The sequence below is a fragment of the Anastrepha obliqua genome, chromosome 2 (assembly GCF_027943255.1).
Source record: "Anastrepha obliqua isolate idAnaObli1 chromosome 2, idAnaObli1_1.0, whole genome shotgun sequence".
In the NCBI taxonomy this organism is placed as follows: domain Eukaryota; kingdom Metazoa; phylum Arthropoda; class Insecta; order Diptera; family Tephritidae; genus Anastrepha; species Anastrepha obliqua.
This window is the reverse complement of record NC_072893.1, coordinates 51,206,595-51,277,832: the sequence shown is the minus strand read 5'-3', so window position 1 is coordinate 51,277,832 and position 71,238 is coordinate 51,206,595. Positions and strand designations below refer to the sequence as shown.

The window sequence follows — 71,238 nt, the reverse complement described above, 5'->3', positions numbered from 1 at the left end:
TGACTTCTTTAACCCGATGATGGAGAGCATCGAGCGAGTCGCAGAACTTAATCACTCAGGCACAATATTTTATAAGTGCGTACAATCGTTGGCGATGATATTGATATCACGACTGGCACACTTCGTTAAACTCTGCTTTAAGCGGCTATCGCGGCAATCAAGCAGAAGTAACTGGGTACAGTAATTAATAAAAAAAAACATAAAAATTAACACCTTAAACGCCTTGCACATAAAATGCCTTTTGGAGGGTTTAAAGCCTATAAATTGAGGAATATTTTCGGGCACTTCAAAAAGAAATCGAAGTTTAAAATTCTGAAACTTTATAAAATTTTTTTTTTTTAGAAATCAATAACTACTTTTATTTGAAAGACCAGGAAATTCTGCGTAAAAAACTTCCACACTTGTTTTACAGTGTAATTCGCTCAAAAGTTATTGTCATTTCTATTCATATATACATAAATTGGGCACAAATTCCGTACTCAAATTCAGCAAAGTACTTCGGCATGACATTGGATGCTAAGCTCAGCTGGATTAGATAAGACTTAGATTTGTGGGGGGTTGGACAAGTCCAAGCACTCAGTCCGGAGGCCATTGTACTACATAATTTTCTCATGTGGAGCGAACACGTAAAGAAAAAAAGTGGAGCTTGAATTTAAATATAGAAATATGTATTGGCTTATGCGTAAGCAATCACCACTATTTACCCGAAACAAGATAATTTTGTACAAGCAAATAGTAGAAACTTTGTGGACTTATGGCGCTCAGATATGGAGTTGTTCCAGGCCAAGCAATATTCAACTACATAATTCGAAGGTTTCAGAATAAAGTGATAAAATGTGCCGTTGATGGTCCTTGGTTGATGGTGACCTAGTTCTTGATTCAGTTCCAGGCACAATAAAGAATATAGCCGATTCTCATAAAGAGAGACTGAATAAACACATAGCACAGAGGTCTCCATCCTTACTGAAACAAATAAATGGAGATAAAGGCTTAAGCGCAAAAAGTCACAAGAACTGGTCAATTAAAAAACAAAACAAAATCGTTTGTTTATTTCCAGAATATTTAAGTATAGGGTTATTCAATAGGTGCGCTTCAACTTTTTTCCGATAGGGAGGGCGAACGGCGCAATATTTTTTATTTTTCGCTTGTCATTTGTAAACTTCATTAGTATACATTTCATCATGGAACGCTACACACTTGAGCAACGATTGCAAATCGTGCAAATTTTTTATGAAAATAATCGTTCTGTTGCTACAACTTTAAGAGCATTACGGCCATTTTACGGTCCATTTAACAAGCCGTCCCGTTTTGGGGTTATGTGAAGTCATTGGTCTACAGTAACAAGCCGGCGACGATTTGTGAGCTCAGAGCCAATATTGAACACGAAATTGCTGGAATTTCGGCCGATTTATGCAAAAGAGTGGTCGAAAATTGGGTTCAACGATTGGACTTCGTAAAACGTGCACGCGGTGGTCATGCAAAAGAAATCGAATTTTATACTTAAACCAGTGGGCTTCGCACCATTATATCGCAAGAAATTTTTCATATTAAGTTTTCTTTATAGAACTCGTAAAATGTTTAAACAGTTGAATTGGTTGATTTTTTTCATTCAACATACTTTCTAAAGATGTCACAATAGCCTTTTCTGCACTTTTTTAAAATTTGATTGTGGTGGTCACCTACATATATACAGGTAAGGTGAAAGAGCCGATAAAAACTTGTAATTAAACTTTGATTCTTTAATTTCCATTTCACTTTTTTACGCTAAATAAATTATGCTAAAATAAATAAAGTTAAAAATGTTTTTCCAGTTCCTTGAATGCTCCAGTTTTTATTATATTTTCGTCCAAAATTAATATTAACATAATACACTTACAACCACAACAGTACAACAGAAACGCTCATAAGCGGCTGTGTATTTGTTGTTGTTTTTCCCATACAGGCATTTCGTATGAGAGGAAACCATTACTCACATAAAATGTCATAACTCAGAAACAGCTGCACCGATTTCACTCAAACTTCACACAAACCACCTCCTCAAAGATAGAAAAGAACTCTAAAATGTTTGTGTCAATCGGTTCGGCGGCTCTTGAGTTATAATATTACCAAGGAAATGTAACTTATTTTTATGTATATAGAATGTTTGCTCGTCTTGCACGTGGTATTCGTATGAGAGGAAACCATTACTCACATAAAATGTCAGGAACGGCTGCACCGATTTCAATCAAGCTTCACACAAACCACCTCCTCAAAGATAGAAAAGAACTCTAAAATGTTTGTGTCAATCGGTTTGGCGGTTCTTGAGTTATAAGATTACCAAGGAAATGTAACTTCTTTTTATATATATAGATGTATATGTTCAAACTCGATAATAAAAAAAAAATAGTTAGAAAAGTCAAACCGTTTGTGTTTTATTCAAAAAAGTTCAAAAGTTTAAGCGTTCTTAAGCGCAATAAGGCCGACGTAACCGAATGGGTTGGTGTGTGACCAAAACGATAGAAAAAGAGTTTTCTAATAGCGGTCGCCCCACGGCCAGCAATGACAAATCTCCTAGTGTATTTCTGCGTGAAAAAGCTCCTCATAAAACCCACTTGCCTTTAGGAGTCGGTTCAAAACTGTAAGGCCCGCCATTTGTGGAACAACATCACGACGCTCACCATAAATAGAACTCGGCCAAACACCTAACAGAAGTGTACGCGTCAATTTTTTATTTATTTTTTTATTACAATACTAATTTGTTTAATACAAACTCACTACAAATTACTCGTTAGTTTTAAATATTTTTTAACCGGTCGCAATGAAAATTTATTTAAAAAAAAGTTAAATTAGGTAGCACGAAAATTGAAACCTTGATCATGCGGCAACCACGCGTTGCATGAGTCTAAAACTATTCTGCAAAGATTTGTTTTTATGCATGTATACAAGGTGGCGCAAAATTAAACATCGGTTTTTTTTTTAACATTTTACTAAATAAATAACTTTTATACTAAATAGATTTTGAATGATGGAAATCTGTATTTAGACCCTTATGGGCCTAGCCATTGCTTGTCTGTTTGTATACTGCAACTGTCTAGTGCAAAAATTGTAAATCTTCCGATAGGTGGATTCATTTTGCGTATAAATGTATTTTCCAACATAAAAAAGCATTTGAATGCTTGTTGTGTAAAAATTGAGAAAAATATTGTCCAACTACCAATAGAAATAAGCATTTTGTACTATATTATTTTTGTGCAGCACTTTTTGTCCATTTCGAGCGAGTGTCCAAGTTATAAGGGTGACCAACTTCACAGGTTTTACTGTACAAGCAAAAATAAAAAATAAAGCATATTTCATTCAAAAAAATCAGTGCAAATTACCTATCAATTGGTTTGAAGTAGCAAGTAAGACTAGCTGGGATTTTTGATTTTGCGAAATAAGTTTTAACTATCTTGGCACGAATATTTTGTTAATTGGATACATCGCTGGAATCGTTGTGAGTTTCACACCACTTGATTAGAGTATGTGAATACTTCCGTGTAAGACACTTTCGCTTACGCGTAAGACACTTTTCGGTGATTTCCACTACTTCAACATCTGATTCATCGTCTTCGATTTCATGGAATTCTTCTTCATGCCCGAGTCATCATTCCATTCTCGAAATTCTGTAGTGTTAGATTGGCCTTCGAAATTGTTAACAACTCCAAAGGCTACGAAGTCAAAATGTCAAATTACGTTCCAACAACACAGCATTTGCGGGGAGGTTTGCTTTTGTTCTTCAATTCAAAGAAAAGTGCAACAGAAGCACATCGTTTACTCTCAGAAGCTTATCTTGAATATGCTCCAGAGGTTAGAGTATGTCAGCAGTAGTGTGCACGATTTAAAGGTGGTGATTTTGACACAGAAGATAAAGTGCGATTAGGCCCATCAAAAAAGTTTGGAGACGAAGAATTGGAGGCATTACTCGATCAAGATCCATGTCGAGCTCAAGAAGAACTTGGAAAAACATTGGAAGTCACTCAACAAGCCATTTCTAAACGTTTAAAATCAGCCGGATACATTCACAAACAAGGAAATTGGGTGCCACACGAATTGAAACCGAAAGACGTTGAGAGACGATTTTGCATGTCTGAAATGCTGCTTAATCGCCACAAAAAGAAATCGCATTTGCATCGTATTGTCACTGGCGATGAAAGGTGCATTCATTACGACAACCCAAAGCGTAAAAGATCATATGTGAAGCCAGGCCAACCAGCCAAATCCACACCAAAGCCGAATATTCATGGTTTGAAGGTAATGCTCTGTATTTGGTGGGATCAGAAGAGTGTGCTGTACTATGAGCTGTTAAAATCGGGCCAGACGATCACGGGAGAGCTATACAGGCAACAATTGATACGCTTGAAGCAAGCAATAGTCGAAAAACGGCCAGAATGGGCGACCAGACACGAGAAATAGATTTTTCATCATGACAATGCTCGACCACATGTTGCAGTACCAATCAAAAATTATTTGGAAAATGCCGAATGGGAAATTCTACCTCACCCGCTTTATAGCCCAGACATAGCTCCTTCTGATTACCACTTGTTTCGGTCGATGCAAAATCAACTTTCTGGAATACGGTTCACCAATGTTGAAGGTATTAAAAAATGGCTTGATGAATTTCTCGGCGCAAAAGATGAGAAGTTTTTATGGGATGGAATCCATAAATTTTTATAATAATACTAGCGTACCCTCGCCGGCTTCGCTAGGCGAAAAATTCAATGATTTGCTGAAAGAGAATAAAATTAATACGAAACAAAGCAAATTCTTTGATACAATTTCATTCGAACTTTATTGTAACACATTTTGGTAGACAACGTTTTTGGTTTTTCCATCTTTCGCGTAAATGAATAATGACGATGGTTTACCTACTCGTGGGCAAGCTACATACGTTTGTCCATGAGAAAAAATTGGGTATTCTAAATTAATACCGCACATTTGTAGAGACTGTCCTTGCGCCTTATTAATTGTCATAGCGAAGGCAAGAGAAATAGGGAACTGCAAACATTTGTAATCGAATGGTAAATCCGTCTGAATCAGTGGAATTCTGGGTATCAAAACGTCTTCTCCTTTGTACTTCCCTTTCAAAATTGTTGCTTCGATAATGTTACCCATTAGCTTCTTCACAGCGAGTCTGGTACCGTTGCAAAGTCGTGGCATATTAATGTTGTTGTTGAGGTGGTAGACCTGGCAAATCGAGTGAGTTTAAGAATTCAGTTGGATAATTTACGACATCATATTGATCAGTAATGGTGTCCATTGACTTATACGCAACAGGTATTTGATCTAAAATAGCTGAATTTATATCATTGACGTCCTTATTTTTCCCAGCTAAAATTGCTCTTTCGCTGAGCCAATCATGGTTTTTGTAATGTTGAACTATGTTTGGAAATACACTCTGTGTCAATGCCTCTTTAGACTGTGCAAAAGTGCAGAAATTGTTAGGCAATGTTATCATTCCTGTTGTTTTTGAAAAAAGGTTTATTTTTTTGGTTAAAAAGTGTTTGTTTAAGTTTTGAAAAACACTTCGCTCTAACAAATTTCTTCTCAGTTAATTGCTGAAAATTAAATATTTTGAAAAAACTATTTTTTTTTAATTTAACGTTTTTGAGAAAATTTTGTTCTTGAAAAAATTTCATACTTTTGTAAAAGTTTGAATTGATTTGTTAAAAAAGATTTTTTTCCGCTTTGAAAAACACCCCCTCGAAAAAAAGTATTCTCTATTAATACTGGAATATGAAATGCTTTGAAAAAACCATTTTTTTTTTTAATTTGTTTGGTTTTCAGAAAATTTTGTTTTGAAAAAATTTCATACCCTTGAAAAAGTTTTATTTTATTTTATTTGTTTAAAATTTTTGAAATTTTTTTTTTTTTGTAATTTTAGAAAAACACTTCTTCGAAGAAATTTCTTTTATCTTTTTGAGGAAAATTTGGTTTCGAAAAAATTTCATGCTTTCGAATTTTTTTTATTTTACTTTATTTCTTCAAAATTTTTGAAAACAATTTTTTTTATAATTTTTGAAAAACACCCCTTTGAAAAAATGTTGTCTATGTGTCATAGTGGTATTCCATTAACTTTTAGGATTATAGTCAAATACTTACGCGTTCACAAATAGCAACAATAAACAAATTTTCTCAAAACCAAAAAATTTACTTTTTTTCTAAAAAAATACTAAACAAACAGCGCACTGTGGGCCAGAAGACCAAAAAATTTGGCCAAAAGTCATTGAAAGATTTTTCAAAATGCAATATAGTATCATCATATAGATAAGTGAAAGTATCTATTTTGTAAATGTTATAAGTTTTAATGAAATATTTAAGCTTTTATAATAAGTTAATATAAGTGTAAGGCTTAAATGATCACCATATAGCTATTGTTCTAAACTGTCACTGTTTTACTGAAATGTAGTATTTGTCATTAATTATATTGCATTTTCTCATTAGTTGCAATCATGTAGTATGTGAAAATAGTCAATAGCTGAAAAAATAAATCTGATGTTAGAAATATTGAGAATACTTGTGAAAAATTTTGTTTTTTTTACTACTTGTTAATGCGCCGATTGAGCCTTGCGCAAAACTCCAGAAGCTATTAACAATTTCTTTACATTAACGTCTTCAGTAGTTCATGTGTAATAAGCTAAAGGTGCGGTTTGCTGCGGTTTTTCATTTTCTTTTTAAAAAAAATGAAGTTTTACTGATCTATGCGCGAGTTGACTGTATATCAATCATTTGCCAATAGGGTGTAAAAAGTTAACCAAGTATTAAGAGTCACACAATTTTAACTTATTTAATTCATAATAACTTCATTGAAGAAAAAAGAGGTTCTTCAAATTATGTTAGGTAATAATGACATGAATATAACCGTTGATTCAATTTTAACTAAAATTGGTATGAATAAATTAGATGTAGGTTGTAAAGGATTGGAACGCTTGAAAAATGCTTTAAATAGTTTAAAGTCAAAAAGAAATGCAAAATATCAGCATTGCAGTAGGAAAATAGCTGTCTTTGAGTCACAAAATTCAGAGTGGTTAGATTCTGAATTTACTATTCCTGACTTAGACCTCACAGCTAAAATAAGTAAGACTGAGGTCGTCCATCGCTCGATTTTGCAGAAAAATCTACTAGATCGAAAAGACGAGAAGTGTCTAAAATCAGTGAAGAACATGATAATGATCGTCAGAAACTATTAATGACTACTAGTCATGCGGCACGAGTTTCAGGTGAAGCAGATTTGCGATCGGTACTTAACGAACTTTCAAAAAACGAGGAACAGGCTAAGAAAATTAGAAAAATAATGACAACACCTTTTCCTACAATAGAAAAGAAAAGAAAAGCCAGAAGTGGCTTTAGCATTTCTTTTCGATAGATCTATGTCTAAACAAGTCTATCAGAATATGCGATTAGCGACCAAATCTAGTGGAGCAGACATTTGGCCTGCGTATAATGTGATTAGAGAAGCCAAAGAAAAGTTAAGACCGTCGAAAGAGTCAATTAAAATTTCTGAAACGTTAGCTGAAGTATCACTTCAAGAACTTTTAAACCACACGGTGAATAGAATAATAGAACTACAAAGAGAAGTTTTACACTGTCTTATTCAAAAAAATAAAATTACTGAGCAGAAAACTGTTCTGATGTGTTCTTGGGGATTTGATGGGAGTAGTGGGCATTCGCCTTACAAACAAGGTTATGATAGTGTCAATGAGAAACAGACTCCTACAGATGAAAATCCTCCTCCACTGTAACCTCCTCGTGGTAGATTCCGGAAACTAAAACTTAATATGAAGGCTAACTGCAGGCGTGTCTCTTTATCTGACATATTAGATCCACCATTTTCAATTGTTTAAATCTAATTGCAGATTTGTTAACAGCGATACAAAAAAGCCCGAGTAACAAGTTTCAAATTAATCAGATAAAATTTAAAAAAAAAGGTTCGCATAAGGGATTCGACATTTTTAATTTCTAAAATCTGGCAGCAGATTCGTAATCAGCGCCCCCAAAAACCCCTAAATACTAAGTTTGGTAAAAAAAATTAATTTTAAAAAATTTATGTCCGCCATATTGGATCCGCCATTTTGAATTGTTGAAATCTGACTTCATATTCGTAATCAGAGACCATCAAAACCCCTAAATACCAAATTTGGTGAAAAAAATCCAATTTTTTAAATTTCATGTCCGCCATATTGGATCCGCCATTTTGAATTGTTGAAATCTGACTTCATATTCGTAATCAGAGACCCCAAAACCTGTACATAGCGGTATTAAAAGTTATAAATTGTTGGTGTTTTGGGAGTTATGAATTTTGGCCACTTATAAGGGTCTCCTGGCCCATAGTGCAGCGTAATAAATTTAGAATTTTGTGTTCACTTGTGTTCACGAAAAAATATAATAGTATTGTTTTTATTGTATTAACTGAAAACCAAAATGTTGCAAAAAATCAAAACAAAACTAAATAATTTTTTTGTGTTCATTTGGTCCATATGTTCCATAAAAAGTTGATATGGTAAATAATATGCAGGGTCTGATACACGCAAATTTCCATTGACCATTATAGTGACAAAATTTCAAAATCAGAGTTGGAATGAGTTGTTGTGTGGTGTACTTCTAAAAAAATGAGAAATAAACAAAACAAATCTAAAAATTCGAATTCTAACTTTATCTTGTGTATGTTCTTATTACCTTTGAATTTTTCCAATGAAGCACCATTCATTTTAAATTTTCCAAGAATTTTTTTTATCATTTCGCGTTTTCTTTCAAAAAAAGTTGTACACATAAAATGAATGTCAATTCGAAACTTACTATAATCTAAGAATCGAGCAAGTTTTGTTTTGTACAATATTTTGATTTTTTCTTTTTTTATATGAAGAAAATATTAAAAAAAAAATTTTTTTTGCTAAAAACCTTCCCCTAGTGGATCCCTATAATATGAAAAAAAGAACGAATAAAATTGGCCTCGTTTCGGCCCAAAAAATTACGTACAAACGAACATCATTTCATTTTTATATATATAGATTTAATAATATTTTTTCACTTTTATACTTAAATAAATGGTTTTTTTAACAAAAAAAAATACGAAATTAATTAGTTGTACAGCCAATATATATACTATATATATATATATTTGTATGCATATGTAAATACTTAGTGCTCCGAACTTATGCTTCACACAAGTGAAATGTACGAATTAGGAAGCAATATCAAAAATTGCATTTCAACAAGAAAAGTTGTGAGTATTTTTTCTTAAGATTTTTTAATACTGCCATTAAGATTTAGCTAAAATTTGCATGCCTTTTTACCTTCTACTATCATTAGCACTAATAATTTTTTGCCAGCTTAAACAGTAGGGTGACTACTACTACAAGTATAAAATCAAGCCATAGTTGGCTAGAAAAAAACTTGTATAAATATTACCACAGTCTTAATTAGCATCATTACAGACTCGTACATATTTTACAACTTAATTAATATCGATGGCTCAACTGGCTGACAACCGGTTTTAATGATGCTTTGTAGGTCAGGAATAGCCTACACCTATTTCGTAACTTAGACATTCACAACCATGACCAGAAGGGTGTCATTTTACACGCATACCGGTATTATTCTGCCTCTTTATGGGCGCCTTAGCCGCTTAATTGCTTTGAGCGTTAAGGTTTTAAGCGCTTCTCAGTAACATTCACTGCTTTGCTCGTATATAAATAAATCAATGAAGACGGCAGCGTTTCCTTATCTTTTTCGCATTAAAACTTCATTATTATTGCGAAATATTCGCCTTTAATTTCACTTTCCTTTATTTACTGCAACTGAATTGAAGTTACTTTGATGGCGTTGCCAAAACAGAAAATTCGCTACGATGCTACATTTTGCGTTAGACATTTGGAAAAGCTTGCTCGATAATTTGTGGTGTGCGTCTTGCTTTGGCAGGAAAGGGACTGAAAATGGTTTCAGAGAGGTTCTCAGCCCGATCATCGGCATCCCCCTGATTGTTGTTAAAGGAAAATCGCATAACTTATTTCTCAGGAAAGCACAGAAAATATGGAGCTCCATTTCTTCATGTGCTATTTCGAAAGCCCTGTGGCCCCAGTACAATAGACGGATGACTCAGAAAGTCCTGGGAACTCCTCGTCATTCAATTTCCAAACTCGTAGCTGTATTACCGGTCATTGGACGGTCGGCTCAAACGCCGAAAAGTTAGCTTTACCATTTAACTCCCCCTGCAAAAGCTCTATAAAAGTCCGGGTTTGGCAGCTAGACGTTTAAGGTCACTGCGTACACCTTTCTTCAACAACCTGGGTCGGTGCTCCAACCTAAATCCCAACAATCTTCTCCATTACATCATCAGCAGCTCTGGCGGGCTGTAGATATCTGCCAGTTGGAGGTCTCATAATGGTATCAAAACGGTTCTTTAGTGCTACTTGCGGAATGCCAGAGTGGTACTTCAACCATTTCACCTACCTACCTTCCTTGCTGTCAACCTATTCAAACATAGCATATACCATACATAAGTATATGAAAGGAGGGAACTAAAATATTATGCCTCCTCCGAACGGCTGATAGATTTTATGAGAAGTTTTTTCGTAGCAGCAAAGCACTCGGAGGCTTATCATTACATACAGAGGATCTTTTTCTAAATTTTGAAGTTTCATGTCCACTGTGAACTACAAGCCTAAGGTCAATCTTATAGTAGCACCGCACAACCCACTAGTTTGTGAGCGACAGTGCACACAATAACTCTCCCTTTCTTTGCTATCACATTACAATTTTTTAAGGTCCGCTCCCAACTTGGCTTGTTGGTAGCGGCATCTGCGTTTCAAATAAGTTGTAATTTTCACTCGTTGTTACGCCCTTGAATCGTATGCAACTCTGGAACCCTGAAAGCTTGAGTTCTATCTATCATAAGACGATCAATTTGATTTCAGATTTTTCAATCAGATGCCAATGGCTTTATCTAATAGATCTTATACTTCTTCCTTACACTGTGAACTACTATGCTTCGGGCTCCAACTAAGTCAACCAAGTTTAGTCCCCCCCCTCCAATTTTAATATCGTAAAGAAGAAAGCTTTTTACTTTATCTAATTGGTCATGAAAGCAAATTGTGATCATGTCATACTTAAGTATCCTCCAGTGGGACATGGCCAAATGTAAAGAGGGGGGATGTTAGATGTTAAAGGATCAAGGTAATAATCGGACCGAGTTGAAGCTTGAGACTCCGTTCCCACGACAGTCGGTTCTGCGTAACCGGAACGACCCGGACTTATATCCGGCCAAGAACTGTCACTTCAGCAACATTCCTCGTATACTCGTATGTATGAAGAATGTTTATGCTGCTACAACAACAATAACTCCGCTGCATAGCCTTTATCCGACTAAAAATATTATATAATATTTACTTTTTTTTATTTACTTTCTTATATTTTTTTATAAAAAAATTGTTTATATTACAACAAAAACCATATCATTTAAAATTGCAAGCTTTCCACAAAATTTAAGACAATTCAAAAAATTTCCATCAAAATTTTAAACTTTTCATTTAACACTCTTAGAAAATTTTCGAGTATGCAATTTTTTAGCCCATTGAATTTTGCTATAAAAAAGTGCTAGTTTGGAGTGCCTCAAAAACTGCGCTAGTTTTTGAAAATTTCTGTTGTTGGTGGTCTCCTTCACATAAAAAGCATTTCGAGCATTCGTTATGTGCAAGAAAATGCATAAAACCGTCAACAAAATATATTATGGAGCACTTTAAACTGGCACTATATTATTTGAAATTTGAATGCGCTACAAAACTCGTAATTTTTCTAAAAGAGCTAATTAAAAATTCTAAAATGTGCCTAAATATTCTGACCAAAAAGTTTGACTTTTTTTTTTTGGATGAAAATTCTGTTTTTTTATTTTTACAAGGTTTGAAATTTTGCGTTATATGGTTTTTATTTCTTAAATCATTCAATTTTTTCCAATATGTGGGCATCCCTTTATCCTCAAGCTAGCTTTGGATCAAATCGGTCTACAACGCGCAAACCAAACGTATATAGACCACGGAGTCCACTTTTGAGATAACTAGACGAGTTTGGCTTAGAAGGAATTAGCACAAAACTAGATTCCTCATCAATATAGACCGGCCATCCATTAGTGCGGTGGTTGATATCATCAACGGGCACTGCCTAAGGGGAACACATGGGAAACGTATGAGGTTTCCCTCAAATGAGGAGGTGGATAAAGTTGAACACTTCCTCTGCCTCTGCCCAGCTCTGGCCAGAACGCGATATCCCTGTCTAAACTCTTACTTCTTTTGATGTCTAGCAGGTTTGGAATCGGCAGCCAACCATTTATCCGAGAGACAAAGTGGTTTCACCACATTGGGAATTAGAGATCAGACTTGAGTCGAGGCTAGTGGTATCACCGGACCTCCAAGCTTAAGTGAGCACGCTCTACATCCTTATGGAGAGTTGCAATATTAAATAAACATCCTGAAAATAATATTTTTTGCAATTTTTCATTGCTAATACTATTTACTGCTTAGAATAAAGTAAAGGTACACGTGGCATATATAAAAAAAATTCGCACTCTACTATGTATATACCCATTCTTCGTCACCAGTATACGCCTTTTGAGCAAATCTGAATCACAGTTGAAGTCATCCATTAGCTTCTGATTGATGCTTTTACAACGATTCTTTTGGGTGAAAATTTAATAATTTCGACAAAAAAAAAATAGCCAAGCACACCATCAAGGTTTTATATCCATCAGAAACAAACTAAAAATTTAAAATGGCATAACATACAAGTATGCACCAACATACCACAAAAAAAAACTCGAAAATCGAGTGTAGGTAACCCGCTAAATTTGAAAAATCACCGTTTATTGACCAAACTTCGTATATCACAATTTTTATTCATTAATGGGATTAATATCATACATCATTTTATTGCAAATTTATGCCATTTTTGAATGGTGCTTCACATGATAATTTGTGAAACCACGAAAAAGTAAAACAGCTTCAAATGTTATTCACATACACTTGCGCACATATGTTTGCATGGGAACCCATCAAATATGCAGCCTTTTTGGCGTGATGTGTGAAATGATGTGCGAAAGTCAGAGGCGCCAAAAGCCAATAAATATAAAAATAAAAGATAATAATATTTCACCTATCTATATTAGGGTGTCACTTATATTTATGAGCTACATTGACGAATTAGACACTCATTTATTTATTTATGTACCTACATCAGTAGGTAAAATTTATCTAAATTAGTGACACATATGTACGAGTATGTGTATGCAGAGTAGAATTCGTTTTAGAGGTATGGTTCCTTCGGCAAAGTTTCTTATTTTGATCCCTAGAATATGATTTTCACAAAGCAATGGGCGATTTTTTTGCCTCCCCACAAATCGACCCGAGCCCGAAATGGTGCTTATAAGAGTATTTATTATATTTATAAAGCAGGATTTCTTCGAAATGAAAGTAGTAAGTGTAGAGTAGTGCGGTTTATCACCAGGTCCCATATACTCGTACTATTTTAAAGAAACGATCCACTCAATGGACAAAAAGTTAGATTGGCTTTGATTTTTTTCTTTTGTTTTGCTAATTCGAAATTATAATATTTTAGATTTTTTTATTATGAAGGTTATATTTCATTTGTGGCAATTACATTTCCAGTTAAACTTGTTGGTTTAGCCGAAATTAATTGTACAGCTTTTGATTTTGCAGAAGATGAATCTGAATTGGTTTCTGGGTTTAATATTGAATATATAAGTGGTGGATTTGCTTTAGTTTTTATAGCTGAATAAGCTAGAATTTTATTTATAAGTATATTATTTAGTTTTAGAACTTTTGCAATAGGTCTCTGACTAAAACATATCATAGGTACCGTTATTTCCTTATCTACACGTTTTCCAAGGCTACTTCAAAAATGTTCATACATTTCAGAACAGTCAAATATTCTTCAGAAAACATCAAATGTACTTCGGAATAGTAAATTGTTAAGAACCAGTGTAATTAATTGACAGAAGTACATTGAACTCTGAGTGAAAAATTATAATTGAGTTCTGAAGTACAATTGAACCTTCTAAAATACATTTAACGGTTTCTGTAATACAATTGATTATTCTGAAATATATTTTATGGTTTCTGAAATAAAATTGACTATTCTGAAATACATTTTACTGAACAATTGACTATTGCGAAGCTTACTTACTTACTTAGGTGGCCATAACAACCCGTTACCGAGTTACGGCCGACCTCACTAGCTCTCTCCAGGCGCCTCTGCTCCGCGCGCGCCTTCTCCAATTCTGTATATCAAGCGAGCACAGAGTTTCCTCCACCTGGTCTTTCCACCGGAGCAATGGTCTTCCTCTTCGTCAGCTCCCTTGGACTTCGCCCTCGAACACCTTCTTTGCTGGAGCTTCTTCATCCATACGCACGACATGCCCTAGCCAACGCAGGCGTTGGATGGCGATGCGTTGAACTACGTCAATGTCGGCGTAGAGCTCATACAACTCGTGGTTCATTCTTGAACGGTAGTCTTCGCCAACGCGCACAGGGCCGAAGATCTTATGAAGAACTTTTCTCTCGAACACCCCAAGAGCGGCTGCATCGCTTTGTGACACTACCCATGCCTCTGCGCCATAAATTGCGAAGCTTAGTTTACGGTTTTTTAAGAAGAAACGATTATTCTGAAGTACATTTGATGATTTCTGATGTACAATTAATTGATTATTCTGAAATACATTTTACGGTTTCTTGAATACAATTGACTATTCTGAAATACATTTTAAGCATTCTGAAGTACTCTTGGAAAAGCTGTAGTTTTTCTGGTAATTAACACTCGTTTCCAGCAAAAAAAACTCAAGAACCAGACCATAAAATTATTGCGCAAAATCGGTTCAAAAGTCCACATCATTTGTTTCTGTCAAGTTATATTCGAAATTTTGATAAATAACGAATTGTGATTAAAGAAAAGAAAGTAGATCACAAAAATGTCTTATATCCCCAGAATTCTTTAACCGATGAAAACAAGAAGTTTATCAAATTATCATAATTTTTTACTAAAGTTTACGCCGATGTTCTAAACGAATTTTCTGTGGTGGTGAATATCCAGCTGATTTAGATGTATTGCCACTATTAAGCCTACGTGTATCTATTCAGCAAACTCTGACTGACTTACAACATAAAAAGTTGCATACGACGAGCGGCCTTTACGAATCTTGAAAATTTACTCCCAGAATTCAAGTGAGCTCATGAATTTAAAAAAGAGCCCAATTTTCTTGAGTGTGGTGTAAGTCCATTTTCACAAAAAATTAGTTAATGCTAAAAAAGCATACAATCAAGTCCATAGTGACTTTTTACTTATAAACTTTTCCAAAAAAATCCGTTAAAATGTTCTTTGTTTTTATCATTACAAATTTTCGTAATTAATGAAGTTACAAATATAATTACTTGGAAAATGATAAAAGCGTTGGAGTTATCTATGCATTCAAATCTTTAGCCATAATAGCTCATACGTGACAACTCTCCTGTGCACTATATTATCGTTAATTAAAGCTACTTTCGCTACATTTTTGTATGCACTGCCTTTTTATCTGTCAGCATTAATTTTCTTTCCATTAACACGCGGTATATACCTACATCTCACTGTAATTTATCATAATCAACTGAAGTTAAATAAAGTTATATTGGTATTTTGCATTTATATTAGTGCTTTCTATTATTGGTAAAATTATCCGCCACAATGTAAATGACACAAATTTTTATAGTTTCCTGGAAATTCGGGTTTTGCAATTTATTAAGTCATACAGAGGTGACCAAGAAATTGCTTCTTGTTGATTGAACCATTTAGAAAATGTAATGCCTACAGCGATATGTGCGCTGGACAAAATAGAAATTTTGAAATTGGCTTTAATGTGGCTTAAAGTTGTTCAGTCCGCCAAGAATGGCAGACCATACATTTTTATATTCTGGGCACTCTTATTTACTAAATGACGCCGATTTTTGGGGTATTGAAAGAGCTATAAGCAAAAAAGATTTATTGTATGTCTTTAAAAGCTATTATTCTATCACAGAACAGTGCCGAAAATATAAAGAGTTTATTTTGCCTGAAATGAAAAAGGCTGACTTTGTTTCTACAATACCTTTAGATGATGCGATTCTAAGAAGACAAAAATATTCAATGGTGAAGAAGTAAATACATAGGTTGAAATATATTGGATATAGGTTTTAAAAAGCAAACCCTATGCAATGTTCTATAAAACTTCATTTAGTGAGAACGACAAGTTTAAATCACTAAAATTATTGCGCTCACGGGGAAGATCACAGAACTTTGGAAATAAAGTACACCATATTTAAATTCTCATTCCAGGCCCATTACATTCGAAAATTGACAGATATGATTGATTTATTACCATGTATCCCTCTCCAATACATCATGACTATTTTCGAATACTTGATCATAATGAAAAAAAAGTTAAAATATATTAAATAATATAAATAATTTTGGTTGAATAGTAAATGTTAAGTTAAGGTCTTTATTTTGTTATTATTTATTATTGAAGTATTTAAAAAAAAATTTCCTCAAAAAAATTGGCTTGATTCGATGGAAATCCCGTAGTTAATATTTTGTAAATCAAAGATTTTTTACTTTTTGCTGACTTTCAAAGTGGTGTATGTCCTTTTGAAGTCATTAAAAGTATACATTTTTCTTAATCATATTAAAAAAATTATTACATTATAAATTTAAATTAATTTAATGTTGAAAAAATATTATACAAAACTAACGTAATAACATTTATCAATATTTTTCAAATTATTCAAATGCAAACCTTAAAAGTTACGTACGTCCAGCAGCGCCAAATATGCGCTAAAAGCAAAACTGTTTTTAGAAGGGATAATAGTAGAAAAAAATATACAAAAACTTGATGTATTGTTTACTATTAAATAGTTAAACTTTATAAAAATATGTATTTTAATTTTTCTTTACAAAAATTAGAATATAAGAAAATCACGTGACCCAAAGTACAATGAAAAAAAGGTTGCTCCACGGTCTGCAACATTTCTCCTTGAAATGTTGATGGATCTGGAAAAAGTAAAAAAAATCTTGTAAAATAAAGTCGAGCCAGATTTTTGAGTTTCGAAAAATTATGCAATTTACGGCATTTAAAAAAAAGTAATCGTTTTACGTCATAAATGTCACACTTTAATTATGTTTATAAAATTTTTTAATAAAATTATCAAAAATCAAATCTAAAGGGTTTTCCAATAACAGGTGCCTGTTATCTATCACTATCGAGAGATGATTAACGATTTTTTATGTCCAGAATTCGATGGTATTGTTCTGGACAACGTTTACTTTCAACAAGACGGCACTACGTGCCACCCAAGCAACGAAACCATTGATCTTTTACAGAAAAAGTTTCCGGACCGTGTTATCTCTCGAAGAGGTGATCACAATTGGCCACCGAGACCTTGTGATTTAACACCTTATGACTTTTTTTTTTGGGGCCACGTGAAAGAGAAGGGCTACGCTAACAGCTCAGGGTCGATGTAAGACCTCAAAGATGGAATTCGTGAGTCTGTTGAGGACATAGGGCAGCCACTTTGCAATTCGGTTATGGAAAATTTCATGAAAAGGCTATTATTGTCTTGTAAGCGTGGTCATGATGGTCATTTACCTAATGTTGTTTTTCACTATTAACGGCATTCCTGACTCGCTGTCGCTCAGGCACAATTTTTTAGAAGAGCGTACAATTGTTGGCGTATGCCGATGATATTGACGTCATCGGCCTTAACAACCACGCTGTTAGTTGTGCCTTCTTCAAACTGGATAAAGAAGAAAAGCGAATGGGTCTGGTGGTGAACGAGGACAAAACGAAGTATCTCCTCACCAAACAAACAGTCGACGCTCTCGCGTATAGGCACCCACGTCACTGTTGACAGTTATAATTTCGAGGTTGTAAAAGACGTTGTATAATTAGGAACCAGCATCAACACCGATAACAATGTCAGCCTGAAATCCAACGTAGAATCTCTCTTTTCAGCAAGTGCTACTTGGACTAAGTAGGCAATTGAGTAGTAAAGTCCTCTCTCGACGAACAACACTAACACTCTACAAGGATCCCATCATGCCCGTCCTAACGTATGGCGCAGAAGCTTGGACGATGACAACATCCAATGAAACGACGCTTGGAGTGCTTGAGAAAAAGATTCTGCGCAAGATTTTTGGACCTTTGCTCGTTGGAAACGGCGAATATCGCAGGCGATGGAACGATGAGCTGTGCATATGAGCTCGCGGGCGGCATTGGCTGGGTTGTTGTTGCTGTTGTTGTAGCAGTAATACAAGCCTCGTCAGTGTAGGGTATATCACCAGTCGTCTTCGTCTAGCTCATCTAAAGGTAGGCCCAAGAAACATGCTGTTTCAACAGGTTGGGTCCAGAGTGAGAGGGGGTGTTAGATGAGTAGGTTTTAGAGGGCATGTGAAAAGGTGGTTAGTGTCGTGCGGGGTATCTTCACATGCCGGACATATGTTTGGTAAGTCGGGGTCAATGCTGGATAAATAGGAGTTTAACCTGCTACAGTATCCAGAAGGTAGTTGTGCCAGTGTTACGCGTGTTTCACGGGGAAGCTGGAGCTCTTCATCTGCAATAGGTGGCGGTTGATCTCCGATTACGGCATTCACAGGACGGGAGATTAAGAAGGTGGTGACAATCTCCTGATGAATGTCGTTTATTGACTGTTGAAGTACTGTCTGATCCAGTAGATTTCTGTCCGTTTTGTCCTGGATCTCATGGCGGGGTCATGTCGTCCGAATGCGTACAAACACTTGGGCTCTGAAAGTATTCGATGTGGTACCAATTGGTGGTCGCAGAGGAAGAGGGAGATCTGCTCTGCATTGGAAAGATCAGGTGGGCTGGCTTTCACATGGTGTGTCCAACTGGCGCCGGTTAGCACGAGAAACGACTGGCACGCTTTGTTAAAGTCGGCTAATTTTTATAAGTTTTCTACACTGTTTAATATTAAATATTGTCAATTTGTATTTTAGTTCTGAAATTTATATCTTAAATGTCTGTTCTGAATATTGTTAGACAGTAAATAAATAAATAAATAAATAATTGGCTTTTTGTTATTGTTTTTTTTTCATTTGTTTTATTTATAAGAAGTGTTGCACCCCTAAAAGATGCGCAAACTAAGGTCCATCCAAATATACGAGTAGATATTTATGTATGTATTAAGAAAATAAGTGAATTTCCTGATAAAACAAACTTATTATATATTTCACAATAAACAAAAAAAACATGCACGTAAATAATAATGAAATTCGTCTGTCAAAACTGCATTAATAGCAAATTAATTCATATCGGCATGCCAACCGCCGTAGATATGCGGCGAAACGACTTCGGATGTTGAGCAAAAGACACAGCTAAGCGCGCCAAGCAGCAATCAAAGCGTAATTATACAGATTACAGAAACAAAGTGTATACACGCACACATCTACTAGTAATTAGCAGCGGGTTGAATCATTTACATAGCTGCATACATTAAGGAAAGGGCATACCTGTTACAGTTGATATCATTCATATGTAGTAAAGCTGTCTGCGAATATTTTATACACCTATGCACGCCCGTACATACATACATACGGCCACTACCAATAACCGGTTCGCCCGCAAACAGTAGTCAAAAAAATGTAAGTCATCATTTGAAAGCAGCAACAGCTAAAACAAACAAACCCAGCAAGTAATAGCATAACAGCGGAAACAAACAAATATGTGAACATGTGTGTGTGGGGATGTGTATGTTTATGTAAAGAAAAGGCATTTGTTTTGATTTTCGATGGCGCAACTTGATGTATAATTTATGCAAATATTTGATGCTACATATTTTGTTTGGATCTCCTTTTATTCAACAACCGGCTAATAATTATTTGGCGCTATTAAGGCACCAACATTAATGCGACACACACACATATGGGTGTATATAGGCGGATTTGTGGTGGAAACGGGTGCTTGGGGAGCCTCAAGCCGAAATTCACAAGATACTTTGCCACGGCGACCGGGAAGTACCTGGATTTATACCCGCTCAAGCCCTATTAATGCAGCTGTATTTTCCAATACCTTTTGGAGAATATTTTGTGCTGTTCCAACAACAACAACAGCGTTCCAGAAACTCAATGTTGCAAGTTTTCAAAATTTTGAAACCATTTTATTAAGGGTTTATCGAAGGTCGAGTAGATTTAAAGAACATTAAAAAGGGAATGCGAGTGCAGTACAATGGATTTAATTGTGTCTGAGTGCTGTACTTGCTAGTCTGTCCCGACAAAAAAAAAAGAGGTTGTCTGTAAAGTCGATTTACTGACGATAGTTTAACGTGACAACGTCATAAGAAAATATTGATGGAATGGTTGCAATTTTCAAAACAAAATTTTAATTTTATTTGTTTGATAGATATTTTGTATGGATATAGAGGAGGAGGTAAATGGAATTGCAATGGAATAGGTCAAGTTACATTTACACAAACGTGAAAAATGACGAAACATTTATCAAATTCATGAAAGATATCTTCAATTTCGATTGTGCATCAGACGTTAATAAGTCAACAACACTAAGAGGCACCATCATCGATTTGCCTTTTTCAAGACACTTTACACTCGAAACACTCCCTTTCATTTCCTACTTTTTCTATCATCGTCCTATTCTCAGCAGAGAAATGGTTCATTACCATGCACACAGGAAGAAGGCATATGCAAATACAAGTATGTGAATTTATATACAAATGCGCATATACATACATACATATGCTCACTCAAGTAGGACAGAGCCAGATGTCGAACGTTGCCGTTCGTTTGCTTTGTTCGTTCCGCGCTTTCGCTTGCAGTTCATTCAAGGTAACGGCAATGAGCAAGGTAACGAAAAATGAGCAAGGTAACGACAAATGAGCAAGGTAACACTAATGAGCAAGATAACGACACATTTTTTCGTGCGTGCAGCCGGCTAAATCGAATTATAAGACGTTATCACGTCAAAAACAAAAAAGGGGTTACGGGTGGTCAGAGGCCCGAAAAAATGATGTTTTTCTATATTTTTTTTTTATTTTGCTAGACAATTACTTCACGTTACAAAAATAAAAAACATAGCATTAATAATACATCATGTTTCGACTTTAGCAAAATTTAAAAAAAAAATTAATAATTGTAAAAGTTTCTCCAGAAGTCGCTTACGCTGATCATCACAAGTCCTTGGAGATTCATCTAAAATCAATCGGATAACAGAAATTAGTTTTATTAATAAATAATCTTGTGCCTGCTTGAAGCTTTGTTTTCGAAATTAACAATATGGTAGCCTCAGTAAATATTTTTCAGATTTTCGAGAAAAAACCCAACAATTAATGGTTTAAAAAAATCGCAATTACAAAAAAAATCCTTCGATCAGGCACGAGTTTTTTTTTCGTTTTTCAAAAGCAGTATACATTTTTTTGAAATCTACCAAGCGAATTTTAAATTACAGTGATCACCAGTTCAAAAAACCTAGCTTTGAGAAAAACGCATTTAAAGTTTTGTTGTTGTTGTAGCAGCATAAAAAATCCCCACACAGATGCAGTTCTTGGCCGGATATAAATCTCTGTCTTTCCGGTTACGTAGAACCGACTGTCGTAAGAGCGCCCGAGCGCCCTTTGTTAGTTCTTGAATAACTCGAAAAGTACCTATTTGTCGAATCCACTTCAAATCTTCACACAATATTTTTGAGATATTATACTTTAAGAAAATGCAAAAAATGCATTTTTTTGAAAATTCTGACTACCCTTAACCCCTTAAATTAATTAATTATCAAAAGTATTAAGCATCACATTAGAAAAAACTGTTTCGCCCAATAAAGATATAAAAAAAAATATTTAAGCCGAAACTTCTGTAAGAACCTCATAAGTACACCTAATTTTCTTTTTACACGAATTATTTTGCTTTAACACGATTTTCAATATTTTATAAATTTTTCTTATTCTTATTTTCTTTTATTCAAAATATAATTTATTTCATATATTTAATGCATTAAAATGTGTAAGCTCGAAATAAATTTTAAGTGAACTCTAAAAAGAATTTTTTAATATCTCTTTTTACACGAGTTTTTTGGCAACGTATCTATCGTGTAAAAAGAGAATTAGCTGCACTATGGTGAGACATCGCTTTAATTGAGGCCATTAAATCTTCAATTGAGTTGTCGACACAGACTCAATTAAGATACATAAATGGATTAGCAGTTGATAGCGGAAAAAGCTTTAATTTTGTTTTTTAAAATTTTTATAAAATTTTTTAAAAATAAATTTAGCTTTGAAAATAAAAAATTTAGACACATCATCTGCATTTCTGCGTAGGTGGTCCCCCATTTTTTGGTAACTACGGAAATTAACGCGTGTGACTGGTCTCAATGAACAGTATTTACAAGCCTGCATGGGGAATCTGACTCAATTTAGGCGTAATAAAGTATTAATTGCGCAATTTGTTGAGTTCCTCTAGGGTGAACTTCAGCTTCCTTGCTTTTATTCCATTTCATTTGGGGCCAGCTCTCCTCTGAGCTCAATTAAAGCCGTAATTTCCTACATTTTTTTAATTCTGCAATTATGAATTTGGTTTGTTTCTTTAAAAAAATGCACAAACCGTTTCTCAGAGATTAAAAAATCATTAGCTTTTACTTTTACCCCAATAAAAATTCAATTAAATAATTTATTTTTTCTACGAAGGATTGACGCTTATCAATCTAAGAGCCTATGCTTCCTATTTTGCTGTTGTACCATCATAAACAGTCCCCAGTGTGACAGCCCTTGACTGAATAAACAAATCCGAGTCGCACCGGTAACGTAGAACCGACTGTGTAAGTTATGTGCCACGTGTTTCCAATATTGGTTCCTATCAGCGAATTTTTGGAAAGATCTTTAGTAAAGGCATTTGACTGCAGCATTCATTTGAATAAATTCCACTTTCTGGCAATACATATTACTTCTTAGTGTTTTTTTTTTATTCCTTTCTTTTGCGTCCACACCGAGAAATCTTTCAGTCATTCACTTTTTCGTTGCTAATCATAGAGTAAAAAAATATTTTTTTCATTAAAATTAAAACATTATGACGTCTGTTTATTCCGAAAAATTCTGAACTGTAATATACATTTGTCATTATTATTTTTAATACATCTTTTTTTTACTTTCATTGTGAACTGCTGATATTTGAATTGCTGTAATTATTGTAATCATATTACGATGCATATGAATTACTTAAAAAATGTGTTCTAAAATACATATATAACTTAAAAACTCATGACGATCCACATATTTAGTAGGGTCTAGGCCGATTGCCTCCATCGCTTCTAACAGGGCCACCGCCACCATCGCGACGACCACCGCCCATTCCGCGGCCACCTCCACCGCCGCCACCTCGGCCACCACCACCACCACCAAATCGGTTGAAGCCACCTCCGCCGCCACCACCACTTCCGCGGTCTCTGTTTCCATATCCGCCGCCACCACCTCCTCGTTCATTATTACCATAACCGCCGCCACCACTGCCGCGATCGTTGCCGAAACCTCCACCGCCGCCGCCACCGCCATAACCACCACCACCACTATTACCATAGCCACCGCCTCCGCTTCCACCTCCGGCACTTTCACCATCACTTTTCGGCGCTTTGCATCTACGTATAACGATGAATAAATTTTATTCTGAAGTGCAAGCCATATAGTGCTTTGAACCTACCTATTACATTCGTTACGCCAGGCAAAGTTTGTATTGTTGCAACTACTACATTTCCAGTCTCCTTCGCGTTGTGGTACATTACTGCCGCCGCCACCACCACCGCCGCCTCCATTTCCGGCACCTCCTAACCTGCCACGACCGCCACGATCGCTGCCACCGCCGCGGCCCGAATCATAATCACCGCCTGGCCCGCCACCACCGCCGCCTCCTCGATCGAATCGGCCACCGCCGCCACCACCACCTCCTCCACGACCACCACCAGGGCCACCGCGACCACCAAAACCACCACCGCCACCACCACCAACACGGCCTTTCCAGTTGTTTTGACGTTGAGCTAACGAAACTTTAATCGTGCAACCATTGAAATCGCGGCCATCAAACCAAGCAATAGCCGACTGAGCGGCATTTGTATCATCGTAGGTTACAGTAGCTTCACCTTTGGAAACGCCCGTTTCTTTATGCTTGTACAACCAAATTTTTGGCTTCATTGTACGTTTATCTTTCTGCAAGATAATGAATAGAATATACAATTTTAATGAATTATGAGGTGATAAAACAGGCAGTTCGGAAACCTACCTTTATTATGCCGATTGCGCCAAAATGGGATTCGATTGCCATTTCATCGGTTGCAGGATCCATTCCTGAGACAAAAATCGTATCTTCTTGCGTTATCATTTCATTGCCACTACCGCCGCCGCCGCTACTGCCACCAAAACCGCCTAAAATTACATATCTAATTTTAGCAAGTTTTATTCTCAAATAAGTTTTCGAACTATGAAATATGGGATTGAACGCTAAATTTGTTTTGCAAACTACTTTTAAACCACTATTTCAATGTACTATACAATTTTTAGAAAATATGCGAGTGTATGACCATACAGAAGAGAACACATTTGAAACATGAACGAAGAATAGTGTGATTCAGTTTTAGTTTCGGGTACGCGTATAGGACATTTCAGATAAACCAAAAAAAATGGAGTATTGTTCATAAATTTTTACTTAGATAGGCACATTTTTGAAGGTTTCCATAAGAATATCAACCATGGTTAAATACCCTAAACTTATGCACTTATTGGAACTTGTTTGGAGGCATTGTGTGTAAAAAGAAATGTATCTAGACATTTTGGCATTAAAACTCATTTTTGTTACTCAGGAAGAATTTTTTTTTTTTTGAGATTTGAAGCTTATGCAAGCTCATGTTATTTCGAATCTTAGCATTAAAAAGGAAAAAAAACATAAAACAAAGTTTTACCATTTCTCACTTGCCTCAACAGCTGTTGACATTTTTTACAACCCCTATCAATATTTCCAAACACTTAAAAATTAATACAATGATGTTTATGTATACCAACCAAGATCAATATTTATTGATCAAAATTTCACACCATTTGTGTATTTAAATTAAAGCTACCACATACTCAGTGCACACACACACGTTGCTATGAACTTTAGGCAATTGTAACTTTACACATAACAAAAACAAAAAAATGCATATCCTTCTGCCTTCATTTGGCTGCACACTTGGCAGTATTAACCCTCACAAAGCGATATTTTTGCACACTCTTTATAGTTGAGACTTCTGATTCAATACGCAATGAAAACACTAGTCATACAGTAAATTTTACGTAAATCGCAGAGTTAAGAATTGTAAGTAGTAAATGAATTGATTTATACTTTACTCATTTGCAATTTGGCTTGCTTTTATTTTACCTTTATTGTAGCCGTCCTTGCTGCCGCCTCCATTTCTAAAATAGGATATCAAGACTCATTTAAATGTGCATTCTGTGATTTGCAGTGTGTAGGTTGTTACTGAGAAGTTTTTTAAATCTATTACATCGCATACACAAGCAAGTACCATTTTCAAGCCGCCTGTCAGATAATATAAATCTGTGAATATTTTATAATATCCCACCATTATTTTCCCATATGCGCAGTCAATCGTTGATGATCCATCATATGGCGTAGATATTAATATAACACAGTTTAAATCTTCTGATTATTTACCATACCCAACTAATCAACAACACACCGGGATTGAAGTAATTTCATACTAGTTCCTGCTATTCATGATACAGCAACAAATTAAACCATTTACTACGATTTAGTAACCAGAGCATGTGAGCTTTTCATTGATAGTTGTTTCGGTCGAAATATAAATAATATCGTTGACTGTATTACACCTTTATGCCTTAAAATTACTTTTAAAAAAGTTTCATAAACAATGGTATTGAAACAAAAAAATCAAGAGCTTTAAAAAAATGTACATAATAAGGGAATTTATTGCTTCTCCACTGTAAGAACCCTTCATTAGAAGCACGCAGCGACCTTTGGGATTTTATAAGGAAAATATCTTAACATAGCCAGCTCTAATGAATGATTTCAGAAATTATTTAAAGACAAAAAAAAAAATTCAATATTAGCTTATTAACTCTCTAAACAATTCAAATGCAATATTTTCGAATACAGACGTATTATATATGATAGTTTGTATCCTTGAATTTTTGCATTAACCCCATTCATTTCGTTGTCGATGTATGATAAGAATACCAGCCTACTTAGCAGTAAATGTTTTTCTTTAAGTGGGCCTTTATAATCTTATAGGCGGATTTAACATATCGAAATAACAGTCGAGAAGCAAAAATCCCCCATATATTTCATCAACGTAATACAAATTTACTTTGAAAGATACATACATGATGATCGATCAGCAGAATACCCTAAAAAAACACTTTTTCATTTGACCATAGTCAACAAAAAATACAAACGTCTAAACAGTAGCCACTCATTTTGTGTATATAAATCGAGGAATAAGCTTCTCAATGGGCCTTAGCTTGTGAAGTTTTTTCTCATCGGAAATTTATAAAAATGGGTAATAGATACATACCCATAACCGCCGCCTGCGCTACCTCCGCGGTCGTTCCAACCACCGCCACCGCCTCCACCACCTCCTCGGCTACCAGAATCATAACCTAAAAAAATTTCTTTTTCAAATTTCGATCCTTTTTCATAGTTATCAACAATATGTTGTACCTCCTTTATTATAAGAAGATTGGTCATTGTAACCACCACTTTTTGGTTGCATCTGCTGCTGGAAATTTGGCGGTGGTACGGAGAAGTTATTGTAACCTCCTCCGCCACCAGCGCCACCATAACCACCTCCTGCATTATAATCAACACAAATATTGAAAGATCTATCCAATTTTTCACTTTAAAAGTATACTTACTATCCATTCTCAGTTTTTAAACAAAGATCAGCAATGTATATTTTCTAAATTCTCTACGAATAACAATTTTTGCTAGGAAACTATCGCTAACCACGCCACAAGAAAATTTCTTCTGAATTGATTGAAAAATGGCGTTTCGCCGCACACAGGGTTGCGTTGTGAACCAACATAGCAGTCCTTAAAGAACGACATACACGAGGTATATTGTTTTAGCCTAAATTACAAACATGGTTGACAGCTGCCGTAACATTGTTTCAAATATTGTTTGAAACATAGCTTTGAAAGTAAAGACGAACTAAAGATTGCCTTATATACTTTTTCATAAATCGATGGAAGATAATTATAATCAGCGCAAAAAACTTCTTGAAAATATTAATTATTCATGAATGTTTGGAGGAGAAATATATAGAATTAAAAAGAAAGTGAATATATTCTCAAGATTTTTACTTCAAAAATATTAATTATATTTCGCATATTATTTTACTAAAGGAACTGAGATATGACTAAATAGTCTTTTTAATTTATTTGTTTATAAATTTTAAGAAGTTTTTCAAAAGCCTATCTTTTTTAAATTTCTTTTTATATTGATTATTGGTGGCCATCCAAAACTCTAGACGCTCTTTCCATGTGTCAAAAAAGTCTCCAATCCCCTGTTTGTACGATTGTTTGAAACAGTGTGTTCACTGTTAAAACATATCTGTCTTGCCGAATTTATTACCATAACTGTCTTAACATCAGCTATCATTATTTAATTTGACAAACCAATTTTCATTTCGCTGTTTACATCCGCGAATACAGCGATGAGGTTTACTTGATGCAATTTTCAAAATTAAATGTTAAGACAGAAACGTACCCACTTGAGAAAACAGCACAAAGTCAAAACAAAAATTTTAGGGATATTAAGGCACAATAATATACAGAATCTGGCACGTATATTTGAGAAAGTTTTCTTTAATTCATGAAGAATTAATAATTTCTTTAAATGGAATTGGTTCATTTGCATGGGACTGTCTCATTTGGTATATCACTGAAGCTTTCGAATATAGAAGAAGGCGCCACCTTCAGTATTCGGGTCACCGTGAACATTACTCATTTTCGAAGAACATTGCTAGAGTGAAAGTCGGACGGTCGGATGTAAATCTGAGTCGTTCGAGTAACGTAGGACCGACTATCGTGGGAAAATATTGAGTAAAGAACTAATGAGATAAAGATATGAAAAATTCAATAGGGGCTTTCCCTCAGATCTCGTTAAAGTTGTATTCGTTATTCGATAACTTTTTCCGCCTATTCTGATTTACCGAATAAAATTTTTACAATTTGCTGTGAATATATTAACGAAATTTGTGAGTACCTCAGCTGTTTGTGTTGTTATACATTAGAAATGCTGTCATTAGACGTAGAAATAATACTTAAGAATTATTGTAAAATATTATAATTTTAAAATTAACGAAGGATAGGCATGTTAAGCTTTATAGGTATGTCTGCTCGAGAACATAAAGACTTAGAAAACGAACGACGAATTCAACTTTAACGAATTTGTTGTGTGACCATATTTTTATGGCCCATATTTACTTTGTCGTTTAAACTCCGCACGCAGTTTAGCAGGACGTATTAACGTTGTCTTAACTCTAGTTAAACGACCGGTCAGACTAAGTTTCTTGGTTTATTATTGTAACATTTTACAAAGCCCAGAGAGGGAGCTCTAGTAAGCTCCGACAATTTCTTGAGATTCCATATGGGATGCTTAGAAAAGGCACCGGCACTTTGCGTGAGTTAGAAGGTATGGAGAGGGCTTGATGGCGAGAGCAAACAGTGAGGTACCCTCCCTATTGCATCTAAGCGAAGTTGAGTTCGAGAATAGCCTTCTTTGGCAAACGTCGCAGAAAAATACTTCAAGCCCAAGGTGAAGCTCGATGCCAGCCCTAAACAGAAGTATTTAGAGCAACATATCTGCTCTTGCGATAAAAGACGACGGTTAGTTTATAGGGTTTGGTAAAAAAACTCGACTCATTCCGGTATGTAGAATTAGCTGCAAAAAAAATCGATTGGTCTGTTGGTTTTCACTCTGTTTTCCTATATCTCCCGTCTTATGCTGAGAGGATTTTGGCATCATAAAAAAATGTTTGATTTACCCTTCTAAAAACCACCGAAATGTGTTTTTTTTTTGTTTTTGCTTTTTTTTTTTTTTTTTTTTTTTAATATAACTATTAAAAGTTTATTTTTAAACTGTTTTCTAAATTTGTAAACAAAAAGAGGATGTCTGTAAAGTCGGTTTACTGACGATAGTTTAACGTGATAACGTCATAAGAAAATACTGATTGAATGGTTGCATTTTTCAAAAGAAAATTTTAATTTTATTTGTTTGATAGATATTTTGTATGGATATAGAGAATGAGTTAACATTAACATAACATAATATAACATAACAAAACATAACATAACATAACATAACATAACATAACATAACATAACATAACATAACATAACATAACATAACATAACATAACATAACATAACATAACATAACATAACATAACATAACATAACATAACATAACATAACATAACATAACATAACATAACATAACATAACATAACATAACATAACATAACATAACATAACATAACATAACATAACATAACATAACATAACATAACATAACATAACATAATATAACATAACATAACATAACATAACATACCATAACATAACATAACATAACATAACATAATATAACATAACATAACATAACATAACATAACATAACATAACATAACATAACATAACATAACATAACATAACATAACATAACACAACATAACATAACATAACATAACATAACATAACATAACATAACATAACATAACATAACATAACATAACTAACATAACATAACATAACATAACATAACATAACATAACATAACATAACATAACATAACATAACATAACATAACATAACATAACATAACATATCATAACATAACATAACATGCTGTTCAAGCAAGGTAACGACGCATGAGCAAGATAACGACGCATTTTTTGGTGCGTGCAGCCGGCTACATAGAATTATAAGACGTTATCACGTCAAAAAATAATAATAACATTAAAACAACAGGTATTATTAACAAACTTGGTTTTATTTGAAATTCTTCAAGTAAATCAAATTAATAATAATCAATAAGAAGGCATATGCAAATACAAATACGTGAATTTATATATGTACATATGCGCATATACATACACATATACGCTCACTTAAGTAGGAGAGAGCAAGATGTCGAACGTTGCCGTTCGTTTGCTTGTTTGCTTTGTCGTTCGTTCCGTTCATTCAAGGTAACGGTAATGAGCAAGGTAACGACACATGAGCAAGGTAACGGCAATGAGCAAGGTAACACTAATGAGCAAGGTAACGACACATTTTTTCGTGCGTGTAGCCTGTTAAATCGAATTATAAGACATTATCACGTCAAAAGTTATAACGCTTCAAGCGATCAGTTAAAACCAATCAAACTGAATGGTAAGTAGTTTTAACCTAAACCCATTTAAAGATTGCTTGGAATTACATATGTATGTAAGAATAATTTTAGGATAGGAGGAATAATTGTAGATAAAATTATCTCCTCAATAACCAGAGAATATACTCCAATAGAACTTATAGGTTCTGTAGAGAGGAAGATAAAATCGCCCCATAAGTGCTAGCTCTGGTGCATAAGAGCGACAAACACCTGAGTAAACATATTTTACTAGAGGGCAAATAAAATACAATAAATTATGATAAATACTACAATGTATGGAGGATATTGTGCTTAGAGAAATATTCCTAATCGCTGAAGGGGCCACAGTAGATCTTTGGGTTCAGGATGCTAAACCCCCTTATAATAATAATAATCAGATCAAAAAGTTACAATTAACAATAAATTTAAGAAACCAAATTTAGCTTACCAAAGCTAAGGTTATATAAAGAAGCTAAGAAAGGGACCTTTTCTCTTTCTGCTATGTTATGTTTAGTAGTATTCGAAAACGTTATAAAATTATATGTCAAAAACAAAATGTCATGCCAAATGCCAGTCAGCTGTTCGCACAACCAAAAAGAAAAATCGGTTTACGTGGAAGTGATCAAATATTTGCCGAAAAAACGATTACTATACTAATTTATTGTAACAACTTTGATTGTAGGGAAAAATTGTGTTTGATATAAGAATAGTAGCATAATGATTGAAATTACAGATTTACAGAGTAAGTCCAATTTGTCTACGAGTGCAAAGGCGCGCACCAATTGTCACTTAGATTTTCATGTTTATTGTATATTCCAATACATGAATAATTTAATATGTATGTTCAATTTGGCTTGGTACGTTTTATGCTCGACTGGGCGTTCATTCGCGCTTTGTTTTTCTGTTTATTACAGAAATTGGAATAGGTCTGGCTGGCTTTGGTGTCTCATTCCTATTTTTGGGTGTGCTATTTCTGTTCGATAAAGGATTGCTGGCTATTGGAAACGTGAATATTGTTGCCTAAAAACAAGCATAATTTATAGTGTTTTTTTTTTTTTGTTTTGTTTAGTTGCTCTTCCTGAGTGGTCTTGCCTGTGTAATTGGAGTACAACGTACATTTAGGTTTTTCTTTCAACGACACAAAGTTAAAGGTACCACTGCGTTTTTTGGCGGGATTTTCGTTGTACTTCTTGGTTTTCCAATGATTGGAATGATCATTGAGCTATACGGATTCTTTGTGTTATTTAGGTACAAATTACTTTGATTTTGTTTTAGTACCTTAATTTTAACTATGTCTTTGGAAATTTCAGCGGATTCTTCCCGGTGGCAGTCAACTTCTTAGGAAGAGTGCCAGTTCTAGGCTCTGTCCTAAATACACCTGTAATTCAAAAGGTAAGTAGTGGCTAATCGCAAATTGTATTGGTATTATTTCTAACTTATTTTTCAAACAAAATTGGAGATTTTGTGGTAAACAGCGACAGTTTTTAGGATTCGAAACTAATAACATTCAGAAAAAACTGCTTGTTTTCAAACATACCAACATTTGTTGTTGCTGCAGCGGTATAAACATTCCCCATACATGTACGGGGAATGCTGCTGAAGTGGCAGTCCTTGGCCGGATGTAAATCCGGGTCGTTGCGTAGAACCCACTGTCGTGGGAACGACTAACAACATTTCATGTCTGCACTGATTAACTGAAGTAATCTATATAAATCCGTTTTCAAAATAACATATTCACAGAGATTTCAATTTATTAGTTTATTTTTCTTTAATTTACACATCTCCAAATAAATCGTATCTTGTTTAACATTAAATAAAAATGACGCACTTAACGTTTCAATGGTCTTTTGTCCATTCTTCGCGTTCTTCACGTTCTTTAACCACCTCCTTTAAGTAGGGTTCCAGATATTTAACGTCCTCTTCATATTTGGTCCATTGCTCTTTGGGCAAAAGTGTTTTCGTCATGGACAAATGTAGAGCGCGCATAATACGATAATTACGTTCATCATACAATTTGCGGGGTAGACGTCGCACAGCCTCTTTTACGTCCTCGTTCTCGTAGAGACAATCATCACGGTGTAGACCTATTTGAGTTGGTTTGTGAATATAGTGCCGGGGGTATTGCGTATGCAATTGCAGGTTAGTTATTGAGCAACAAATTTATTCTAGTCATTATTTGACATTACTCACCATATTGATTGAAACCAGACAAGTTGTACGCCCATTTACCCAAGTTTGCTGAAAAATAGATAATAAATTGTTATTTAGTGCCAGAATTATAGACCTAATTTACGTAATCAAATGGTCGCCCCTGGTTTTATATATTTTTTATAAGTTACAGTTATCAAATAATTTTTTGAGCACTGAACAACTAATGGGTACTTACAGAAGACCAAGGGACCTTTCCTGGCAACGTATCCCGACATTTCGCACGAATTTAGAGATTTCCACAAATCTTCTTCAGACGAGCTTATAGGACTCTGAAATAAATTAGAATATGTTGGTGCGCTAGCGCTGTTTCACTCACTCACTTGTATAAGCAACGTGTGACAACTGACAGTAAAAGTTGCTATTTGTCAGATAATCGGTAGTAGATTGAGTGCAGGGTTGTAATTTTTGAGTTTGGAATGTACTAATTACATTTAATATACTTTAATTTTATTTACGTCCTTTAACTTTTTTATTCTTTTCTTATAGCTTGTACAAAAACTCGGTGGGGACGCAAATCGAACGACGGTATAGTAGAACTCCAATAATCTCTGCTAAGGATAATTTTAATATAGTTTATTCATCCGTGAGCTTAAATTTAAAGAGCGTTTTTGTATAAAAATATCCAGTAAGTTGATTTGTATTTTTTTAAGCATTATTTGGGAATAATTATAGTCACGATAAGGTTTATTCTTAAAAGTGTCCTTCATATTGGGAAATTGGGGACCGGATTATAACTCCAATTATAGAATACGTGCCTCCCTGCGTATTTATAGATATTTGCCATTGAAAACATACTTGTGTTATATGTACATAGCTACGATTAGTTAAATACCATGTTTAATATATTCCTTTAATATTATATATAAAATGTAAATCGAATTTTATTTAAAATTTCTTAAGTTTTAAATATTATTTTTATCGATACACATTTTTCCATGTATCAAGAAATACAAACATCGTTAAAATGTTCCTCTAAGCATGCGATTGAACGCATTTTTAATTGACATCCGATCATCTGCTTTCACCTCTTCCAGGATTCTACCTTCACATGAAAACACCCGATTCAAAGGCGATTTTTGTATGTTTAATTCGAAAACGTACATATGTATTTCTGTAGTTTCTGGCTGCAACAAAGGTGATGGCGAATGGGGTATATGAGCGAGGTATATACTCTCTGTCAAAAAATGAGGCAAATAAAACCGATGCAATATTTAAAAAAATGTTTTTAACTTACCCATATCGTAAAATTGACCAATAGTCCATTTGAGTAGCCTTTGAAGAGGGAAATCTAAGAGATTTCGACGTAATACTTGAACGAGTAAATTAACTAGATAAATACAAAGCCGTAACTGCAAAAAAAAATAATAATTTTATAAATATATTAGGTAAACAATTTTATAAGCTGAGGAAACTTACAGACGTAAATACTACATAATAGACCAATACAGTTGGAAAAAGGAAGAGTAGTGCTGTAAAGAATATAGTTGCAAGGTATAGCTGGCGGGTGACGTAATTATGTGACTCTACGCGATCTGAAGGTAAAATATAGTATTTTAATTTTTGTTACAAAATATGGCTGACAAATATTTACTTTTAAGTACATTGTAACGTTTCCCCAGCATCACCTTCCAGAGCACTTGAATGCCTTTGATTTCCACCTTATACAATCTAATATAATAAGTATTTAAGTTATTATTATTTGTGATTAAAATAAACTGGTGACTTACACTGCTGTATATATATAAAAGCAATGTGCATGTAGACCGATTATGGATATCAAAACTGGTAACGAGGCCAATTGGAAAGACAATCCAATTAAACCAAGTAATGCAATTGGAACGAAAAGTTGAAGCACGATCGGCTCAATCAGATCTGGAATGATCAGAATGACGACATTATTTAGTAATCAATAATGCAATATTTGTAATCTATGTAATTACCCAAGAATTTGGCCCACAAATCGATATGATAATTAAAACAGTCGAGCAAAAAATTGTTAAGGTGCTCATTCAGTTTTAAGCCAATCGGACTACCTTTGAGCGATCGTAACAACAAACGTAGCTTTCGTATAACCAACTGAAATAAAAAAAAACGTTTTTTTACATAACATGTAAACATTATTTTCATAGTATTGTAGAAATACACAAATCCCTCACATGCGATGTTGTAAGCAGATAATCACCAGGATGAGAAACGTAGAAGAGTAGAAACAGCATTACACCAACTCCGAGTATTTTGTCCACTGTAATATTGAGTTTACGTTTTCTGAAAAGATTGAATTGTGTAAGTAAACAAAAATTAGTTCACCGGTACTGATAATTTCAACCACTATATCAACCCACCCAGAATCTCGGTACTTTCGCCATTCCAAATAGTGTTCGTACATACATGTATTTCGTAATAAAGGCAAGAGCGTTCGGGACTCAAACAAAAGGATTAATGTATGTGTGATTAGATTAGGCAGGAAAAAGAGCATATTTTTAAAAATACTAACTAAAGTATTTTTATGCGTTTTACTGTTTTCTCGCCGATGTTCACTCAATAAACTACACAACATATCTACATCATTATTCTGATCACTCCCACAGTCACCATGTCCGCCAGATACACTATGTCTGGTATTATGTGTCCCAGTGGCTATGTTTTTGGCGCTATATTCATACAGCTGTAACATCTTTGGCACATCATAAAGGAAGACATTTGCCTGTTTGGTATCCGCCGGTTTTATACTCAATTTGAGCAAATAAATGTTTGGGGTATCTTCGTCATAGGCGAAGCTAAGAGCAACATCGCGGTTTTGCACTCTTGAAGTTTGACCGGCACGAAAAATATATCCTAAGTGACGCAGATTTTTGGTGGTAACCTCTGTTTGGCTGCTGCTTTCATAACTTCGATGCGCAATAATAAAGTATGAAACGGCATTGTTTTCGTTGATCTGTATTTCTCCATAGATATCACAGTTTTCTTTGGCATGGAATAGAAAATTGGGCAGGAAGATTTTCACGCTCATAGCTCATCACAATTTGCCTAATGGTAAACAGCAAACAGCAAACAAATAAAACGAATACAGCTGATTTCTAAAAGTGCTGCCACATGTTAATATGGTTATTACACACTGTAGTGCAAATGAAAATGTTGGTGAAAAAAGTCGATAGGGGTAATAATCGGTGCGTAACAATCCGAAAGAGCGCAGTGAAAGTTTTTAACCGAAGTTTATTTCCATCACACAGTTTGTGCCTACTTTTCTGCCATAGAATTATTGATATATATTAATTAATATTATTTAGCAGAATATCTTGCTGAAAATGGCAAGAATGCAGTGCAATTAGTGTTTATTGACAATTTGGTGTGTTACTGTTTGGTTCCATTATTTTCTCAGTAAATAGCTGTAGTGATCGATATCTCGTAAAGTATCGATCAACCAGTTTAAAGTTTATGCTCGTTGTCAAGCCAACATTTCACTAAAAAAGTTCTTTTGCTGTGTTTTTGTTTTTTCCATTCAGTTGTGTGTTACAGGGTGTTAACAAAGGAAGTCAACAAAAAACATTCGGTACATTTTACAGTTTTTTTTTTGGTGAAGGCGAAAATGCAAACCGAGTCGTTGATATGGTGAATGGTGTGTATGGTGCCGATATTGTAACTGCTAATTACGGTTTTATTGATTCCGTTCAGGCTTTTTTGATGTTAAAGAAAATGTCGATGTATATATTTTATCGACATTTTCCGATGATTTTATCGGCCCTTTTCCGTGGAACTATTATTTAACAAAGTTCCAATACTCTAAACGGTGTCGGTGTTTCCATACAATCGTTAGTATTTAACTCTTTTGACAAATACTCATACGGAAATGATTGCTGATCCATTGATATATAAAAGGAACGACCCAGATTTAAATACGGCTTAGAACTGTCACTCCAGTATTCTCCAGATATAATGTTACAACAATAGGGTATCTTGGTGCCGATCCGGATGGTTCAGCGAAATCATAATTTGAACCGTATTTTGAAACTGATCATAAGACACCCTACCTAATCTTGCTTTGAACCCAACCAAAGAGTACTGCTATCATGTACTTAGAGTGTAGTAGTCACATGGGTATTTAAAAAAAAAGACAGTTTGGAAGCAGAATTCCGTTATAATAACAATGCACACACGCTGGTTTTTATCGATTATATCATTAATGTAATACTTCTCGCCTATCTAAGTTACAGAGACCGTGCCATAATGATATTCATAATACTGCAAGGCATCTAGAAAAACTGCCGATAGACCAAAAAATTAAATATTGTTTTCGATACAAAGACAAAGAACGTATATTGGGGTGTTTTTGAAGTTTAAAAAGCGATAACTATTTATAAAACACAAAGTACAATTGAACTTATTTTTAAAATTCACGTCGATGATATTTGTCCGGATCAAAGTAGGAAGTCACTACAACGCGATCACTGAATTTACGTCCCGTTAGCGCTTGCTGTGCCTTTTGACAATCCATAACTGAATTGAATTCGACAAATACTTTACCACAACCAGGCACATCAACGCCTTCGATGGGTCGCGGTATTTCAACACTGCGAACAACTCCATATTTATTGCATTCGTCTTTGATATCCTCCAAAATATCTTCATATTCATCTTCGTCGCGTAACTCATCGGGTGTGACCATATTCAACAAGCAAAGAACTTCGGTTGGTGGCCCAGAATTTACGACGAGACTTGATAGACCAGGCACCTTAATAGAAGCTTTGTTAATTTATTGAATTTAGTGAATTATGCATAAAGTTTCTCTTACCTGGATGGTGACAGGTGCCACAGCAGTGGAATTAGTTTGCGAATTCTTTGCACCAACACTCGCGCGTTGTACTATTAGTTTTTTGTCTCCCAACTGCATACCGTTTAAGCCAGCAATAGCCTATGGGAAAAGGAAAGCGCACGTACTTTTATTTTTACGAAAGAAGCAGTGAATGCAGATCTTACTTGGTCTGTAACGCTCAAATCTACATATTCACAAAACGCATATCCTTTGCTCAACCCCGTTGCAGCATCCTTCACCAAATTGAAAGCACGCAACTGCCCGAAGGATAGTAGCAACTCCTTAACCTGTTAAATAGTGAATGAGTGGTTTTATTTTATATGCAGTTTAGGCAAAAGCGAAGGTAAATATTGGCAGACGGCACAACTCATGAAATGTTTTTAAAGGCATTGCTAAAAAATTAATTAGTAAAAATTTTGAATCTATTATGACCACATGCCGCACAAATTCTAAGAATATTCACATTTTATGAGGTGTAGACTCGCCATTACTTTCAATTTTATTTGTGAATTTACTTTAAATGTTTTCCTATTTCATAGCCCTATGTCTTTCTCAATAAAATTGAGATTTTATATCCCCTTATTGGGCATGCCAAGAATGCAGTTGAGAAAAAATGTAAGATTTATTGAACTTGCCTTTCATCATTTTGTGTTAAAATTTTTCATTGAAAATTCATTGCAAATGTAACTCCACGATTTTTTATATCATATAACTGCATAATTGAATTACGATGCTTGTAGAGAAGCGTTGAGCAGCGCGGCTCAAACTAATCTACAATTACACAATTGGGAAAAGTAATCAGTATGAATTTGGAAGAAAGTTATTAAATAGCTTATACAGAAATATTTACGGCAAACAAAAAAAAAATGCTGAAAGAAATTTTAAGCTGAAAAAAGAATTGTCCTAAAACGCTGAAATAAAAAGAACATTGAAAAAAGTGAACCAAAAAGCGAATTTGGGAAATGCCAGACATGTTTGCTGTTTTTGTTAAAGATTTTGGGCAATTTTTTGCACTCGTCACTTCGTTTTATACATTAATTTGGCTCTGCTTTAAAAATAACTGAGTTCATGAAATATCAAGTAGAGAAAATTTTGTATTGCTGAAAATTTCTTAACATGCCAAAGAAGAATACAACAGCACCAACGTTGGAAGAAATTTAAATATCTCTTTCCTGTTTTCTCTCTGTTTTTTTCCTGAAACAAGTGCTTTGATAAACAGTTTAAATAAAAGCCTCATTCCTTGAATATGATTTAAAAATACGCACCTGATCGTCACTTAAGTAGTTGGGTAGACCCCCAATGAATATTTTGTGTGGTGAATCTGGAACTACCGTAGATATGACGCCAGGTGATACTGAAATTACAAAAGAAAACAAATGATTTTAAATTCCTCTGAAACAAATTAAGCCTATCGTTAATTCACCTGCCGCTTTAATGGTAGGCTCGTCTGTCATGCCTGGCATAGGTTGGTAATCGTGCGGTCGTCGAATTTTAAGGCTTTGTCCTTGAAGGTTTATGCCATCGAAGGCCATTGCTTGAGTCGTCTCGTCAATGGAGCGAAACTCCAGAAAAGCAAAGTTTTTGTCTAAATTTATCTGACATGCAAGTACTGGATTGCCCTCCGCCTGTGCCAAGCCTATTAAATGCATTTGCTGATTGAAGAAATCCATCATTTCTTCTTCGGTTATACCGAAAGGAATATTGCCTACGTATAGACGTCGAGCTTGCCGCGTTATAGTTGAGCCCACTACAGGTACTGCAGCCTGAGGGGTATCGGGTATAACACTTGCTGGTATTTGGCCAGAGGCCTGCAAAGCTTTGTATTGCGTTGGTGTTATATGTTCATATCCTGGCGGTGGTACATCCCAATAAAGTGAGGGTTTACGTCTCCTTATACGATGCCGCGAGCGATCTCGGTGACGCGAACGTGAACGACTGCGCGAGCGATGTCGATCTCGGCGTCCACGGTCTCGATCTGAAAAGAAGTTTCTTTAAATGTTCGCGTATGAGAATTCGGACTCTGCCTTACCATGATAGCCCATTTCCTTGCTTTTTTTAATTACTTATCCAATAAAGCGGTAGACTTGTAATTTAACTTTCTTTAATGACAATTATTATTTTTCGTAATCGATCTTTGACAAATTCCGAAATGCTCTTGTTTATGTTTTATTTGCTCTGCTGCGACCAAAGTCCGTAAAGTGTATAATTTGGGTTTATTTGATTACGATTGGCAAGTAATCCCACAAGTTAAATTACTAGAAATTAAATTTTTTTGCGCAAATTACTACCACTTTACTATTTACTGTATTCTTCATTAATTGGGAATGTATTTTTTAGTTACGTTATAGAGTGTTTACATTAGCCGATAAGCGATTAGTTGACGGAAAAGTTGAGTGAGAAGTATAATGTGAAAAAGTTGCCTACTTGTTTATATGTATGAGGCGATTTTCTGTCGGGTAGGAATTAGCTATATAGTAATTGACATGAAGTTAAAACGCGAGATAATAACACAATGCACTTAACATTCCAAAAATGTTGTTATATTGATTTTAATCAATTTGTTATAAATTATATCAATAGCAATCGTAAACATAGCTACTCACTACAATCTTAAGGCGAATTAAAAACTGAGGGTGCCGTCTTCCCAAACCAGTTACATTATTTTTCGCGATTTTGACAAGTCTGACTTCAGGCCCCTTACTGGTACAAAATAAACGAATATACATAAAAAAGGAGGGAAAAATTACATGTTTGTGAAAATATTGTGATTTGTGAGATTTGAACTAAATAAACTAATGAAAACGAAGTGCTGCGTGTTAAATTGTGAAAGCACAAATTAATATAATGCCTATGTACAAATGTAGTTTTTTTGGGTTTTATGCGTGTAATTTCTTGTGCTTGATTGTTTCCATTCCTTTCCTTGCACTTTCTCTTCACAAACAACTAATTTCCTTTCTTTTTGTTCGTTTATTCATGGGCCTGACGACAGAGGTATTACCCCTATGTATTTCCTCTTGTCAGAAAGCAACGCAGCGCCCCCTGGGGCTGGGCTCTGGGTACCTTAAGCTTCATTGTGAATAGGACGACCTCTGTCTTGGAGGATTTACTGAGAGGCCGCAATTCACGGCCCAATTGACAGCGGCGTTTATGCAACACTGCATTAACTCAACTCTTACACAATATCCAAAACTTTTTTCTAATAATAAGTGCTACGCCGTGTGCGTAAGCAATCATCCGGTAGCCTCTTATCATTATCTCTTCCGGCAAGTCATTGGCAACAAAATTCCAGAGTAACGGGGAGAGAACACCACCTAGCGGATTGCGTCTGCACGCGTAGAGAAGCGCCGCCTCTGTGACGACCGTTATGACGTTAAGTATTCTATAGACAAACCTGATAAGGCCGGTTCCGATCACAGTTCGTTCAGAGACTTGGTGATTGCCTTCGCGCCTAGTGCGAACTCTTTCTTCAGTAATATTATACAAGGAGAATTCTATTGATCTGTCGTGTAAGCGTGCCAGGTGAGCGACAAACGTTCTCGATGAATTTCATTTCTTTTGTGTAAGTTATTCAGCTTTGGAAGGGTTTTCAGCAAGAAGTATAAATTTTGACTGGCCTGAAATCCTTAGGCGGCACGTGGGAGCTCTTACCTACATTGAGTATAATAACTACTCTCACAGATCTTCACGATCTTAGGCAGGTCGTATAAATAAGGAGCAGCCAACGACGCGATATCCCCGAAGATTTCTGTAATTGAAGGGTTTGAAAGAGCCAAATGCCTAGGTCAGGCGGCACTTATCCAGCAAGTAGCTAAAGGTGCGAAAAGGGCTCTTCCTCAGCTGGTATTGCTAGAAAGCGGTCTAGTCGAAAAATGAGTGTTGAGAAGTAACTTTAGTGATTCCTCGCCGTTCGCCGTCCAATGACCAAATTCCTCTCAAGTAGCCCATGGACGTGGAATTTACTGTCTCGTGCATTCATAACAATTCTTCACGTTTTTGGTAAAAAATTCCATTAGTACCTATTGGCTTTCCTAATTTCGGAATTATAGATCCGTTGTCCTATGATGAAGGAGACTTAATTCTGCAATATATGATGTACCTACTATAACAGTGCGGAAAAAGTCAGAGTGAAGTTCAGCACGTTTTTGCTCGTGCACGAGGTAATTAATTGGGATTCTTACTCCTGTTGCATATAAACAAGCTTTTCTTTAAAATGAAATCAAAAAGTGATTCACTTCTTGCATTAATATCCGTATTTTGGCAGTTGTTTGAACTAGTTTGAATATTAATTAAACTCAATATCTCAAAAATTCACAAGAATGATAGAATACAAGACTGCGTCTTCCGTGAAGAGGAAGAGTAGGCGAAAGCAATAGAAGTCGCCAAGTCCAAGTATTCATACACAAACACACCCACTTTCTTACCACGACGTCATCCGCATAACATTGCACAAAAACTGCATTTGGAGGCCTCAATACACGGCACTTCATTTCCATTACTTTGTTTAATTTAAATCTTCAAACAAGCCATTCACTGAAGTGAGACAAAGTAATTTCCCTTCCCTTGCTTGTCTTGTCTGTGTTATTTTATATTTTATTTTATATATGGTCCAATCGTTGGTTGCCAAAATCGCGTGAAATAAAGTAACGGTTTTCAGAAGGTGCCACTTTTGATATTCCATTCGTCTTGAAAATGTAACAAGTGGCAGCATTGTAGTCGAATTTCGCCGCATCAAAATATATCTGTTTCGCTTGTTTTCGCTTCACGGTTCCAATCAGCGTCTGTCAAAAAATTCAATCAAAGGTTTTTCACTTGTGTGCAACGTAAAATAATTTACACATTTTTCATAAATCTACAATTAAATATTATTGATAACTTAATTTAAAAGCGTTTAAGCACGGAATAATTTAGAAGTCACTTGCATAAAATTAATATTCTATTTTAAAATGGGTTCCGAAGGTAAGTGCTTCAGAGATTTTGATGCGTGAGAACGCGTGCCGCTAAGCAAAAATGTGTATAAATTTTGCAGACCGTGATAGGCGCCGCCATAGATCGCGTTCAAGAGATCGCGAACGCGAGCGAGATTATCGTCGTTCGCGTTCCCGCGATCGTAAACGCGAAGCTGGTGGTGGTGGTGGACGTGACCGGCACACCCGTTCCCGACGAAGAAAACCATCATTGTATTGGGATGTACCGCCACCTGGTTTTGAGCACATTACACCGATGCAATATAAAGCTATGCAAGCAGCGGGCCAGATACCGGCAAACGCAGTACCCGAAATTCCACAAGCCGCTGTGCCAGTAGTGGGCTCAACTATAACACGACAGGCGCGACGACTTTACGTTGGCAATATACCATTTGGTGTTACAGAAGATGAGATGATGGAGTTCTTTAACCAACAAATGCACTTAACGGGTCTGGCGCAAGCAGCTGGAAGTCCCGTATTGGCGTGCCAGATAAACTTGGATAAGAATTTCGCTTTCTTAGAATTTCGTTCAACAGATGAAACTACACAGGCAATGGCATTCGATGGCATAAACTTTAAGGGGCAGAGTTTGAAGATAAGACGTCCTCATGATTACCAACCCATGCCCGGTGTAGCTGATGCGCCACCTTTAACGGCCCCAGTTGGTAATTTAAAGCTAATGCTTTGCCAAGGAAAAAAAGTAAATATTTTCATTTAATTTTTTTTTTTGTTTTTTGCAGCCAATGGTGTTATTTCCACTGTTGTGCCAGATTCTCCGCACAAAATATTCATTGGTGGCTTGCCAAATTATTTGAATGAAGAGCAGGTAAGTTGGTCGATAGCTGTATTTTGCTCAAATATCCAGAATAATGTAAATGTAAAGTTTTTTGCCACAGTTTATTAAGGCACAGTGATGAGGGAGTGCGGATACGGGCGTACATGAATTCCGAAGAAAGAGATCTTTCAAATTTTATTTAATTTTTCCCCCCTGTAGCAATTTAGGCGCATCCAGACTATCAATACGGTTGCAGTCAAGCAGCGCGCCATAAATTCAAAATTAGTTATCATTTGAACTCCTCTTTCAGCTTAAATTTCAGCGCATTCAGCGATTTTCAGCTTCGGTTTTCAATTTTCAGCTCCAAATTTAAATTTTCAGATCTTCTTACAGCTTCATTTTCAGCTCGAGTCTAAGCGACGTATTTTAACGTAAATTAACTTTAAGCTAGAGATTTGTTTAAAACATTTGGGCTCATTTTACCACTTTTATATTACCTACCTAGATTTGTTGTCGAAACTTGTATTAATTTTGTTTTTGATTGTTTGGTTATTGTAGCTTAGGTTGCATCCTACACCACAGCAACAAGCACACGTACTCGTTCGTATTCGCTTTTGTTGCAGTTGCATCGACCATGCCCACTGCATCCACCTGAAAAACACACATCTTTTGTTGCGTGTACAATTAATTGCGAGTACAATATGCGGTGTGAGAAACTAAGTGCGTGCGTGTCGATGCAGTGAACTTGTAATGCATGCAAATGTCGATGTAAAAGGCAAGTTTATTAAAATTGACAACAAATGCCATTTGAAAAAATCTCTACAGGAACTTTTCAGAAATACCTACTAAGCAAAATCAACCAATCAATGCCAACAATTTCGTTTAGCCTATCCCAATGTTATTTTGTTTTAGGTGGTGGAAGGACATGCGTTCCCGTTAATGCGTGACATAATTTCGATGTGGAATAGCAATAGCTCTTTTATGACAATTAAATGTTCAAAGTTCGCAGTTTTTAACATTAAACATATTTTTGCCTTTTCATATGACATCAATAACATTAACAATAAATTTGTCATGATTTTCAAAATTTCAACAGGTTAAAGAGTTATTGCTCTCATTTGGACAATTGCGTGCTTTTAACTTGGTAAAGGATGCCGCCACTGGCTTGAGCAAAGGTTACGCATTCTCCGAATATGTTGACCACAGCATAACAGATCAGGTAAAATCATGAAATTAAAACAAACAAACAAAAAAAAAAACAATTTTCCTAAATTTTCATGTTACCTCCTTAGGCTATTGCTGGTCTAAATGGCATGCAATTGGGCGATAAGAAGTTGATAGTGCAAAGAGCTAGTGTAGGTGCTAAGAATGCACAAAGTAATTCCACCACAGCTGCGCCGGTGATGATACAAGTGCCTGGCCTTTCTATGGTCGGCACCTCGGGTCCACCCACCGAAGTTCTTTGCTTGTTGAATATGGTCACACCCGATGAGTTGCGCGACGAAGAAGAATATGAAGATATTTTGGAGGATATCAAAGAGGAGTGTAATAAATATGGAGTTGTGCGCAGTGTCGAGATACCACGACCCATCGAGGGCGTTGATGTGCCCGGTTGTGGTAAAGTATTTGTCGAATTCAATTCGGTTATGGATTGTCAAAAGGCACAGCAAGCGCTAACCGGACGTAAATTCAGTGATCGCGTTGTAGTGACTTCCTACTTTGATCCGGACAAATATCATCGACGCGAATTTTAAAATGATTTGTGGTATGTCAAACCACTTCAACGTATTTCCGATTATATTATCATGAATCTAGTTTCTAAAAATGCCATAAGGTTTGGACTCTCGTCACCGCACACACTCGTGATCACAATTATTTGGCTTTGACGCATCTTGTTTTAAATTACATTTACTTAAAGTAAACGTTGTAATAAGAAATTTAAATACTAAACTTTTACTATTACGCCTCTACATTTTCAAATACGACGAGTTGGCGTGTCAAATGTATCAAGATTCAAAATGGCGGGATTTAATAAAGACGAGAATTTTGGCAATTCGTATCCACCTACATCAACAAATGCTTTCTATGGATTAAATTATTTCAAGGTATTATTAAGACTTTAAAGTGGAGACAATGAATATCTTTACAAAAAAAAAAAAAATCATTTGGGTTACAACAAGAGTTTGCAGAGAAGGCCTCTACACCATCTTCATGACTAGGGAAATTATTGGGCGAAAAGAGACCAAAAACTGCGTATATATTTATTATTTATTTATTGAATTAAATGCATAATAAATTATAAAGTTTAATTGTTAGGCTAGCTACCAGGGCTATTGGCTACCTCACAAGGGTTTCCAATATGTCCATGGCCCATCTCATAATTCCTGACAAGTGGAAATCAGGGAGAGTGGTTCCGCTACTGAAACCTGGGAAACCCGCCAGCTAAGGGGATTCTTATCGGCCGATAACTCTCCTTTCCCCAGTGGTGAAGACTCTTGAAGCCCTTCTATTTGCACTCTATACGAAACACCTGACCCCAGCCTCACACCAGCATGGCTTCCGAAGAGTGCACAGTACCACTACGGCACTCACAGTAATTAACACCCAGGCAAACCGCGGGCTCAACCAAAACTGCCCCTGCGAGAGGACTGCCTTAGTAGCGTTGGACCGACACTGTCAGCCACGCCACGCTACTAGATGATATTTTGCAGTCAACACTTCCGCCAGGGCTGGAGAGGTGGACCGTGAGCTCCCTGGAGTTCCGCAGCGTGCTGTCCTTTCACCCTTGCTTTTCAACTTCTGTATCTTGAAACTGCGCTAGCCACCAGAGGGAGTCCCCCTGGATTCCACGCCGACGACTGCACGATAATGACGTCGGGCTATGACATTGATGGCTTATGCGCCAAAGTCAACGTCTACCTCACCGACCTTTCTCGCTTTTTCACTGCGAGGGATCTCCAACTTTCCCCCACAAAGTCCACGGCGACCCGCTTGACCACCTGGACAAAGGAGGTCAAACTGCAACTCAAGGTAAAAGTCTATGACACACCAATTCTGACTCTTAACAATCCCAAAATTTTGGGTGTAACACTTGACAGTTTGCTTTCCTTCTCTGCGCACACAACCGCAATTGCCAATAAAGTCCAAAATCGCAACAAGGTCCTCAAATCGCTTGCCGGCAGCACTTGGGGCAAAGGCAAAGAAATGTTGCTATCGACATTTAAGGCAATTGGCCGGTCGACATTTAAAGCAATTCTAAACTGTGCTGCGCCTATCTGGTCGCTTGGAACTAACGACACGCAGTGGATAAAGCTCCATACTTGCCAAAGCAGTGCTACTCGGACAGCGACGGGTTGCCTCCTGATGTCCCCTCTTCAACACCTTCACAACGAGGCACAGATGCTCCCAGTAAAGGAGCACAATAAACTACTCAGCAAATAGTTTCTGCTTGGGTGCTACCGTAGGTTTCACCCTTGCAAACACCTGCTTGAGCCAGAGCCGCCTTCCAGGCGCGTCGGGAGACACCTGCTCAATTACGTCGACGAGATCCAGGACAAAACGAACAGACATCTACTGGACCAGAGAGTGTTTAGACGACATTCATCGGGTGACCATCACCACCTTCTTAAGCTCCCGACCACCGAATGCCGTAATCGGAGCCCAACACACCTTTAGCAAATGAAGAGCTTCAGCCTCCCTGTGAAACCTGCGTAACATTGGCACAATTACGTTCTGGGTACTGTAGCAGGTTAAACTCTTACTCATCCAGAATCGACCCCGACATACTAAACGTATGTCCTGCATGTGAAGGCACCCCGCCCGACACTAACCACCTTTTCACATACCCTAGCAAACCCACTTATCTAACACCCCTCTGCCTCTGGACCCAACCTGTCGAAACAGCATATTTCCTGGGCCTACCTTTAGATGAGTAAGACGAAGGCGACCGGTGATATTCACTACACTGACAGGGTTTAGTATTGCTGCTACAACAACAACAATCGCAAATCACCACGTTTTGTTACATTTAACCGTAGATCGTTTTTTGTATCAAAAATGATACATTTCATATTTTAGAAGCCAATAAATTCGTCCACGTTGGCAACACTTACCTCAACTTGTATGACTTTGTTTGTTCCGTTGATATAAGCATTTTAAACTGAGTTTCAAATTTTAAAATCAAGTAGGCCGCGAGAAAAACGAAAACTTCATAATTCTACTCATTGTATCATATTTGATACATATGAAATTTTTAATGATTTTTCGTGCGAATAGTTTTAGTTTCAACCTTGTTTTGACATTATTCGGACGTTTTTTTGTGAATAAGTGATTGTTAGTGAAGTTTGGTTCAAAAATGTGGCGTCCGCAATATTTAACTTTAGAGGAGCTGGTGAATGAAGTTCTGGATAACAGTTCAAACGATGAATCTGAAAATGGAAATTTTTCCAATTCCGAAACTGAGGCGGAGAACTATGTGTTTGAAAATGACTCAAATGAAAGTTTTTTATCAGATATTTCTGAGAATATTGGTCTCAACTTTGATATTGATCCGTTATATATTGCAAAAGATGGTACCATATGGAATCCAGAGCCATACACCATCGGTCGTTCAAGGGCGGAAAACGTCATTAGCTTGAGACCAGGTTACTAACTGTGCTTTTTTATATTACGATTTTTCAATTTACATACATACTTCTTTAAGGAGTAACAAGAAACGCATCCAGCCGAGTTGGAAACATCCGAGATTCCATGCTATTATTTTTCCCTACATCGATTACGAAAATAATAATTGAAAATTCGAATAAGTATGGGAAAGAATTGCATGGAGATAAACATTTAGAAATTGATGAAGATCTACTTCTGGCTTTTCTGGCTGTTTTGATATTGGCTGGTGTATATAAGTACGTTAATACATATATTCAAAAACTAAAATATCATATATAAAAAATTGTTTTTTTGGAATACTTATATAGATCTTAAAATGAAACTTTGCATGATTTATTCGATACTACATATGGGCGACCTATATTTCGCACAATTATGACCGAAAAAACATTTTTATATGTATTGGAAGTTATACGCTTTAATGACGTACTTAGTCGACGAGAGAGAAGAAGTGAAGATAAATTTGCACCAATTTGCGATCTTTGGGAACGGTGGGTAAAACTACTCCCTACGTTCTATAATCCTCATGATTGCATCACAGTAGACGAACAATTATTGGGTTTTCACGGCCGCTGTAAGTTTCGCCAGTACATTCCGTCGAAACCCGAGAAGTATGGTATAAAGTTTTGGTTGGCCGTTGATTCCGAAACATGTTATGTTTGGAAAATACAGCCTTATTTGGGAAAAGGAATTACTGGAGTTCCAGAGCGCAACCAAGGTGAGCAGGTCGTACTTGATTTAGTGGAAGGATTGAAAGGTCACAACGTTACCATGGACAACTTTTTCTCGTCGCATACTTTGGGTCAAAAACTTTTAAAACGAAATCTAACAATGGTTGGAACAATGCGCAAAAATAAGAGATCCATTCCTCCAAAGTTACTTCAGTGCAAAAACATTCCTAGATTTAATTCAACTTTTGCATTTACTCCGGACACTACTCTTGTTTCGTATATGAGCCATAAAAACAAATGCACAATTGTTATGAGCACAATGCACCACTACGCGAATGTTCTAGGTAACTCGAAAAAATTGTCAGAATTAATTTCCTTTTATAACTCGACGAAAGGAGGAGTTGATACGGTGGACAAAATGTTAACCTGTTACAGTTGCAAGCGAAAAAACAATCGTTGGACTATGGCAGTTTTTTCCAATATGATTGACATCTCAGCATTAAACTCATATATTACATATAATGAAATAGATCCAAACTGGAAGTCTACAAGGAAGCACACAAAACGCAAGTGTTTTCTTCATGAACTTGCCATTTCATTAGCTAAACCTTATGTTGAAAAACAATCCCAACGTACTCAAAATGGCATGCTTTCGTCGATTTTCTTTACTGGCGTCGTCAACAGTGCAGACGAGAACGAAGCTGGATCATCAAAAAACGCTTAAATGGAAAGTTTGGAAAAAAAGAATCGAGCATGATGTTGTATGTGTTATAGTTCCGGAGAAAATAAAAACAAATGGACCTCTTTATATTGCAGCAAATGCAAAAAACCTTATTGTAAAGACAAACATATGGAAAATATTTGTACAAAATGCGTAAATAAAGCTTAATTTTATAACTATCTCAAAATCTAGTTAAAAATACATTGGTTTGTTTCATTTTTAATAATAATTCAGTATGTATCAAAAAAGATACACGGTATAGAATTGTGAAGTTTTTTGTAGGGCTGATCTACGGTTAATATATTCATTTTTCCCTGATTTTATATCAAATTTGGGAAAAAAGTTTTCTTCTATAAAATACACGTAAGCGGATAAAATTTAATGAATGCACCTAACCAACGTGGAATTCAATAAATTTGCATATCCGCGGCAAAAGTACCGAAAATCCTGTAATACAAGAGCGCTATAGTGATGAACGAAGTGCATCACGTCGAGAGAGACATAACCAGATGAGTAGCAAAATGGAAAATTGAAAATTCAAATTTGATGCGAAAATCAGCGAAAAGTGACGCACGCTAAGGCTTATGACAAAAAAACCAACTGCGATGGCTCAATGGAAATGACTCAATGAATGCGTGTGTGAGTGTGTGTGCAAATGCAAATGCTAGCAATTGTGATGACAATGTTGTGCAAATGTTGCGCGATTACTACATGCCACATACCCGTTCGCATAAGTGCCACACGCGAACCGGCAGCAGCAGCAAAATGCATAATAAACATTACAAACAAATTCGCAGCCAGTTGGACTTTGGTGGGAGCAACAAATGCAAATATTGCAAATGAACAAATTTACGATTCTCTAACTGCACATATACATAGTACTTACACAAGCACACATACATGTATGCATATACTTATACAGTGGTGTGAGATAAAATAGAGCCGCACACTCGTTAATGCGGAAGCTTCAAATTTTATCACTCATTGTGCGGCCGAATGCAACATTTTCTTCTTCAACTACAAAAAAAAGTATTTAAGAATTAAATTTCAAACAAAAAAAGTTTTTTTTTAACCACTTCTTGATTGCGATCAGTTTCTTAAACATTAACCGATATTTTTACTAAAAGCTATGCCCTTTGAGGATGTCCACGAAATTTGAGAGATGAAATTTTGTCATCCTCAGAATATCCCTCGAACGCCTCCTTACCAAACGTGGCCAGAAGGACTTCGCGACCTCACACCTTCGTGTACTTTCCCAGCGCTTGCTGAGATGGTGCAAAGCCCATCCTTTCAGGAGTAGAGCGCAGGTTGTCAAGGAAATCCCGATACTCTCCTTTTGCGGGCACACTACCTCACAGGTCCCTTGTCTGGCCAGCTCGTCGGCTTCGCAGTTTCCAGCAATGTCACTGTGATCAGGTACCCAGATTATCTTTATATAGAAGGATTCTGATGCAATCGAGAGAGAGACCAGGATTCCCTGACCAGTTTCGAATGCACCATAATAGGAGCCTAGGGCCCTAATTGCTGCTTGGCTATCGGAGTAAATATTTACCTTCTCTCTCTTTGCAGAATACTCCTCCTCCAACGCTACCGTCCAGCTTCGAGCTATCCGTGAACAGGTTAACTTGGATTAAGCGAGGCCACACACTGATCCGTCGACAAGGGGATGAACTCAAAGTTTCTGAGGATGTTTGAGTGCCCGTATGTGAGATTGAGCTTATACCCTAAGCACTTCAGTCTGATTGCGGTACGTGCAGCGGCAATTCTGCCTGCGATGTCTATAGTTACCACATTTAACATTACATTAAGCGCCAAAGTAGGAGTAGTTCGAAGCGCCTCACTGATTCCAATGAGTGCAGACCTCTGAACTCTCTCTAGCTTTTTAACTTATGTCGTCCTCTCCAGTGAGTTCCGCCAGACCACGACTCCATATAACAAGATTGGCTTTATTATGGTATTATGGAGCCAAAATATAACTCTAGGTGAGAGGCGCCATCTTTTGCCAATTGCGCCCTTGCATCCATACAAGGCGATGGTTGCCTTCCTTACTCTTTGAGATCACGATGAATTTGTGACTTTGTGATACTATGTAATAAGCGACTTTGGAGATCATTCTGAGGGTTTCAGACTCGATCCATTGAAGTACTTCGATGCTAGAGTTAGCTGCAGTGGTGGGTCGATATGATTCGACTTGTTCAGCGCTTTTTTCCTGGTTTGGGGATCATTTTTGCTTGAGCTACTTTCCATTTAGGCGTAATAAACCTAGGAATAAAATTATAGATGTAAATAAGGAAGGTGAGTTCTTCTTCTGGGAGTCGCTTTAATACTTCTCCTGTTATGAGATTTGACTTGAGTTGTTGTCTGTGAGTTTCTCTTTGACTTTTGCCTTGTGAGCATAAATAGTGCTTGGCACAAAAATCAGTCTGATAGCGTCAAATACGGAGATCTTAGTGAGTTTTGGAGTCTTAACCTTAGTTTCAATAAAGATGCGGTATGGCCACTTGCGAAAGCCGCATAGGAGAATATTCCAAAACATAAATAGATTCATTGTCTACGCGCTATTTGGCTGTTATCAAAAATAGCAGCCCTTCCAATCAATATTTGAGTAGCGCTAACAATGCCTGATAACTCCCCTGCAACATCCTCATAACGGGGCCTTCATTCTCCCGAGTAAGAAGCATTGTAAGATGCTCAGTAAGCAATTCCTCTGCAGGAATTACCGCTGCACGCGCTTACTAGTGACTGAATGACCTCCTAGGCGAGTCTGGAAATCCCGAACCAGACGCGACTGCAACATCAGTATACAAACATACATTAAACGACGTTTATCGAGATTCTCTTCATCATTAATTTCTAGAGTTCCAAGTTGGAGCTATAGGGCCACCAGAGTCTCTTACCACCTTCCTAAATACCCGACCCCCGAATACGTCGATTGGAGACCAATCACCACCCATCCTAGAAGAAAGGTTTTAGCTGCCTCGTGAGACCCGAGTCACTTTGACTGAATTACTTTCTGGGAACTGTAGCAGGTTGAACGCCTACTTATCCAGAGTCGACCCCGGCATATTTAGTATAATGTCCCTCATGTGAAGGTACCCCGCACGGTACTAACCACCTATCCACTTGTCCTCTTAAATCCATTCATCTAACACCCTTCTCCCTATGAACGCAACCCGTCGAAACAGCATATTTCATGAGCCTATCGCTAGATAAGCTAGACACTGACGATCGGTGACTATACCGGACTGGCAGGGGTTGATTAAGAGCTACAACAGCAACAACCTTGTCATTTATTTTAGTTAACACACAGTCGCAGCGTTTCGCTCTATCTTCAAATATTCCTTCAACATTTTTGGTACAGTAAACAAGTAAAATTTGAGATCCTGCAGGCATCCACAATTAAGGCTCAGACGATGTCGTGGCACAGATTCAAACTGGTCAACTCCTGTGAGAAGAAGATTAAATATCTTGGGTGTGCAGGTAATATTTATCTGATCTGGGTTCCAGAACAAAGAAACGTGGAGGGAAAAGAAATTACTGCTGAGCTTACCAGGAAGGGGTCGATTGAATTGGTCTCAGAGATCTCCTACCCGGTCATTGGCATCCGCCTGACTGTTATTAGAGATGAAGTGCAAAACTTATTTCTCAGGAAAGCACAGAAAAAATGGAGCTCCATTTCTTTGTATGCCATTTCGAAAACCCTCTGGTCCCAGTACAATAGACACAGGGCTCAGAAAGTCCTAGGTACTCCACGCCATTCAATTTCCAAACTCGTAGCTGTGTTTACCGACCATTGGACGCGAAGCTGGTTTACCATTTAACTCCCATTGCAGAAGCTGTGTTAGCACTGTTAAGCACTTTGTCTTTCTCTATAAATGTCTGAGTTTGGCTGCTAGACGATTAAGGGGTAACACCACTGTACACGCGTAAAATAAACACGATTTTTAAAGAATTTTTTTGTATAGAAGGAAAGGGGAAACAATCACTCTGATTTGGGAAGTTATTACTTATATACTAAAATACAAAACTACAAAGTTTGATCGTAAAATTTTACAAAATGGCGGCATTGGAGACATTTTTGTAATGTGGTTTCTCTTGAAGGAGCTCCGCGGCACGCAGCACAGAGGGTGCAAATTTTAATCTGGAACAAAGAAACATTTTTTTTCTTAATCTAGATAAGAATAGCTAGAGAAACACGTAGGGGATTTAAAAAATATTTATTTTTGTGGAATTAGCAAGCATTTGAAGGAAAAAACTATATTTTGGACTAAAAAAACGGCACTTAAATAATTATAACAATCGTTTAAATTAATCTATCGAAAATCCCCTACGCTCTTCTCTTAAGATGGTTATTATACAGACGTAGTGAAAAACCTGATTAAAAATATTTAAAATTGTTTGAGTTATGCTGCGTGCCAATTTCAGAAAACGTGTTTTGAGAAAAACGCGTTTAAAGTTTGGAAATTTGGAGAAGTCGTTAGGTAGCAGTCACTAGCGCTTGGTTAAAAGCTTAAAATATTTATGAAATATACTTCGGTAACGTATAAAACTTTTTGTTCTGTATTTTAAAAGGTTCAAAGAATTTTTTAAGCTTATAAAAAAAAAAATCAATTTTTTGAAATTTCTACAGTGGTGTTACCCCTTAAGGTCACTGGGTGCTCCTTTCTTCGTTAGCCTAGATCCCATCAATCTTCTCCATTACATTAACAGCTCTGGCTGGCTGTAAACATCTGCCTGTTGGAGATCTCAAAATTGTATCAAAACGACGCTCTAGTGCTACTTGGGAGTGCTAGACTGGAACTTCAGCCATTTCATCTACCTACCGAACCAAATAAAATACTGAAATCTGTAAAATATTAAAATATTTGAAAACGTGTTGCTTCGAAAAATGTATTAAAACGCGGCGCTATTCCGTTGCACACCACTTTATTTACATTTGTATGTATTATATATATATGTGTGTGTGTGTTTGCATCTGAGATAAGGCTAAGTTTGTAGTTTTACGGTGCATAGACTTAAACAAAGCTCCATTAGAATTACTTTATTACATTAAATTATTGTTGTTACGTTTGAGAAAATTGTGTAAATTAATGCGTAACCAACAAGCAATTTCGAGTTTTATCTTCGGTTAGATCAGTGCACTATAAAAGTTTGCGTATCTCATTTTCCCTTTTAAATTTGCTTCTTTTTTTCGTCTCTAAAAACACTCAAGCCTTTGTTTTAATCAATTAAAAGCTGATGACAGACAAAATGCATTCAAATAAACAAAAATGTTAGCCAAATTACTATTTCGGTGCCACATACGTGAATTTATGCATGTATGCGTGTATATGAACACAATAGCGCTCGTGGGTTTACAGGTCGTATGCGCAACATCCGCTGACGGCAAAGAAGCGAACAATAGGCAATTCGAGGTGGTTGTGTGCAAGCAGCAAACTTTTCTCAAGTATTTTTTAAATTACATTACTTAAAAGAAATGTGTTGGCTATACAGGGTGTTTTTTTTTAATTCAAAAAAATTAACATAAAGCATTTTTTTTAATTACAAAAAAACTAACATAAAGCATTTTTTTTTAATAAAAAAAATTAACTTAAAGCAATTTTTTTTGTATATTATTGGTTTATTCGAAATAAAAAACATTCCCATTTTAAATGAGATCCTTCACGGCACCGCACAAAACACAGTCTAACGACGCCAAATCCCAGCTTCGAGGTGAAGAATTGACATCATCGAGACGACTGATAGAGCACACGATTACCGAACTTGGCACGCAAAAGTTCGATTGTGACATGGCGTACTATCTTGCTGAAACTTAAGACCGTCCGAGTACATATCTTCAACTTGCGGACACAACAAATTGTTTATTATGACTCTGTAATGTTCACCTTTGCACGTCGGTGATGGCGAGTATCGTAGGCGATGGAACAATGAGCTGCATGAGCTTTTCAACGACATAGACGACATGCATAGTTGGCTGGGTCAACTCGTCCGAATGGATGCAAACGTTCTGGCTCGAAAAGTAATCGACGCGCTACCAGTTACTGGTAGCAGAGGAAGAGGAAGAACTCCTCTGCATTGAAGGGCATTGGCTTCACTTGAAGAGGGATTTGGCTTCCCTTGATGGGTCCAACTGGTGCCGGTTAGTACGAGAAAGGAACGACAGGCCAAACTCGCGTAAGCGATTATCGTGCCAATCAAAAAAAAGAAGAAGAAGAAGAACGCTCACCATAGACCGATAAGCGTTTCCAACAGCATTTTCAAAGAAAATTGAGCCAACGTTGCTACCGCTCGAAAATCCACCCAACTGCTTCCCTCTGCTGATACATTGGCTTCTCAACCATCAGACGTGGGTTTTAAAATTCCCAAATGGGGCAGTTTAGTTTTTTTTTTTCAATAATTTCAACGTTGTTATTCGTGTCGTCGTAGCTGCTTATCAAGTGAGTGGATTTAATAGGGCTTGTGAATAGGTGCGGAGTACCCTCAAATTTTAGCGCTTCATTTCGTTTCGGGAAGATGTTATAGGTTTTCTGTCAAGATTTTCGGCGGGAAAGAGCTGTCATATTATTAAAAAGAAACAGCACCAGAAGGAACACCCTGTACACTTAGTACGATGCATAGCCCATCTCGCGCCATTGACAGAATCTTGTCCAATTTATTCGTGGTGAAAAGATTGCAAAGGTGAGCCCTTTAACTGATCGTTATTCGGATCTGAGCGGACCTTTTAAACAATCAGCTGATGGGCTGGCGTCGTTGAGATGTGTTTACAAAAAAAAAAACTGAGATTGCGTTGGTGATATACGAATAAAATCAATCAATCACACTTCGTTGCAGTCTGAACAACGACTGATTGGACGAGTGTGTGAAAATTTGTGAACTGGTGAGTTTCGATGATAAGGCCTTCTTGCGACTGTTCCTTGCTCAGCAAAATTATTCACCAGTCTCATTATGGTCCATCTGCTCGGGGGATCGCCGCCAAACATCCGCCTGTACTCTCTCTGTACCAAAACTACGGACTCCAGTGCGTGATAGCGGCGGACTATCCAAATTCTTGTTTGCGTGTCCCAGTTATCCATTTTAATAAATTTTAAAGATCAATCTGCAAATTAAAACAAAAATGGAACAGATAACTTAAAAAGAAAAAAAGTTATTCAATTTTTTTTTTGGTAGCGGCTTTCATCAGCCACCCTGTATTTTGCATGGGAAAAAAATACTTTTTCGTAGATTTCATGTAAAAACCTGGAAAATGAATATATTTTAACCGGATACCTCAGTTTCTCTTCATAATTGGTCAGGGAATAACAACCAATTATGAAATAATTAATTTTTTTGTATTAACTATTTTTTATAGAACCCCAAAAAGCCCCCATAAAACGAAAATCTAAGAAAAAATCGAAAAACAATATTTTATATTACTTTTATTAATTATATAAAATTAATTATTTCATAATTGGTTGTTATTCCCTGACCAATTATGAAGAGAAACTGAGGTATCCGGTTAAAATATATTCATTTTCCAGGTTTTTACATGAAATCTACGAAAAAGTATTTTTTCCCCATGCAAAATACATGGGATATTTCAAAGCCCCGGCGGCACCATTAAATATGGTCTGATTAAAAAAAAAAAAAATACGGCTCTTTTTATTTTTCATTCTTTACTATTTTGGGGGGCGGCAGCATACAAATTTTTTTTGGACCACCCTAATACATATGTATATAATTATCGTGTCGATAGATTATTATTATAGATTATTAGGCATTTATCCTCCTCAAATTTGTAGTGCGCGTCTTGTTGTTGTCTATAAATTTTTATGTATGACAGATGGTTCTTATGAGAACTGAAAAAATATGAAGAGAACATTTATGAATGATTCCCACAGCTTGTCAATGCAAAGCTCAATAGTGCCATACATCTTATATGTACATATATGTAAACCGTTGATTGCATATCTGCACTGAATTACAATATAAACCAGTATTTGTTTGCAAGGAATTGCAAAACCACAATTTTTGAACGAGAAAATCGCAATAATCGAGCGAAGAAAATAGCGTAAAAAAGAATATGTAAATAATAAACAAACATAACCTTCAACGTTCAGTCTTCACACAACATTTCCCGCTAATGCAAACAAAAAAACAACAACAAAACGAAATAACCATCAGGCAGTTGACAGCTGGGCACTGAATCTAAAATACTGATCTGAAGCTGCAATTGAATATCGATGACTAGCGCTGAAGGGTAGCGATAAATTGCAGAACGCTGTTTGGATGACTAAGCGGCGGAGTGAGCGAACGGGTGAGTGAATGAATTCAAGTGTCCATTTGAGTCCGACTGCCAAGCAACCTGACCGTTTGGCGAATAATCCAGTCACAAAAACATGGACGTGATGACGGCGAAGAAGAGTTTGGTGTGCAATCAACAATGGTCTATTAATAACAACAACGCACGATTGATTTCGCTTTTCAATAAGCGAAAACGAAAATGAAAACAAATCGTCGCAATTGCAAGAGCTCAGATACCTTTTTTTTTTGTTTTTGTCCATAGCCACGAGCATGTGTATGTATGAAATAATGTATTTATTGGCGTATGTGAGAATTCCATTTACACTCACGTTTATGCCATCCATTGCAGCATTGATGAGTCGACATGCAGAGTTTGCCAACAGTGGCGGCAGCAACAGCAGCAACAAATGCAATGCGACGAATGGATTTAGCGTTGCTGTTGCTGCGATTAATTCAAACTGGGTTGAAGTGCAGCTAACGGAGCGCACAGTAATCATCGAACTCGCAAATCGTCGTTAAATGCTGCTGGTCATAAGCGATGCAATCGCCGCTAGTTGGTCATAATAAAACCCAAACACACACGCACACATATATATATGTGCGCATATACATAGGTACATATGTGCATATCGGCGTATTAGCGCGAATTTAATAAGAGTTTAAAACCGGCATTGCCACTTTGGAGCTGCAAAAACTTGTGATATTTACGAGAGTTTCAGATTCTGTGTAAAATGAAAATAAAATTGTGTACTTGGCATGTACTCGTTACATACTCATGTACATATATTATATATAGTTATATGTATATACATATATATATTAAATTTTTAGCACAATTTCTCAAAATTTATTAAATTTTTATGAGTTTTGTTCAACTTTTGAAGCTTTGGTTTATAAAGATTTTGTTATACAACGAATTATATTTTTATGAAAAATTACCGACAAAAATTTGGCATTAAAAATATTGCGCTTATTGTATCGTAAGAAGATAATTATGTGAGCACAGGTGTATGTACCTATATGCAAATATTTACCTATGGGGTGCGTTTTATGTGTATATCAAAGTGCTTTTAATAACATTTAAGGGGACAGATAGCTGTCAACGGCCATCAGGGAAAAGATTTTCATTAAAATTATTCAAAATGAACAAGTCAATATATTTTTTTCAAAATTGGCATACAGTTTATTTATACATTAAAATAATATACAATTTTTTTTTAAATCATTCAGGAAGGTCGCAGCGAGGCTTCTCAATCGGCGGGCATTGTAGCATCGGCGTCAGTGACTTGAATACAAAAAACTAAAATTTTTTTTGGTTATTAATGTCATAATTTCTATATGAATTAAAAAAAGGGGGGAAAAATGCGCGGAATAAAATGCTTCAATAAAAAAAAAATTATTTTGGGGCCAATTTTCTTACTATTTTTGCTTCGAAAAAACTTTTTTTTTCGAAAAAAAAAACTCACAGGTATCTGCCCCTTAAAATAATTGTACGACCTCTGTTATTATTATTTTTATTGGCATGTTCTTGATTAAATATAATTTACGTTATAAAATTAGGAATTTAGCTCATCTAAGGAGCAGGTTTTCTAGGTAGAAACTTTTTCAATTCTCTTACGGAAGAATCCGGCGTGGGGATTGTACCAACCCTGCGCTTTATAAGAGCCACAAAATGGTTTCACGCCGAAAAAAAAATGAAGTTACTGTGTCGCACGTTGGTATCATAACGGACCTGTAAGGTCTAAGTGATCTAGTCGTACAGACCGACTACCACCACGACCCAACCTAACCTAACCTAACCCATCTACAAAATTCCAATTCTCTCTGTTCCGAGCCTTGCATCGCTATTTGCATAACGATTTAGATGTTTCATTGTAGACTGTGCGGTTTCACGTAGTTTTTGGACTCCTCTGCTCCGAGTACCAATCAGATTCTATTCTAAGGACGCATGTGCCATGTTGTTTATATCGAAAAAAAAAATCGATTTTTTGTTTTTTTGATATTTCGAAAGTATAGTATCTTAAGACTATACTATCAAATTTTCGCGCGGAAATTCCCAATATTATAGCTTCTACAACCTATTAACCAGGTAGAGAGCGGTCCGTGCGCTCCTGTACCCCAAACTTTAAACTCATTTATCTCGAAACGACGTTTTTTAGGTCTGGTGTTGTCAAAAAAAAAAACAACTATTCAACCGAATCGTCTGAAATTTTAATAAAGGGTTTTCCAATAAAAATTGGTGCACTATCGAGAGATGATTAACGATTTTTTATGGCTGGAATTGGATGGTATTGATCTGGACAAGGTTTATTTTCAACAAGACGGAGCTACGTGCCACACAAGCAACGAAACCATTGATCTTTTACGGGAAAAGTTTCCGGACCGTGTTATCTCTCAAAGAGATGATCACAATTGACCACCGAGATCTTGTGATTTAACACCTTGTGACTTTTTTCTTCTACGCCAACAGCCTAGAGTCGATTCAAGACTTCAAAGATGGAATTCGTAAGGCTATCGAGGACATAGGGCAGCCACTTTGCAATTCGGTTATGGAAAATTTCATGAAAAGGATATTGTCCTGTAAGCGTGGTCGCGGTGGCCATTTGCCTGATGTTATTTTCCACTATTAACGGCACATCTTCCTCTTTATAATGAAATAAACATCGCATCATTTATATTAAAAAATAGCATTTTTCTTTGAATATCAAAATAACACCTCTTACTAGATAACCTTATACTATACTTTCGAAATATTAAAAAAAGAAATCGATTTTTTGAAAATTCTGGACGTATGCAATCCAGATTGTACATCAGTCTGCTTGACAAATGTGAAAGATGAAATGGTGAAAGGATTTTTAGAAGTGTACTACCTAGCAGACCTTTATTCGGCTTTGAGCGAATTTTACAGATATGCCGACGTCATTCGTTTTGTGTCCGACTAAGCTAAAGCTAAATTTTGTGAAGCACAAAACGAATGACGTAGAATACGAAGTTCCCCTCAAATTACCTATTTTTTCACCATACCTAACGAGCAAACCTGGTATCTATCATCCTTGTGAAATAGCATAATAAATACCGTCTAGGCATTATTCACTACTGACATATAGGCGTCACTTTTGAAACACCATTTAGTCACAATAGAACATTTTTTTTCTCACAGATGAGGTGCGTCATATGTACTTATAGGCTCCAGCATTACCGTTTCCAATCATTATCGCATGTAATGTTGACCACCGCTTTGTCCTTATGTCACATAACATAATTCATATATACCAAGTTATGTATTTATATATGAGCATAGGTATATATGCATTGCAAAAAGTCACAAAAACAATTCATTGCTATTTAAAGAATGCGCATGGAAAGCGAAAGTAAGTAAGTAAGAAAATAGTAGAACCGGTATTCGAACTCGTACTTGACTATGTATGTATGTGTGCGGTACATTCGAGTATGAATGCAAGTGCGCAGGCGCGTAAGGTACTGTCACAAGTTGTATTGAGGCAATTGAAGCTCAACCCGGTCACTAGTGGCAACTAGTCAAACTCATACTAACGTATGCACCTGCACATATATGTAAGTAAGTATGTATGTATATATTCAAATGTATATGGGAGAGCTGGCTATCGAACGAAGAGGTATGCCAGACAAATACTGATTGGCGTTTTTGCCAGATTTTTGCAGTCATGCCGGTGTACATTTGTATGACCACTAGGTTGGTACAATTTGTAGGTGTAAAAAATAGCTAGTTTCAGTCTGCCAAACGAAAAATGTTTTTTTTTGTTGAGAATAGCGACATTTTCTTCGTACACCCAGAACATTCGAGTCATCAAGCTGAGCAGCTCAGTCGCTCAACAGTTAGTCTTGCGTTTTTGTGGATTTTATTGTCACCTCTTTCAACTCTACAATTCTCATGAGACTCTAATGCAACAAATGACATCAGTAGCATATGGTTAGCTATAAAGTAGACCGTTTCACCTTACAAGAAAAAAAAGTTCGCCATACACTCCTGAGTCTAAAAAATGCTTGCAAGGCGGGTATATTTTATGTTTTACGTCATATGTTCGGCATTTGTAGTCGGGTCTAATATATAATATATATAATTGGCGCGTACACCCTTTTGGGGTGTTTGGCCGAGCTCCTCCTCCTATTTGTGGTGTGCGTCTTTATGTTGATCCACAAATGGAGGGACCTACAGTCTCAAGTCGGTTCCGAATGGCAGATATTTTTTATGAGGAGCTTTTTCATGGCAGAAATACGCTCGGAGGTTTGCGGAAATACACTCGGAGGTTTGCCATTGCCTGCCGGGGGGCGACTGCTATTAGAAAAAACTTTTTCTTCATTTTGATCTTTCACCGAGATTCGAACCTACGTTCTCTCTGAGCTCCGAATGGTAGTTGCGCACCAAGCCATTCGGCTACGGCGGCCGCAGATATTTTTATGAGGAGCTTTTTTATGGCAGTCGGGTTTTAGAGTACAATATATTGATGTTTTTGCCTCGAGAATGTAGGTCCAAAGTGCATTGGGGTCCAGTATCAAATGCTAGTATTTACCCACCAGTTCCTACCGCTCTAAGTTATCACCCTAATGTCACACAGTTCGGAGCTTGCAATTATTCATAGATGGTGATCAGTGAGATCACCCTTAGTTTTCCATATTTTCCAAGGAGTAATTTGGTGAAACTGTGAAAACCAGAGTTCTAAGAGGTCATTGTTTCTCGTTGAATGTCATTGAAGGTCTTTCAGTATTACGCTAGTTCCAGTGATTTGAGGGTAGATTAAGTTATACTGGCTGGTCGAAGTCACGCAGAGATTATTGTGGTTCACAGCGATACCAGATGAGAGCCATATTTTTAGAGAAGATATATATCGCTTAAGGTGCGCGCGCTGTTCGCGAACTTTAGGAATCGCTAAAGCTCTAGTTGAGAGATGAATTCTAGTCTTTTCGAGAAAGCCGAACAGCAGCATAGGAGATGCTCCAGTTTGTTTAATAACATTGTTTAAGAGGAAACATTCCTCTTCTTCTGCTACCACCAGCTGGTACCGCGTCGAATACTTTCAGAACCGGAGCGTTTGTATCTATGTTCTACTATGTCTATGTCAGCGTAAAGCTCATTTAGCTCATTGTTCTAGCGTCTACGTTACTCGCCATCACCAACGTGCAAAGGTTCAAATTTCCTCCACAGAATCTTTCGCTCTAACACTTCAAGGACGCCTTATCGGTTGTTCTCATCGTCCAAACTTCTGCCCCATATGTTAGGACGGGCATGATGAGAACTTTGTAGGCTGTTAGTTTTGCTCGTCGAGAGAGGACTTTACCACTCAATTGCATAGATGTACTAGGTTTTTTGCCGCACACAGGCCTGTGCGTATTTTGACTACAACCAGGTCATTACCGAGTCGGTGTTGGGTTCTCAGATCGTACACACATCTAAAGCACTAGAAGCATGTCTTCTATCTATCGCAACATAATCGATCTGGTTTCGCGTTGTTCTATCAGGAGACAGGCACATAGCTTGATGTAGTTTTTATGCTGGAATTTGGTGCTGTGTTTCGCGTTCCGTGTTTCGAGTTTTGGCAAAGTCGATCAGCCTCTGTCCGTTACGGGATGCTTCGTTTTGCAGACTGAATTTACCGACTGTGGGACCAAACATTCCTTCCTTGCCCACCCTAGCATTGCCCACCCTTTCCCTCATGGTTGGTTGGTTTTTGTGGTGATTTTTCCAGAATCCAACTAGCGCTTCCGCACCGTTTTGTTACCACATCCTCGTTACCAACTTGTTTACCAGTTATTTACGGCATGACTATATCCAATCTGTGCGGTTTAAGAACCTTATTAGGTTGTTGACATCTAAGCCAGACAGTTGTTCGAGACTCTCGAACAGCGGTCTGCCCTGGGTTAACATTCTGTCCTTCCAATGGGCAGGGCACTCACAGAGAAAGTGGAAGATTGTTTCCTTTTTCTCCGGTTCTTTCCTTCATACTCCCAAAACAAATAATCAAAATTTGGTTAATTTTTTTGCACGTGTAACCCCCTAAAAAATAGTAACCCATGACGAAATGAAGTAATTTTAAAAAGACGTCACTTTAATTGGCGCCACCGGTAGCTTTTTAGAATACTACTTTTTTCGCTAGTCTTTTGTTGGTTTTTCCAGTCACGAAATCGGCTCACCTTTCTGTGCTTAAGTATACATAAGTACGTAGATATATAATTCATATAAGTACATACAATCATACATACACACACATCTCAAGAAACTAACATTGTCATGTTAACGCACCAACAGCTCCAGCATCAACAGCGTAACTAACTGTATTGTCCGCACAACTCAATGTTAAAGAAAATTATAATTGAATCAGTGAGAAAAAATAAACAATAATAACCAAAAATAAATAAGCAATAGTCAAAACACAAAAAAAATATATATCTATATGATGATGAGAAAAAATCATGTCCGAGCGCAGCCGTAATAAGTACAAAATAATAAGCGGGCAAAACGAAGTCGATTGTTCGGCTGGTTGGTAAGTAATGAAAATTGTGCGCGTAGACGACACAAAACACGCTTTGAACGGTGCGGCGACAACAACAAGCAAAGCTAAAGTTGCTGTGTGTACGCTGCCAAGCTGCTGGAGGTGCTGCCAACGGCTCAAAGGCACTTACCACAAAAGTGGTGTAAGCGGTCGAAGTCACAGCCACAGCCATAACCACTGTAGTAGCCGGATTGTCAGCGGCAGCATCGAACATTTAATGTTTTTCTTTCTTACATATTTCCCATTTATGTATTTACGGTCGCACTAAGCGCCGAATGGGCGCTTCATTAAGTTGAGAGTCCGACTTTTACCTTCAGTTACAGACGAGTTTCAGAGCAGTGCGGTTCGAATCAATCGTGATCGTTACAGAGGTTTGCCCATTCGTGCGGTAGTGATACATACCATATTTGCTAGCTCATAAACATTTCAACGGCAAATGATCCTACAGAAGTGAACTTAGACGACTTGTATATATATATGAATGTGTGAGTTAAATATCGCTTGCAAACTTACAAGGCGCTGGGCTTGGCACCGATGCGTTTGTTAAGACGCTTTATGCTAATTTGAATACTAAAGGAATTGTAATGTAGAAAAGAAGCAGAAACGTAATATTAAGTTACCCAATGAACGGAGCAATTTTATAGACACAAGCGAACAAGTGTTAAAAATGCTTTTATTTGAAAGCCCGCAATGAGGATAAAAGTTTCCATTAAGTGCTTTGTTATTGTCTTGTGAATTTTTTTGATTACATTTTTTTTATTTTGCATACAAATACTTAGAGCTATTAAAAAGGACATTTGGCATACTATTTGTTCGCTTTTTTCTTTAAAAATCAAAAATACTATTTTTAGTTTCAACAGTCTGGCGCCCCCGGTGCTATTCAATACAATCCATCCGCTCTGCATGTGCACAAAGGCGGATGCAGATGATCGAAGGATTAACAACCTCTTTTTTTTAAACCAAACATCTCCCGACTCTCACAGCTGCACGCCTCCTCAAACTGGCCCAAAACAAGTGAAGCGTTTCCGGAAGCCATCAGCAGCCGGTTGGCATTTTTGCATCAAGGGAAACCCACATTTATCCATACCTTTGGACTATTCTGGAAGTCCTTAATTTACTTTTTATTTATTTTCATTTAAATTTAACCAAAAATAAAATAGAAGAACATAAAATGGAGGTTTACATTTCGATCTTAGGATCTTTGGTGACCTCTATTCTTCAATAACTCATCCAGACACAGTTCCCTCAATAAACCTAAGATGGAGCTGGGTTGGGTAAGCGTATGTGATTTTCTTTTGCCTGTAGCAGGCCGAGATGTTTAGTTCGTCTGGCTATGGCATTGCATTCGGGAAGAAAGTTTGTTGTAGTCTCTGGGTCGCACTACCAATGCTTATTTATTAACTTATTCGCAACTAACCTGCTAGCTAGGTTGGCCGTCCAACTATCTGCAACCTGCCGTCCCCCACGATCCCGAAAGAGCGTGGACCTCCGTGGGACATGTGTAGCCTGCAGTAACCAGTAGGAGCCTCAGTAAGCACTCTCAGTTTGTCCTTAGGGAGGTTTGTGGGATGTTGAAATCTCTTTTTCTTTATGCCATCCCAGTAAGGACTTAGCTTTATGTATCTGAGTTTGGTGCTATCTAAGGTTACGTAGCCTTAGCTCTTCACTTTTGAGTTCTTCCCTAATAGCATGTTGCCCCATGCCCAGTAAGGTCTCAGACTCTGAAATTGTGGAGGCTGCAGTCATTCTAATCCATGCATCCGCCATTTCGGGCGCGGGTATGCCCTGAGACCCATATAAGCCGAATGCGATTTGCGCTTCCCTAATCAATTTAATCCCTTTATGCACTTAAGGAGTGTTGAGGAGTTGACCTGAAAGGATGAAAAGGTCTTGCGTGCAGCCAGACTATCGTTCAAAATGGCAATCCGCTCAAACCGGAGGTTTCGTTTTACAAAGATCTCTGTATGGTGTATTGAAGGGATTGGATAGCAGTTGAATTACGTCGGTGGATAGATGGTCTTACGTTTGGTCTGCAAAACTCCTAAGGCACTAATTACATAGTCCTTTTCATACTTTGAGGTCAAGTCCTCAACAGTCCTTGAGCGCATAGAGAGATTAAATTGTTTAGGGGAGCGCAATCGCAATGAACTTTATATATGCATTATCCTGAACTACATTCGAGGATGTCAAAAGCTTCGCAGCAGCAGGGGAAAAGCTGCCAATGACCAAATAAAAGTTAAATAAAAAAATGCGAGAAAATGTAAGAAAATAGTATTGCGCTACATGTAGTCGACAATGCTGTGTTTTATAGTACACACTTACATACATGCATGCATACACACATACGTACATACGAGTAATATTCGTATAACACTCAGGCAGGTGCAGTCAGTGAGGTACAAGTACTTTTATTTTAATCAAAAGTATGTTTTTTATTTTCACCAAACAAATTTTCATATTATTTTTTCACAAATAAACGTAGTTTAGTAGCAAGTAAAAAGGGAAATATTAACTAACTGTAGCTACCATTTTTTCTTTTCCAAGCTGAGTATTTTTTTACGAATTTTTTACTTCAGTTGGTTTAAAAGGTTACAATAAAATACAGAATTTATGGTTTTACCAGTTTGCAAGTAATCCGCTAACGAAATCCTTTCGCATCCCAAAAAACTGATGCTAACACCTTCTTGGCCGATTTGTGGACACGAACTCGTTTCGGAGCTGAAGAACCGGGTGCACACCACTCTTAAGCCTCTTATTATGATTTGGGATCAAGGTGATAGACCCAAGTCTCATCCATAGTGAATCGATCAACGTACGAAATCCACTTTATCCTTTCGAAAGTGCCTTAAATGTTGCTGAGAAAGTCGCATTCGAATGTGTTTTTGTTCCATTGTTAGCGAATGCGGCACCCATTGTGCACACAGCTTTCTGAAATTCAATATATATATGTATATATAATTGGCGCGTACACCCGTTTTGGGTGTTTGACCGAGCTCCTCCTCCTATTTGTGGTGTGCGTCTTGATGTTGTTCCACAAATGGAGAGACCTACAGTCTCAAGTCGGTTCCGAATGGCAGATATTTTTTATGAGAAGCTTTTTCATTGCCAAAATACATTCGGAGGTTTGCCATTGCTTGCCGAGGGGCGACCGCTTTTAGAAAAATGTTTTTCTTAATTTGGTGTTTCACCGAGATTCGAAAAAACGTTCTCTTTGTGAATCCGGAATGGTAGTCACGCACCAACCCATTCGGCTACGGCGGCCGCCATCCAATATTTCAGTCAAAATATTGCTTACACGGCCGAATTAGATGCCTATGGCTTCCAATACGATATCCTGTATTTTTTCTACGATTTCTTGTGTTGGTGCTGTTTGCTGTTGTTTAGACGTCGGTGACGTCGAACGTCTTCAAGGCTTGTATGACCACGTCTAAATTCAGCATCTCATCTTTCTACTATACTAATTGATGGCGAAAAGTCCTTGCAGACTTTCAACATTGGCTCATAAATATAAAAATAAAAAAAAATCAATCACTGCACGGAATTTCATTTCTTCCATTGTAGAAAATACTGTGACACGTCGATACAAAAGGCTTGTAAACAAAGAATGAATTGACAGATTGAAATGAAACTTGACATACGTTCATATGAAGGGTGTACCAACATAACAAAAAAAAATGTGGGCTAGTAGCAAAGCCCCTCTTATCGAACTGCAAAACTTATTGAACAACCTTTTATTTCTTTACTTTTTTTCGAATTTGAGTGCACATTTGCCATAATTACTTTATTTTACATGTTTAAGCGAGCAGTGTAATAAAGCTCACTGTATCATATTCCTTTCTGCCAATCAATATCATGTTTTTATATATATATTTTCCCGTAGTTCCTAGGTAATCTAAAGGTCTCAATAAGCAAATTAAAATTAGATTTATTTAAAGCAAAGAATTTGATTTGTCGGCAAGAGCTGTTCGTGGAGCTTTTGCTTCCCCTAGTCGCCTCCACGTGTCGGATGGCCTACTACATCTCCGATTGCCTTGCGGGTTCCGGTCTAGGGCTGCTTTTGTGATATCTCTGTGTGTTTTTTGCAGTGTGTGACTGATCCATTTCCACTCTCGTATCTGCTTCGCTAATGCCCAGAGGTCGATATTAGTGATGGTATTGAGAAATACCTGAATTGCGTTCCATTTCTCACACACATGCAGAACAATAGACTTTACATTAGATTCAAAGATCCTCAATTTCGAGCGCCTGGATATATGTATGTGATGATCTCCACACTCTGCCCAAAGGTCCAAACACTGCGCGACCCTCCGATATTCGACTCGACGAATGTCGGCTGCTGAGCGGCCATTTTTGTTGATGACGCTTACGAGATAGGAAAATTCATATTAACGTGCAATATTTTACACAAATTCGTTAAGGTGGTTAGAAAAGTGCGAAATTTTCCATTGAAAACTTGTATGCAATTCATGGGTTGGATATGCATAGAATTTTTTTCAGTAGAATGTTTTTGATTTAAACTGTTTTAGGTGCTTTCCAATATTTAATTTTCGTCTGTGAGTTTGAGGAGAGATTAATAATGAAATAGTAAATTTGTCTTTTAATTATTATTTTTATTTATTTGGCGATATTTTGACCTCAATTAGAAGTCATATTCAGGAACTTCTGGCTGTGCCTAGTAAAAACAATAATTTAATTTGTTGTGTTATTGTTAAACCGGCCTTGCGCCCCCAAAATAAAAGTACGAAAACTAGAATTTGTTTGCTAAGTAAAAAAAATTTATTGTGATCAATCCCCAAATTCCGGGATTTGATTACTATTTGAAAATAATGTAATATTTTGGCTTGAAATACATTTCCATGCTAAAAATATATTCCTTGGTACTAGTCCCGAAATTCAGGAAGTATGTAATATTAAAAATTTTAGTATATATCAAAAATATTAGTATATATCAAAAGAACAAGAATTTGTTTGCTAAGTAAAAAAAAATTATCGGTATCAGTCCCGAAATTTCGGGATTTTATAATATCAATTATCATCCTGAAAACGAAAGATGGTTGCTAATATTCCCCCCATTGTAAGATTTATAATTTTTGCAAATTGCATCGTACGTCAATCATATTTGACACTTCAGAACTAGACTACTGCAGTATACAAACAGAGAAGCAATGGAGCGCGTAAGGGTTAAAAATAAAGATTTACAGCACTCGAAACAATTTCTTTGTATTTAATAAAAAATCATTAAAAAAAATGGATGATTAATTTTGCGCCTCCTTGAATATTAATAAAAAAAACTAAATTAAAAACTTCTGTTATGTGTTTGACCGAGCTCCTTCTCCTATTTATGGTGCGCGTCTTGAGGTTGTTCCACAAATGGAGCTTCTTCATGGCAGAAATACACTTGGAGGCTTGTCATTGCCGAGGGGTGACCGGTAGTAGGAAAAACTTCTTCTATTATTTGATATTCATGCACGGACATTCGAACCTACGCACTACTGAAATAGTAGTACCGCTCCAGCCCACGTGGCTACGGTGGCCACCTTGTATATGCAAGCAGTTTTTACTCGCCCCACCCGTCACCAAATAGTGTTCCGTTCGGCATAAGCATAACATTTTCTTTAAACAATTTTTTCACTAAACTTTTTTTACGACCAGTTGATTAGCTTACTGAAAGGAAATCCACTCATTAGCTCCCCTATTCAATCTGAATTACAAAGTTTAGTACGAGTATTTCCAATGAGTGGTTCGACTGTACTATCTACTTTTTGAAAAGTTTATGAATGAAAATTTTTTCCAAAATGCGTGAAAATGCGCCATACGCCAGAACGGAATAGTCCTATACTACTTTTTTATTTACTTGTATTAGGAAAGGTTAGGTTGACCTGATTCGCTGAAAGCCATCATAGACCTATTGGTCTTTAGTGGTACCAGATGGAACTTGACCTTTACGTTTCGTTATAGTAGACTTGTTGTAATTTCCTTTGCGAATCTAAGTAAGCCCTAAGGCTCAAATCCCGAGAGATATTCTAACTTTTCGTATTGCAAAACTTCTCGGCATTTCTTTCGGGTTCTAGATAATGCAGGGCAAGAACAGTGCGATTCCCATCTTGTAAGCAAGTGCCTCTAGGAAATTGTGGCGCGCCAGTATACCTAAAATACCTGTAGTTCTGCTTTCCTTTCTAGACAGGGTTAGTACGAATCTGGCGGTTCTGCAAGTGACTAGATTTTTCCACCTCCTGTCTCTCCTCCTTCATGACCGCAACGATGCCTTGGGATATCGTATTTAAAGGCTCCAGTATGTAATTTTTTTGTTCAACTGGTATGTAAACAGCGCTTTTGGCAATCTCATCTGCAATTTCGTTTCCCGCAATGCCTTTATATCTGGGTACCCAATAGAATAAGCAGCCAAAATGGGCATCCTTCACAGCACATGCGGTCTCAGTTGTAAACAATCGGAGAAAAAGGAAACAATCTTCCTTTTCCTCTGTGAATGCTCTGCCCTGTGGAAGGACAGAATGATAAGTCTGTTCGATAGTCTCGAACAACCGTCTGGCTTAGACGTCAACAACCTAATAAGGTTTTTAAACCGCACAGACTGGATATAGCCTTGCTGTAAAGAATTGTTAAACAAGTGGGGAACGAGGATGTGGCAACAAAATGGTGCGGAAGCGCTAGTTGAATTCTGGATGAATCACCACTCTAATCAATCAACCAACCCAATAGATGTGCGTCGTCTGCCTACGGTCAGTCTCTTTATGGCTTGCTTGCTCTTAGGAACGTTTTGAGATCAAATTTCATATGAGTTTATTGGCTTTATTGCCGCTTGACTAGCAACGTATACATTTATTTTGAAGTTGCTCGATGTCGATTTGTGATGCACGATGCCTGCAGCCTTTCCTACAGCAAACACGTTTGTATTAGAGGGCTTAAAACACTTATTCGATTTTCCTTTTTTATATGCTTCACTCAAGTATGCTTAAAATTAGATAATTTACAGTATTTATTTATTAATTTTTTTTTTAATTTATTTTTTATTTAAAATTTTAATTTTTTATATTATTTCTCTCATTTTTCATTTATCCTCTAGTGCATGCGCTTCCAAAGCTGCATGAATTTAGTGAAAACACAATAAGCCATATGCGTGAATGGAAAACTAACTAA

The 71,238-nt window shown here is 36.6% G+C and overlaps 6 protein-coding genes across 10 annotated transcripts; 2 read left to right on the top strand and 4 right to left on the bottom strand.

Annotated features, from left to right (window-relative positions):
- Positions 1-23,084: 23,084 nt before the first annotated feature.
- LOC129238965 (RNA-binding protein cabeza) lies at positions 23,085-27,100 on the bottom strand. 2 transcript variants are annotated; one of them, XM_054874214.1, is made up of 7 exons: positions 26,961-27,100; positions 26,767-26,907; positions 26,621-26,705; positions 25,447-25,481; positions 24,313-24,455; positions 23,737-24,239; positions 23,085-23,674 (listed from the first exon to the last, which is right to left on the bottom strand). In XM_054874214.1, the coding sequence occupies exons 1-7, from the start codon at positions 26,965-26,967 to the stop codon at positions 23,317-23,319; spliced, it is 1,272 nt and encodes a 423-aa protein (XP_054730189.1). In that variant the 5' UTR covers positions 26,968-27,100; the 3' UTR covers positions 23,085-23,316. The 2 variants fall into 2 exon arrangements, with proteins under 2 accessions (XP_054730189.1, XP_054730190.1); XM_054874215.1 differs by having other exon boundaries at positions 26,767-26,895.
- Positions 27,101-31,018: 3,918 nt separating this feature from the next.
- Positions 31,019-33,817, top strand: LOC129238963 (vesicle transport protein GOT1B). 4 transcript variants are annotated; one of them, XR_008581814.1, is made up of 6 exons: positions 31,019-31,198; positions 31,371-31,462; positions 31,526-31,704; positions 31,767-31,848; positions 33,154-33,292; positions 33,702-33,817. XR_008581814.1 is itself a non-coding variant. In XM_054874211.1 (6 exons), the coding sequence occupies exons 1-6, from the start codon at positions 31,174-31,176 to the stop codon at positions 33,717-33,719; spliced, it is 435 nt and encodes a 144-aa protein (XP_054730186.1). In that variant the 5' UTR covers positions 31,019-31,173; the 3' UTR covers positions 33,720-33,811. The 4 variants fall into 4 exon arrangements, 2 of the variants coding, with proteins under 2 accessions (XP_054730186.1, XP_054730187.1); XR_008581815.1 differs by lacking the exon at positions 33,702-33,817 and adding an exon at positions 33,365-33,649; XM_054874211.1 differs by having other exon boundaries at positions 33,154-33,192; positions 33,702-33,811.
- On the bottom strand, positions 32,200-33,004 carry LOC129238964 (cytochrome b-c1 complex subunit 7). The gene is made up of 3 exons (XM_054874213.1): positions 32,843-33,004; positions 32,647-32,694; positions 32,200-32,540 (listed from the first exon to the last, which is right to left on the bottom strand). Exons 1-3 carry the CDS (start codon positions 32,880-32,882, stop codon positions 32,293-32,295), a joined length of 336 nt encoding a protein of 111 aa, XP_054730188.1. The 5' UTR covers positions 32,883-33,004; the 3' UTR covers positions 32,200-32,292.
- Positions 33,504-35,731, bottom strand: LOC129238960 (uncharacterized). The gene is made up of 8 exons (XM_054874207.1): positions 35,010-35,731; positions 34,824-34,932; positions 34,608-34,743; positions 34,395-34,539; positions 34,259-34,335; positions 34,084-34,199; positions 33,902-34,016; positions 33,504-33,841 (listed from the first exon to the last, which is right to left on the bottom strand). Exons 1-8 carry the CDS (start codon positions 35,675-35,677, stop codon positions 33,627-33,629), a joined length of 1,581 nt encoding a protein of 526 aa, XP_054730182.1. The 5' UTR covers positions 35,678-35,731; the 3' UTR covers positions 33,504-33,626.
- A 1,252-nt stretch (positions 35,732-36,983) lies between these two features.
- Positions 36,984-40,076, bottom strand: LOC129238962 (splicing factor U2AF 50 kDa subunit). The gene is made up of 6 exons (XM_054874210.1): positions 39,507-40,076; positions 38,901-39,452; positions 38,743-38,831; positions 37,642-37,764; positions 37,457-37,576; positions 36,984-37,396 (listed from the first exon to the last, which is right to left on the bottom strand). The coding sequence occupies exons 1-6, from the start codon at positions 39,517-39,519 to the stop codon at positions 37,052-37,054; spliced, it is 1,242 nt and encodes a 413-aa protein (XP_054730185.1). The 5' UTR covers positions 39,520-40,076; the 3' UTR covers positions 36,984-37,051.
- A 2,179-nt stretch (positions 40,077-42,255) lies between these two features.
- On the top strand, positions 42,256-45,293 carry LOC129238961 (splicing factor U2AF 50 kDa subunit-like). The gene is made up of 5 exons (XM_054874208.1): positions 42,256-42,433; positions 42,504-43,106; positions 43,182-43,267; positions 44,313-44,435; positions 44,509-45,293. The coding sequence occupies exons 1-5, from the start codon at positions 42,421-42,423 to the stop codon at positions 44,968-44,970; spliced, it is 1,287 nt and encodes a 428-aa protein (XP_054730183.1). The 5' UTR covers positions 42,256-42,420; the 3' UTR covers positions 44,971-45,293.
- Positions 45,294-71,238: the final 25,945 nt, after the last annotated feature.

Coding starts and splice junctions, on each gene's coding strand:
- LOC129238960 (XM_054874207.1), bottom strand. CDS start 35,677: ATGAGCGTGAAAATCTTCCTGCCCAATTTTCTATTCCATGCCAAAGAA. Junction 34,933..35,009: donor CGAAAGTACCGAGATTCTGG/GTGGGTTGATAT, acceptor CAATCTTTTCAG/AAAACGTAAACTCAATATTA. Junction 34,017..34,083: donor ATTATGTAGTATTTACGTCT/GTAAGTTTCCTC, acceptor TTTTTTTTGCAG/TTACGGCTTTGTATTTATCT.
- LOC129238962 (XM_054874210.1), bottom strand. Junction 38,832..38,900: donor GCCTACCATTAAAGCGGCAG/GTGAATTAACGA, acceptor TTGTAATTTCAG/TATCACCTGGCGTCATATCT. Junction 37,765..38,742: donor ACTACTTAAGTGACGATCAG/GTGCGTATTTTT, acceptor ACTATTTAACAG/GTTAAGGAGTTGCTACTATC.
- LOC129238964 (XM_054874213.1), bottom strand. CDS start 32,882: ATGTCGGGATACGTTGCCAGGAAAGGTCCCTTGGTCTTCT. Junction 32,695..32,842: donor GAAAGGTCCCTTGGTCTTCT/GTAAGTACCCAT, acceptor TCTATTTTTCAG/CAAACTTGGGTAAATGGGCG. Junction 32,541..32,646: donor GTCTGGTTTCAATCAATATG/GTGAGTAATGTC, acceptor CAACTCAAATAG/GTCTACACCGTGATGATTGT.
- LOC129238965 (XM_054874214.1), bottom strand. Junction 24,240..24,312: donor GCGCAATCGGCATAATAAAG/GTAGGTTTCCGA, acceptor ATTATCTTGCAG/AAAGATAAACGTACAATGAA. Junction 23,675..23,736: donor TGGCGTAACGAATGTAATAG/GTAGGTTCAAAG, acceptor CGTTATACGTAG/ATGCAAAGCGCCGAAAAGTG.
- LOC129238963 (XM_054874211.1), top strand. CDS start 31,174: ATGATTGAAATTACAGATTTACAGA. Junction 31,199..31,370: donor TGAAATTACAGATTTACAGA/GTAAGTCCAATT, acceptor TGTTTATTACAG/AAATTGGAATAGGTCTGGCT. Junction 31,463..31,525: donor GATTGCTGGCTATTGGAAAC/GTGAATATTGTT, acceptor TGTTTTGTTTAG/TTGCTCTTCCTGAGTGGTCT.
- LOC129238961 (XM_054874208.1), top strand. Junction 43,107..43,181: donor ACCTTTAACGGCCCCAGTTG/GTAATTTAAAGC, acceptor TGTTTTTTGCAG/CCAATGGTGTTATTTCCACT. Junction 43,268..44,312: donor ATTATTTGAATGAAGAGCAG/GTAAGTTGGTCG, acceptor AAATTTCAACAG/GTTAAAGAGTTATTGCTCTC.